Source organism: Lissotriton vulgaris, chromosome 5 (assembly GCF_964263255.1).
Source record: "Lissotriton vulgaris chromosome 5, aLisVul1.2, whole genome shotgun sequence".
Taxonomy (NCBI): domain Eukaryota; kingdom Metazoa; phylum Chordata; class Amphibia; order Caudata; family Salamandridae; genus Lissotriton; species Lissotriton vulgaris.
This window is the reverse complement of record NC_141693.1, coordinates 161458039-161530127: the sequence shown is the minus strand read 5'-3', so window position 1 is coordinate 161530127 and position 72089 is coordinate 161458039.

Below are 72089 nucleotides of genomic sequence, written 5' to 3'. Positions count from 1 at the left end.
GAGATCTATTTGTTTATCTAGTCACCAAATGTCTAACTCATACGTTGGACTGACTTCGTATATTTCTGTTTATGACATTATAAAGTTATCAGTTTAATTGCTTAATGCATAAAAAAGTATTGTAATGGGAAGTGTTTTATTAATGCAATTTATTGAGGTCTGATTTGGCCTCTAGAACAGCCAAAATGGGGAGTTTGGACAAAATATCATGGAAAAAATACTGTGTGGACAAAGTATTGTGTCAAGAATATTGAGGACAGGGCGTGGCTTGGCGCCCGGCGAGGACGGCAGCTCTGATGTGAGCGCTCCGGGTCGGCAGGGGACTTCGCTGCTTTCCCTCAACTCCCGGCGCCTGCAAACCTCATTTTCCCTAACCGGAATTCAGGGACAACATCGTGTTCCTAAATGAAGCAGCACCTGAGCGGCGGAATGCCCGTTTTCTTCAACTTTTTGGCAGCGCGACTCTCTGATCGGCGCGACCGCCATTTTGTTTCCTCACAGCGTACACTACGGAGCATCCGATCGCAGATCATGCTTGCCTACCACGAAGCTTCACTTTAATCCAACTGTTCCCGGTGAGCCACTACCTTCAGCTATGTAACACTGCTGCATGCATTTGAAGAACGCTGCTTTTCTGTGAGTTTTATTCGCGTTTTGAGACAGTATGATATCGGCGGCCATTTTGTGACACTGAGCTCTCCTCACACAACCTGCATTCCGCGTACCTTTCTTCACTCAAGAATTCCTAACCTTATTTTGGAATATTAACGGGCACGCACTGCTTATTATCAGACTTTCTTCATCCCTACAATAACTCTTTTTATGGAACGGAGGGCAATCACTCCCACTCCCAAGGCTTCGCGCCGTGTGTTCATCAAAAATTCGAAAGTCTTCTCTGCATTGGCGCACCTTGAGGCCTCCCAAGAGCTCGACACCCAGATGTCACAGTCAAGTACGGAACGGCCTGTTCAACCTCCAGGGAAATTGACCTCGAAACGCCTCAAAAAAGATCCTCCGTCACCGACTGGATCCTCCTCGGCTGTCTCCATGGAGTTATTACTGGAAGAGATTTGTGCCCTCAAGCCATTCATGGAAGAGACTAACTCTAAATTGCAGGTTCTCACTGACAATTGGTCTCAGATGGATGCCAGAGTAACCACTGTAGAGCAGTCTCTCACATCTCTTCAAGAATCATCTTCTAAAGTATCACATATGCAGTCTCAGATTTCGTCTCTCCAAAAACAAGTTGAAGAATTGGAAAACCGAAACAGGCGCAATAACCTTCGACTCTACGGCCTGGCGGAGAACTGTGAGGGGACCGACCCTATTGCCTTTTTCAAATCATTTCTACCCAAGCTTCTTCATCTGCCTGAAGGCACAACGCTTAACATCCAGCGTGCACACAGGCGAGGTCGCCTTCCCACTACTTCTTCCCCCTCTTCACGGCCAAGAGGTGTCATCATGTACTTCTTAGAATATACTGACCTACTCAAAGTTATATCAGCGGCCCGTGCCTCACCTCGTTTGCAATGGTCGGGCTCCAACCTCTTCTTTGCGCAGGATTACGCAAGAGCCACAGCCAGTCGCCGCAAGGCCTTTTTGGAAATGCGACCAGAACTTCGTGCCATTGGAGCCAGATACGGCCTTTTCCACCCATGCCTATTTAGAGTGACTTACAACAACAAGACAACGACTTACGAGGATCCTGTTCGTCTCCGGAGTTTTTTGAACGCAACTCAAGCTTCTGACATGGACTTTTCCAGCTCTCCGTCAGCTTTCCCGCCATGATTTCTGCGTGACGCAGCATTGAAGATTCAATTAATCTGCATGTTTATTTTGCATTGTTGACTGTATTACTGTTTGTTTATACCACGTTCTTCAGCGACCTCAGTTTTTATGTTCTCCCCCTCACTCTCCGTCATTTTTCTTGTACCCCTGTTGGTTGATTAAGCACTGCTCACTACTATTTTTCATACACCTTCTTATAATTTATTGTCGTTTTGTTCTCATCTTCTTTCATTCGTCTCACTCATTATTGTTTTTCCTCCCTTTTCCTTGCAGGTTTTACAATACGTATGGCGTCTTTCCCCCGACTTGTTGGTTCGTTTGCATTGGACGTTTGCTTCCTCTGCCTGGCGCTCCCCCCTCATCCATTCTCTCTCGTATCCTCCCCCTGGTGATCAACCCTCCCCATCTCTACCCTCCGTAAGTATGTTCTCCCTTTCCTCCCGATTGTTCGCTTTCCTTCTTGTATCTTTCTCACTTTTAAGTTCATCGATTTCCCTTGTTTCACAGGTGTCTTCCTCTCTTGTTTTTCGACTACTCTTCTACTACCGACTTCTTCTCATCATCCTTACTTTTTCTTGGACTACCTTCTCATATTTCTCATATCAATTGCTTCTATTTTTCTCTCCCTCAACCTACTTCCTCTTTCCTCATCCTCTTGCTCACTATTATACTGCACTACCTTTTATCAACTCTCTTATTTTCCTTGGTTTTTCTACCCCCCTGGGTCTCTTTCGCACTTCTTTTTTTTCCTCTGATTCTTTCCTCATTTCTGATATGGTATGTCTCTGAAAGTAATCACATGGAATGTTAAGGGCATCAACTCTCCCATCAAACGGCAAAGAATTTTATCTCACCTTTCACGTTTGAATGTGGACATTGCTTTTTTACAAGAAACCCATTTATCTGCTGAAGAATCTGTTAAATTGAAAAGAAGCTGGGTGGGTGATGTCTACTATTCTCCTGGGGATGGCAAACGTAATGGTGTGGCCATTTTATGTCATAAAGCTCTTTCTCATTCCCTGCTCGCTCAGGAATCGGATGCTGATGGCCGATGGACGTATGCTAAACTTTCTATCAAGAATGTTCCAATTTCTCTTCTAAATGTTTATGCCCCTACCACTGGTGATCCCACTTTTTGGCATTCATTCTCCCAGCACATTACCAGATTTATTGATGATAATTTCATACTGGCAGGTGATTGCAATCAGCCCCTAGACCCCTTTCTAGATAGAAACTCCAAGGCGCACTTCATCCCCAACAAATCTCATAAATCCTTCTTTCAAACTATTTCCCAACATAAACTCACTGACGCTTGGCGTCTCTGTAACCCAGAACTTCAGGAATTTACTTTTTATTCTCCATGCCATCATTCCCAATCCCGAATCGACTACATTTTTGTTACCCACAACATTATCCAAACCCTCACCCATGCAGAAATTGGTCCAATTTTAGTATCTGACCATGCCCCCACATTAGTTCAATTGGACATCTTACCCAAATCAGTAGGGCCTAAACGTTGGCGTTTCAACAACTCTCTCCTTCTAGACCCTAAATTTACTACCTCCTTCACTTCCTTCTCCCATGAATTTTTCTCCTTAAACGACAATTCCCCTGTTCCCAAGCACACCATCTGGGATGCCTTTAAAGCGGCGGCAAGAGATTTCATCATTGGCTTTGTTGCTAAAAAACGTAGAGCTGCTCGCGACTTCACTAAGGCTATCCTTTTGGATATTAAGAAATTGGAGCATTCTTATTTTACTTCCCGTTCACAGCAAACTCTAACCGCTCTGGTTAGTGCTAAAATGAAATTCAACAAAAAATCTACGGACGATGCATCCTTGTATTTATTAAAATCAAGTGCCAAGTTCTATGGGGGAAAAAATAAGGCTGGCAAGATCTTAGCTAATTATCTTAAGGTTAAACACAATAAATTAAACATTGAATCAATCTACGACACCAATTCGAATCTTAAACACACAGACGCAGACATCCTCACTGAATTCTCTACCTTTTACAAGACCCTATACTCTTCTGAAACTCAGCCTTCTTCTCATTCTCTAGACGCATTTTTCTCCACTATTCAAAAACCACCTCATTTTCCACTTGACCTTTCTCACTTAGAACTTGACATCTCTCAACAAGAACTACTCAAAGCACTTCAAACCCTCCAAAAAGATAAAGCTCCTGGGCCGGACGGCTTCACAGTAGAATTTTTTCTCCACTTTTCAAAGCTTCTTATCCCCAGACTCCATTCCCTTATTGGCACTTTCCTCTCCTTGGGTTCCTCCTCAGGCTCCTTTTCAGATGCTCATATTTGCCTCATACCCAAGGAGGGGAAGGATCCTCAACACTGCAAAAATTACAGGCCAATTTCTTTGGTCAATATTGACTATAAAATATTTGCAAAGTCTCTTGCGGCACGTCTCGATCTTCTTCTTCCAGATCTCTTGGGTGAGGAACAGTCGGGCTTTGTCAAAGGTCGCTTTATCACTGATAACACCAGACTCCTTTTCAACGTTCTCTCTAAATCTCGCCTTTTACCCCATCCCCTTGCGGCCATTGCCCTGGATGCTGAAAAGGCGTTTGATAGGGTCGAATGGGCCTATCTATTTCACACCCTCCGTTGGTTTGGTTTCGGTCCTGTTTTTATATCCTTAATTTCGCTACTTTATTCTAACCCACGTGCAGCGGTTTGTGCCAATGGTCAAATATCCTCTTTTTTTTACTTAAAAAGAGGTGTTCGCCAAGGCTGCCCCCTATCCCCCTTACTCTTTAATTTGGCCTTAGAACCCTTCCTCTCCAAGCTCCGTCAAAACCCCTCCATCCAAGGTTTCCAACTGTCAGATTCCCACATCAAAGTAGCAGCTTATGCGGATGACATTTTGCTATTCATTTCCAACCCCTCTGTTTCAATTCCCGCCTTTCTCACTGAAGTCCACGCATATTCCCAAATATCTGGCTATAAACTCAATAACGATAAATGTGAGATCCTCCCCTTAACTAAATTCACATTCAAACCCGATTTTGCCACCTCTAATTTCACGTGGAAACCCTCCAATATCAAGTACCTTGGAATGCACATTACCCCTACCATCCCATACACTGTTTCCTTGTGCATGTCCAAATGCATTCATAAATTAACGGATCTTACATGCAAGTGGCATCCTCTTTACCTATCCTGGTGGGGTTGCCTCGACACTATTAAAATGATGTTGTCCCCCATTGTCCGGAATATTGGAGAGGGTGTCTCCAATATTCCGGTCCCTGTCCCCTCCAAATTTTTCAAACGGATCAATTCTACTGTAACGTCCTTTCTTTGGCATAAAAAGAAACCACGAATGTCTCTAGCACGCTTGATTCGTCCTAAATCAGAAGGTGGGGCTGACTTTCCCGACTTCCCAGCGTACCATAAGGCGTTCCAATTGCGGCAAGCCTCTTTTTGGTTACAAGACCCTGATACCCCATGTCCTCTATGGGCTAAATTTGAACGCCTCCTTCTCTCCCCCTTCTCCTTTGCTGAATACCTTTCCTTCTCTCGCAAACCTGCCTCTATCTCTACTCCGATTCATAAGTTCACTACTAAATTACTCCTATCTTCCACTCACTCACCTCCCACAACCATTGCTGATTTCCTCTCCTCCCCCATATGGCATAACACTTCCTTACTCATCCGCAACAGACCCTTTTTTTGGAAATCTTGGCATACTCGAGGTCTGGAGTGGATTTCCCAACTCTTTTCTCACTCCTCTTTCTTATCTTTTGACATCCTTCGCTCCCTATATGACTTACCCACTTCCTTTGCACGCAAATATCAATTGCTCAAAATTACAGTCTTAACGAAATACAATGACCTTTCTCAGCCCTGCCCTCCTCCTGCTTCATCCACCCTCACTTCCTCCCTTCATTCCTTTTTACGCACTACACCAAAGGCTGCTGCTATTTACAAGTACCTCCACGCTGGTGAGACTCCAAGACCTAAATCTAAGGTGGAAGATTCCTGGGAGCATGATTTGTCTGTCTCCTGGTCAGTTTCCTTCTGGGACAAACTCTGGACCAAGCTTCGCAAATCTTCAAGAGCAGCAACCCTCACGCAGACTCTGTTTTTTATTTACAATAGACTCCTCTTCACACCCCTTGACCTTCACAAACGCTTTCCTAACACTCCCCACGCATGCTGGTCTTGTTCATCACCACAAGCTAATTTATTTCACATGTTATTTTTATGCACTCATGTTCGTAGTTTTTGGTTACAGGTTTGGGCTCAAATTAATTTAATTTTCCACACTTCTATCCCTTTTTCTCACACACATGTTTTCATGGGTAGCCTCTCCCCTTGCTGGGACAACGTTGATCTAAAACCTCACATCGTTGACCTATTACTTGCCGCTGCCTTTCAATAAATAACGGTCAACTGGAAAGACTTCTCCAAAATTTCTTTCAAGGCGTGGTGGTTTAATGTTTGCCACAACCATAGACTTGACACTGCTCATGTTTTTCCGGCATGCATGGCTACTAAACGCATGGACTTATGGACTCCCGTCACGCTTTACTTGGACTCATGTAGTAAACGCTTGTTTCACCCTCCGCCTCCACAACAGGAAGTTCCTAAACCTCCTTGACAGCTCGATACATTCCACTTATCCTCCATTGTACCACTTTTTTAATCCTTTCCAATGTTATCATGCTTCTCATATGTTATGCTTAACGTGTTTTCTCCTTTCCTTTTTTTTTATCTTGTACCCAGATTTCTTCTCTTCTTCTGCTTGCATTTGTATGATTATTTTATTCTGCTTAGAGTCTTTAAGTTGATATCCCATTGTACTTTGTTTTGACACCTGGTTCTTTCTTTTGTTACCACCAAATAAAATTTTCTTGAACTTAAAAAAAGAATATTGAGGACAAAAGCATTGTGAAAGTAAGTTTGCATGTATAAGCAAATGTTAACTATATTTATGTCCACATATATGCAACTTGACTGTATATATATCTTCAAGGCACATAGAGTTGGAGGTAAAAATAATAAATATATACTTACCTCATTGGACTTAACTTCTCAATATTTTAGTCCTCGAAAATGTTGACACAATATTATGGCCACACAATATTTGTTTCCTCGCTATTCTGTTAGACAACCCCAAAAGGACAACTTTGCAATAGCGCCGACCATGAGTTTTCTTAATGGAGAGCTCATGTCAATAGCATCTGAGGGGTTAAGTTACTAAATAAGATAATACCAATTTCAGTTATTTAAATGATGCACACATTATTCAATTCATATTAATTATATTGCATATAATTAAAAAAAACACCCACACAATCCACCAGAAAAATCACAGCCCAAAATATGGCATATGAAATATTAGGAAAAAAGTAACATATAAAAAGTCAATTTAAAACAGTATTAGCATAAATCAATGTAAATATTGTATAAAGATAATGGCCTAATTCATAACTTTAAACATACACTTTCATGTAAGTTTAGTTTTTTTTTTGGTACAAGTTAATAATAGTTTTATGACTGCAGCATTTACCGTTGTGAATCAGGCCTAAGTGTTTAATTAAACACAACCCACCCAATCTCCAAATAAACCTTAAATCCCCCCAAATGTTTTACAATAAAATATAAAAGCTAAATAATAATATACTGATATATACATTAGTGCATCAATTTTACAAATTATAACTGCATTTATAAAAACGAAAAATGATGATATATATATACAATGACATTTTATCAATCTATATTTTAAATAGTGATGTTATTTACAGCCTATGATTTACCATATACATTCTCCTGATATTGTGGCTCACAATATTCTGGCATTGATAATATTCTGACCGCGATATTATGGCCAAAGTATATTTTTGATTGAATATTCAGGTGCCATACTTAGCAACGGGGTTACTGACCTCTCAGTACAGTCTCTAGTGGTGACTGAGGTATGGTGATGTATCATCATAGTGTCAGGGGCACAGGTCATTTTTACACCTGAATGTCAGAGAAAGGGACCTTTGATCAATAATGAGGAATATGTATTCAGTTCCCAATAACAGGTCCTTATTTTCCCCATGCTATGTGTGTGGTTTTGTGAGTCGTATTTTACAATGGCACTCGGTGACTTGAACATCATACGTAGGGTCAATGGAAAGTTATGGAGGACACCAAAAGGACCTTCACCAAATGATGATCAGACTTCTGATTATCTTTATGATACTCTGGGGAAATGCCTTTCTGCATGCTTCTGTCCAGGTGGAACATCAGTAGAGATTTTGTTGATAAGCATTTGAAAGCACTGCTGCTCTCACATGGCTTAAAAAGAGCGTGCAGTGCCTGGTATAATGAGAGGAGCCACAGAGGAGAGATGTTGGCTTGGAAGTCCAGCTGTGCAGAACCAAATTCAGAAGCGGGAAACATCTATTACAATGCAGTCCTTACAATGCACTACCTTTACAACCCAGTTGTTACAACGCAACATCACATCACATTCCATTACAACGCAGCCATTACAACGCATGTCACTACAACGCATGCCATTACAGCACATTATAAGTTCATTAATGGGGATTTTTTAAGTTTTAGGGTGGGTATGGGTTCTGGGGTACATGGAAATAGTCATTTTTACCCCTACACAATCCAACACTTACCCTACTGTTGATCTCACTCGAGTGGGAATAGTATTTTTTACCCATACACTATCCAACACTTACCCTACTGTTGCCATAAAAGTAATATGAGTTGTAATGGTATGCATTGTAATGGAATGCGTTGTAAGTGTAGTTTCCAAAAATGCGTTGTGATGGCATGCATTGTAAAATCATGCGTTGTAATGGATGCTGCGATGTAAAAACCACGTCCCTTTTCATGTTGGGCTTGTGGTTTTCAGGCCACTACTGATAATAAGACATCTACAATCTCGGGAACAACTGATACATCTTTTTCTATTCCAACAACTAACTCTAATAATTCTTCAACCAACTCACAGCAGAGATGGCGAAGTTTATTTTATAACGTGAGATCCCTCCCTAAGTACTCCACCGAGGTTTGGGAACGCCTTTCTTCAGTTCAGCCTGACCTGGGGTTTTTAACCGAAAACTGGCTGAAGCCTCACTCGGTCCCATCAATTGCACTCGTTTTGCCAGAGGGATGTAAACTCACTCGCATGGATAGACAGAATAAAACAGGAGGGGGGTTGCTATTGTGCATAGGGATAGTATTAAGATCACTGTGTTGGAACAACTCAGTGACCCAATCATGGAAGCGCTGGTTTTCCGCATTGACCTACCGTCCCGTATAAGTTGGAAGGGGGCTCTGGTATAACGGTCGCCTGGCCCGTTAAATAGATTTCTCCTCCATCTCGTCAAATTAATTGCTCCACATGTAATCGCGTGTAGCAACTTTCTTTCGCTTGGCGACTTTAACATCCATAGTGAATGCAGTCTTAATTTGAACACAGGGGCACTAGTAGCAGAGCTTGGCACTATCGGGCTAACGAAGCTCACTGATGGCCCCACACACACAGCAGGGCGTATGCTAGACATTGTTTTCTCCAACTACCCTAATGTCTTTTGTAATTCTCCACAGTACCTACCTTGGTCTGACCATGCGATGATTGAATTTTGTATTCAGGCACCTAGGAAGAAAACTTCTGCTATTAATGGTACTAATGATCTTTTTAGACAATGGAAGAGAGTCACTTCAGAGGGATTTAAAACCATCTTTGAGGAGCCACGGATATCAGACCTAGACAACATTGAGGGGGCGCTGGCCAAATATAACTTGCCAGTTCTTAGCGCCGTGGACCAGTTAGCCCCCTTGCAATCCTTCCCTAGTACGCCCAAGCTTCCCTAGAACACCTGGTATTCTGTTTCACTCCGCATGCAGAAGCGTATCTGTAGTAAGCATGAAAAACGGTGGCGTCTAACTCATTAAGAGGCGGACAACATTTGATTTCAGGTGGCCCTGGCTGACTATCATGGGAAAATTAAGGCAGCACGTAAAGATCATATAGTCCTACAATTAGCGCAGGCTAATAACGACCCCAAGGTACTATACCGCATCTTGAAGTCTTTTTCTAATCCTAAGGCTTGTGAAAACCTGACGGCCCCAAAGCAAAAATTATGCGATGATATTAGCAAGTTTTTTGCACAAAAAATCGAGACAATTTATGACAAAATTGTTCAATCAGGGGAGCATCCTGACACCCTGACGATTCCCGTAAAAACCGGGCAAGTAGCTACTCATTTGTTGGTAAGCTTCCCCCCCAATGACATAAGCTGACACTGAGCTATTGATCCATTTGGGTAAATCTGGATCACCTCAGGATCATATGCCGGCAAAAATCACTTCTTCTCTTGCCAGCCACCTTTCCTCCTCCATTGCCCATCTCCTCAACCTTTCCCTGCGAGAAGGTGTGGTCCCTTTGGAATGGAAGGCAGCACAGGTTATGCCTATCCGTAAGAAAGCCAAGGCCCCACTGACTGAGTTTTCCAATCTCTGGCCTATCTCTCTCCTCCCTTTTCTGGGCAAGCTTTTGAAGAAGCATATAAACACTCATCTCTCCAACCATGTCGAACGGACGAGCAGCCTTGATTCACCGCAATCAGGCTTTCCCCCCAAACACAGCATGGAATCAGCCCTACTAGAGGTAACCGACAACATCAGGATGACCCTAGATAGAGGCCACTCTACGATTCTGGTGCTGTTGGACCTATCTGCCGCGTTCGACACGGTTTCGCATAGGATCATGCTGGGGAGATTGGAGGAGGTTGGACTTAGAGACTTGGCCCTCAAGTGGTTAATGAGTTTTCTTTCCTCTCGCCACCAGGAGGTTAACCTTGTCTCATATCGTTCAGCTACAACAGAATTGTCCAAGGGAGTCCCAGAGGGCTCTTGTTTGAGCCCGACTTTGTTTAATATCTATGTTGCTCCCTAGGCCAATCTGTTGAGGAGCAGTGGGTTTATCCCTGTTTCCTATTCGAACGATACCCTACTGCTCTTACCTTTCGTGAAGTTCACCTCTTCGGTGCAGGCCGCCTTCTCCCAGGGAATGAGAAATATCTCTCAGTGGATGAGAAGTAACTTTTTACAGTGCAATGTGGGGAAGACGGAAATAATGCTTTTCGGGGAAGCTCAATTACTGTGGTCCCCTAGGCTGGTTGCCTTCAGACCTAGGCACCCCTCCTGCCCCTAAAAACTGCGTGAAAACCTTAGGCGTGTGCATTGAACAGACCCTCACCATAAAAGAGCATGCTGCTCAGACAGCAGGCTCATGCTTCCATGTATTGGGTCTATTAGCCCGTATTCTTCCTTTGCTCCCTGACTCATTCAGGAAGACGCTAACCCAGGTGCTTGTGTTAAACCGCCTGGATTATTACAATAGTCTCCTGCTGTCAGCTAACGAGACCACCCTGGACCGTCTTCAGGTTGTTCAGAATACGGCAGCCCGTCTGATCTTGAATGCCCCACCCAGGACGGCCTCTCATCCACTGCTCTGTCAGCTCCACTGGCTTCCGATATGGAAACGTGTGCAGTTCAAGGTTTACTGCACCATCCACAAGGCCTTGTCCAACTCAGGCCCCAGCTATCTGGCAAATAAATGTATTCCTTATACTCCTTGATGGTCTTTACGATCAGAATCTAAACATTTTTACCTAGTGCCTAGAGTCAAACGAGCCAGGGAAGGTGGGAATGCCTTATCCAATCTGGGTCCCTGTTACTGGAATAAGCTCCCGGTACAGCTAAGACAATGTATGGATCATCTTCTTTTCAGAAAAAAGTTTAAGACCTTTCTGTTTACCTCTGCTCTCTCGCAACTAGGTTTCTCCTTCTGGCGTCCTGTCTAGAGTGCGGGGATACCCCTTCGGGGGTCGATTCTGGTGCTTTATAAATAAATAAATAAAAATTAAATTGTGTTTCTTGTCTCTGTAGGTCCTAGGTAACTGCCTAGCCCTTCACTCCCATTCTGGAACCATTGCAATTATCTCTAGTTTCCTTAGTTACAGAGAAAGCATCATTTTAACATCGATGTAGGCATTTGTAGTTATTTATAAAGATAAACCCTTGAATCTGAGAAAGACAGTGCTGTATATTGATATCGGGTTATTGCAAATGGTAGCAGAAGCAGTTCTATATTGTTTACATTTCTGGGGGTTGGGGGGCATTCCTAAATTGCCATTGTGGGGCACTCATACCAGCGCAGTTGACTAAATGCTTCTTGAAAAAATTGATGTTTTCAGATCTTATATGAACTTCCGCGCGAATAGCGGAAGCCTGTTGTATGGGGAATGTTGTCCCTTGTTCCCACAGTGTGGATGTAAAAGGGTTACTTTAGACTTTGATTTCTTGTTTGGCATTCCTTCATCTCTATTTTGATGTTGCTTCGATGTCTTGGGATACGCTGACCAGGGAAGGTGTTACAAATGGCTGCTGCAAAGCACAGTTCATTGCCCTTTTTGTGCATTGCAGCATTTCCTTAAGTTATGTATTAGAAACAAGTGGTAGCTAGTTGGATACTGTGCATTGAGTAAAATTGATTACTCTTATGAGGATGAAGTCTTACACACTGTTTCTGAAGTTAGCTTCATAATGGGACTGATGACTCTTTAAAAGCAATAATAAATCAGTGGTTGAAAGCCAGTAAAGATTCATTCACAGATTTGTATCATTTGATCATGATGAAGTACATCTTGAGCCACTGGCATCCAGAGTTACACCAGCACTGAGTTTCTCTTTATGCTAGGTAGGCTAAGCAGTGCTTCACATGAAATGGGTCTGGTGCCTCAGTGGAGTCGGGTCTGGTGCCTCAGGGGATCAATGCGTCCAGTGTAGGGGTCTGTGTTGGACCTCATAGTCACAGGTTTAAATTCTGACAGGTTCACTCAGCCTTTCATCCTTCTGAGGTCAATAATATGAGTATCATTGAGTTGGGTAACAATAAACATCTATTATTCAGCAGCAAGAAGCCTTCGAGTTAACGTGCGCTTTACAAATACACATTATGTTAACAGAATGAATGCTGGTGCCCAAGTTCTGCTCAGAAGCCCATGGCTGCTTCCTTTCTTTGTGGCGTCTTTCTTTGTTTTTCCACTTTGTGTGTTTTTTCCTCTCTTGTTTTCAGTAAATGTCTGATGTGGAAAAAGAAGTGCCCGTGGTCCCCACAGGCAACCACCAGCTCATATTAAGCAGTGAGGCTGGGTGAAGATCTGACAGATGGACTGGCACAAAGTTATCCAGAAATCTTCATGGGTGGGACCACAACTAGGGTGAATTAGACTTACATTTCAAAATCTAAAGTGGAGATGAGACTCCCACCATTTAAATAATGGAGGACAGCTCCATGCCACTTTAGGTAACAAGATGAGCGGATGCAGAGGGGAAGAACCCTTCAGTGGTCTCCTTGATGAAGGGGCTGTGATTTGACGTCCTTCAAATAGAATACAATAGAGGTATATGAACTACATGAGGAATTACTCACTAATGGGTTTGTCTCTGAGATAGCAAGTGTAGGACTAATGCCATGGGGAAGACTGACAGGAATATCACAACTTCTTTTTTCGTGGGGACATCACTCTGTGCACCTCTTCCTTGTGCTTTGTCTTACTTTTCATGTTCATGTCTATCTCACTGCTGGCTCCACCCCCTGTGGCTTGTCTGATGTCTCTGCCCTGCACTGTGAAAGGAGAGGAGGAATCATGTCAACAGAGTGCTCCAGAGCTGTATCCCCCACCCTGTGCTGGCTCCCCCTCCTGTGGGGAGGCTGATATCTCTGCCCTGCACAGTGAAAGTAAGAAGAGAGTCATGTAAACAAAGTGCTCAGGAACTGGTTTGGACTAGGCACAGGCCTCTCTGCCTTCAGAGAACAAAGGATTTTGGGGTATAAATATTGGGACCCTGATCCCAAGAAATTAGATCACTTCTGGAACAAGAAACGTTTCTGCCAAGAAGAAGAACCAAGGAAGCTGCAGGAGTTGTACTGCCCCTCTGCCAGTGTGCTGTTTGCTGGGTTGCAGTTTGCAGTGGTTGCCTCATTGCCAAGGGAAAGGAGAAGAAACTTTGTAAGGACTTTCCTCTACAGAATATTCTCCAAGGGCTTGAACTGTGCTTGCCTCCTGTTGAAGTCTCAGGGACAAAAGACTTCACCTCCAGCACCCTCCTGAATTTCCTTACTGGGAATTCTGACTCCAGTCAATTACGTGCCGCTAGGAGCTGAAAGCTCGACGCATCTAGAAGAAGTGTGTCGCCGCCGCAGCTGAAATCATCACAAAGCCGGAGAAGCGAGCCTTCGTCGCATCTCCCTTGAAGTGTGTGTTCATCAAAGCTGTCTGCTGTCGCATCACCTGAAAAGCGTGACGCCACCGAGAGAGTTGCCATTGCATCACCGGAGAAGCGTTTTGCAAGGCCTGTCACAGCTCCAAAATACAGAGTCTTCGCAAGGCTGCCAGGGCATCATCGCATCGCCATCGCATCAACGCATCAAGGGCACCATTTTCTTGCATCGCAACCGTATCATCGCATCAAGGCGCTATCTTGCGCACCGCAACGGGCCTGCAAGCCAAGAATCTACATATCACCTCCTCAGCTGTAAGACTCACAACGAGTCCCCTACTCTGCACAAGCATTGAGGAAGGACGCAACCGTTCCCCCAGGTCATGGAACTGACGCATCTCCCCTATTGCAAGCCTTTTTTTCACTTTGCGTTACGCATCCAGGTACTTTGTTGAGAACTTTGTCGCATTTACCAACAACTTGAATTAAGAGACTTTAATCATCTTTTAAGCAACCTTAAGTGTAGTATTGTGGATTTTTGTTGTTTGTGGTCTTGTGTTTAAGTCTATATAAATAATACTTATTTTTATAAAACCTGTGTTGTGTCCATATGTAGTGTTTTCACGGTTTTACTGTGTATACTCACAAATGCTTAACACACTGCCTCTGAGATAAGCCTGTCTGCTCCTGCCAAGCTACAAAGGGGGTGAGCAGGGGTTATTAAGGCGTGTAATCCCCTTATTCTGACTTAGAAGTAAGGGTCCCTATTTGGACAAAGGTGAATACCATTGCCAACTAGAGACCCCCAGATCTAACAATAATCTTTTGGTCATCTGTTTCTTCTAGTGCATCAATAAAATCATCAAATCTCTCTAGTCAAGCAATATTCAGCTTTTTGCTGGCATCGAAATGTGGGGTAGTTTCAGGAAAGCAGTGACATTGTAACTAATCCTGGGTGTAGTTCGCATAGTAGCGCTACATGAAGCTGTGCGAAGTGCACTTCGCAGTACGCAAGCTATGCGTAGCTATGCGAACTGCGTAATGCGGTTGGGAAAATGCTGTTCGCACTGATTGCACAGTGCCGGATGCTTGTCCGCACTGTGTAATCATTGCAAATGGCATCTTTCACAGTGCAAGTGGTTGTTTTCTGCCGCTCGAGTAGATTTGTACTCGAGCGGCAGCTTTCTCAACGCAGACTGGTAGTTTCTCATCGCGACCTGACCTTCCCGCGTTGAGAATCTCGCTGGGAGGTTTATTTTCCACGCTCGCGATCGGCAACTTGATGTTGTGTTGGTCTATGTGTCATCTTGGCCATTCTGTGAAATTGTGACCTCTCCCGTGGTCTCGATTGGAGTCCTTCACCTTTATGGAGAACTTTGGAGTTGTTCTAAGCTGCCACCCGCCAGGTTTGATGGTGTGCCACTTTGTGTATGGATGACTCCATAAGCACAACCCCAGGTACTTCCTCTGGGGTTACTCCACCCAATGCAGTCGTATGATGACTCTCATTACTCAGATCTGGTAAACAGGTGACTATTTCTTGTATTTGAATTAGTTTGCTTTTAGGCATCTCTATGGACTTTCTGACACCTGGTTGACCTCTCCCTCGCAGGTTCTGCTCACACCATTGCCTTACAATTTGCTGTCATTATTTGATGCTCTTTCAAAATCAGTTTTTATTTACCATTCATGTTTTCAACCTGTAGCTTTAGGTTGTATAGTAGTGCAGTACCTCCTATTACTGTCTCCCAAGCAGGTTCTTAGGCAATGATGTGTCAACTTCTCTGTGAACGTTTTGTTATCTTCAACTGGTTTACACAGGTTGGAGTTATGCTTTGACTCCACATATGGTGAACACCGATATGTACTGCAATGGAGTTGCATGTGGCATGCACAACCAATTTACTTGGCCATGATTAACTGTTGATCTTTGGGTTACTTATCCCCTATCTTCTCACAGTTGTAGCCTCCTCACCAGCCTTGGTACTTCCTAATGACTATGTCACACACAGAGCTTAGCATAACACGTCTTTATTCTTCTGTGTGTAACCGCAAACTCCATATTCTAAACCTACATTCACTTCACTACGCTCTTTCTTCCACAGGCAGCAGTGCAGCAGATTAGTCCTTTGTGCAGCAGGGCAGTAGAGCAGTCCTTTCTCTGAGTCTTCCACAGGTCCAGAAGTAATCTAATGAGTGATTCAAGAGGTCAACTATTTATCTGGTGCAAGCTTTTAAAATGGGCAGATCACATACATCATCTTCACATCTGGTTCTGGAAAAGTCCTCCCTTCCCATTCTGTTTCTTTCTTCTTTTCTGGAACTGGGGGCATCTGTTTTGACTTGTTTCCTCCATTGACAAATTTGGGGCCATCTCTTGAAAAAAACTTTCTGCATAAGAAAACTGTTCCAAGGTACACGTGAGCTAGGAAATAAGGGCATACTGCAAGTTGCTGCCCTGACTTGGAGAATATTATTCTTGGGAATCAGAGTGCCATGGAGTAATTGAAATGGTTGTGCATAGAGGAAGCAATTCAGAGAGAATGATTCATAGGGTCTGGGCTCTCTGAACTATCCTTGGAGATACCAACACCTGTACTAGGAATTTTAGTATATTTCTTCAATTTTTAAATCATGGAACCACCAAGGTTACTACCACCCATTGGCTCATCATTAAGTCTTTGCTGTAAAATGTATCTCCATCTGGTAGGAGAATCCATGAGTCACCAGACACGCCTTTTTTGTTCCTCAACCTGATTTCAACACCTGTTTTTTAGAGCCTCAGTAAATTCAAGGCAATCAAGTTAGGATCTTGATAACTGGGCTTTACCTTGATCTTCATGCATCCTCATAAACAGCTCAACACTTTTGAACCTTCCAATAAACTTCGTTGAGACAGAACTCCAGCGCACCATTCCACAGCTTGAAACATTTGAGCTAGTGAACTTCACAACACTTCAATGGGAGTGACAGTGGGAATTCTAACTCTAGATTATGTCTGATTTAGATCTTTTTATTCCTGAATTCTTTTTGATAATTGTATCAAATAATTTGAACATATATTTATGTTTTCCATGGTGTTTGATTTTACTTGAGTTATTATTTTCTTTTGTTCTTTTGTTCTTATTTGCTTTGGACCCTAAAGTTTTATACACAATAAAGGGCATATTTGCAAGCCCCTATCGTCACAACAACCACACTTTTAGTGACCTTGTGGTGGCAAAAGGGGTTTCAGATGTAAGCCACTTAACATGACGTAATGTTGCCTTGTCAATAAGGTACCCTTTCACTCTGTACTTAGTGTGAAAGGGAAGGGCAATGGGTGTTGGGCGTTCCACCTCAACACCCGTTGATTTTGATGCTGCCCCCTATTTACAAGTTTGGTGGAAATAGGAGGCAGTACCAAAATTATGACCAGGAAAACCTAGTCTTAAAACAGGCAAAACGAGGATAAATGCTCTATTTTTCCTCATTTTTAGAGCTCAACCTCTGCCAATGCGCAAGCATTGCAGATGTCGAGGCATATTGCAGCTTATCCAGAGCTTAACTAAACGGGCGATTTGATGCTGTGCCCATGATAAAGCGCGTGCACAGCATCAAAGCCACCAGCCTCCCTCCCACAAGCTTTCCCCAGCATGTGCTCTGGCATTTCTCCTTCCCTAAATATTCACTGCCCACGGCCGGCTGGCACATCAAAGGCTGCTCCCTGTGTGTCTCGCTTTTAGTGGTGTCATTGTCAGCTCTTTACATTAGATGCTATCATGGTACATGAGACCTTACTTTTCTTTTGTTTTTTCATGTACAGATCTTCTCGTATTATTCTGCCATTGTAGATTGCTTTTGAACTGTTGGACTATACTGGGAAGCTCCCTGCCGGTATTCTTCTTTAAAGAAATACTTTTAAAAAACACGGTGGTGGTCTTTATCCGACATCCGGGGTTTCTTTCTTATTGTTTTGAGACTTCGTACTGCATTCTGAATTAGAGAATGCTATGTTAATTTTACCCCTATTTGTAGTTTAGACTTGGTATTATTAACACATGTGCAATGTATGTCTATTGATTGGGGCGGTTCTGGCACCCAGCAGATGCTTTTCACAGGACTCGACCTTGCAGAGTAGATTGTTTTTCTTGCAACTTTGGGCTATTGTATTGGTAATACGGTTCATACCAACTTGCTTGTTTCGCTGCCGTTTTTAATTTTCACTTATTTCCTCTGTGGCCGCTACCGGTGATCACAATGCTTTGTAATCTTGGGGTTTTTTCCCTCTTAAACTTGTGCTTTATGGTGTGTCCGTTCACAATTGCGGTCCTTCTCCGTTTTTAAAATATTGAACTTGATGGTATCTTAAACTCCAGGGTTTGTGATTTAATTTTTTTTTAATGTGCAGCCACATTTTGCTAATGCAAGATTTCTTATGTAACAGAATCTGGTGCATTTACTCTTGTGACTGACCTTTCAAAATCTCAGTGGCCATCTTTTTTCCCCTTTTTAGGGCTCGACCTCTGTCAATGGGCCTGCCAACGCACCAAACAGCTTCACTGATGCACCCGCCACACAGCTCCACCGATGCACCCACCACACAGCTCCACCGATGCACCCACCACACAGCTCCGCCGAGGCACCCACCACACAGCTCCGCTGAGGCACCCACCACACAGCTCCACCAATGCACCCACCAGACAGCTCCACCGCTGCTCCAACTAAGCTCCACCAATGCACCCACCACACAGCTCCACTGATGCACCCACTAAGCTTCACCGATGCACCCACCACACAGCTTCACCGATGCACCCACCACAGAGCTCCACCGAGGCACCCACCACACAGCTCCACCGATGCACCCACCACACAGCTCCACCAATGCACCCACCACACAACTCCACGATGCATCCACCACACAGCTCCAGCTACACAGCTCCACCGATGCACCCACCGCACAGCTCCACCGATGCACTCACCACACAGCTCCACTGATGCACCCACCACCCAGCTCCACCGATGCACCCACCACCCAGCTCCACCTACACAGCTCCACTGATTCACCCACCACCCAGCTCCACCGATGCACCCACCACACAGCTCCACAGACACACCTCCACCGATGCACCCTCCACACAGCTCCACTGATGCACCCACCACACAGCTCCACCAATGCACCCACCACACAGCTCCACCAATGCGCCCACTAAAATCCACCGATGCACCCACCACACAGCTTCACCAATGCACCCACCACAGAGCTCCACCGAGGTACCCACCACACAGCTCCACCGATGCACCCACCACACAGCTCCACCAATGCACCCACCACACAGCTCCACCGATGCACCCACTACACAGCTCCACCTACACAGTTCCACCGATGCACCCAACACACAACTCCACCGATGCACCCCCCACACAGCTCCACCGAGGCATCCACCACACAGCTCCACTGATGCACCCACCACACAGCTCCACTAATGCACCCACCACACAGCTCCACCGATGCAGCCATCACACAGCTCCACCGACACAGCTCCACTGATGCACCCACCACCCAGCTCCACCGAAGCACCCACCACACAGCTCCACCGACACAGCTCCACCGATGCACCCACCACACAGCTCCACTGATGCACCCACCACAGAGCTCCACTGATGCACCCACCAGAGAGCTCCACCGATGCCCCCACCACAGAGCTCCACCTATGCCCCCAACACAGAGCTCCACCTATGCCCCCACCACAGAGCTCCACCGATGCACCCACCACAGAGCTCCAATGATGCCCCAACCACACAGCTCCACCGAGGCACCTACCTCACAGCTCCACCTATGCACCCACCACACAGCTCCACCGAGGCACCCATCACACAGCTCAACAGATGCACCCACTACACAGCTCCACAGAGGCACCCACCACACAGCTCCACAGATGCACCCACCACACAGCTCCACCGAAGCACCCACCACACAGCTCATCCGATGCACCCACCACGCAGCTTTACCGATGCACCCACCTCGCAGCTTTCCTGATGGACCCACCACACAGCTCCGCTGAGGCACCCACCACACAGCTCCGCCGAGTCACCCACCACACAGCTCTACTGATGCACCCACCACACAGCTCTACTGATGCACCCACCACACAGCTCCACTGATGCACCAACCACACAGCTCCACCGATGCACCCAACAACACAGCTTCACCCACACAGCTCCACCGATGCACCCACCACTCAGCTCTACCGATGCACCCACCACGCAGCTTTACCGATGCACCCACCACACAGCTCCGCCGAGGCACCCACCACACAGCTCTACCGATGCACCCACCACACAGCTGCACCAATGCACCCACCACACAGCTCCGCCGAGGCACCCACCACACAGCTCAACCAATGCACCCACCACACAGCTCTACCGATGCACCCACCACACAGCTCCACCGATGCACCAACTAAGCTCCACAGATGCACCCACCACACAGCTCCACCAATGCACCCACTAAGCTCCACCAATGCACCCACCCCACAGCTCCACAGATGTACCCACCACACAGCTCCACCGATGCACCCACCACACAGCTCTACCTACACAGCTCCACCGATGCACCCAGCTCCACCGATGCACCCACCACACAGCTCCAACGACACAGCTCCAACGATGCACCCACCACACAGCTCCACTGATGCACCCACCACACAGCTCCACCGATGCACCCACCACACAGCTCCACTGATGCTCCAACTAAGCTCCACCAATGCACCCACCACACAGCTCCACTAATGCACCCACTAAGCTCCACCGATGCACCCACCACACAGCTTCACCGATGCACCCACCACAGAGCTCCACCGAGGCACCCACCACACAGCTCCACCGATGCACCCACCACACAGCTCCACCAATGCACCCACCACACAGCTCCACAGATGCACCTACCACACAGCTCCACCTACACAGCTCCACCGATGCACCCACCACACAGCTCCACCGATGCACCCACCACACAGTTCCACCGAGGCACCCACCATACAGCTCCACCGAGGCACCCACCACACAGATCCACTAATGCACCCACCACACAGCTCCACTGATGCAGCCACCACACAGCTCCACCGACACATATCCACCGATGCACCCACCGCCCAGCTCCACCGATGCACCCACCACACAGCTCCACAGACACAGCTCCACTGATGCACCCACCACAGAGCTCCACCGATGCACCCACCAGAGAGCTCCACCGATGCACCCACCACAGAGCTCCACCGATGCACCCACCACAGAGCTCCACCTATGCCCCCACCACAGAGCTCCACCGATGCACCCACCACACAGCTCCACCGATGCACCCACTACCCAGCTCCACCAATGTACCCACCATACAGCTCCACTGATGCACCCACCACACAGCTCCACCAATGCACCCACCACACAGCTCCACTGATGCTCCAACTAAGCTCCACCAATGCACCCAGCACACAGCTCCACCAATGCACGCACTAAGCTCCACCGATGCACCCACCACACAGCTTCACCGAGGCACCACCACACAGCTCCACCGATGCACCCACCACAGAGCTCCACCAATGCACCCACCACACAGCTCCACCAATGCACCCACCACACAGCTCTACCTACACAGCTCCACCGATGCACCCACCACACAGCTCGACCGATCCACCCACCACACAGCTCCACCGAGGCACCCACCACACAGCTCCACCAATGCACCCACTACACAGCTCCACCGAGACACCCACCACACAGCTCCACCGAGGCACCCACCACACAGCTCCACCGATGCATGCACCACACGGCTCCACCAATGCACCCACCACACAGCCCCACGGATGCACCCACCACACAGCTCCACCTACACAGCTCCACCGATGCACCCACCACACAGCTCCACTGATGCAACCACCACACAGCTCCACCGAGGCACCCACCAAACAGCTCCACCGAGGCACCCACCACACAGCTCCAGAGATGCACCCATGACACAGCTCCACAGATGCACCCAACACACAGCTCCACAGATGCACCCACCACACAGCTCCACCAAAGCACCCACCACACAGCTCCACTGATGCACCCACCACACAGCTCCGCCGATGCACCCACCACACAGCTCCGCCGAGGCACCCACCACACAGCTCCATAGATGCTCCAACTAAGCTCCACCAATGCACCCACCACACAGCTCCACCAATGCACCCACTAAGCTCCACCGATGCACACACCAGTCAGCGTAACCACAGCATCACTCAGCGCAACCACAGCATCACTGGTTCAAATATGTTCTTTCAATGTTTCAAGCTGTTTTCAAGTTTTCACGCTTTATTACAAATCACAAAAAGATGTTAATATTTCACTTCTGTTCTTGGATTTTCGTCACATTAAAAAACACTGAACATAATCTTCACAAAGTTGTTTACAAAGCTATTGCCATTACAAATTAAATAAATTATTTAAGTATTAATTATTTTAAAAAATTAAAAGCCTTTGTTATTTGTAATATCAATACATCTAAGTCACGTAAATACAAAACATGTTGCAGTACAAATGCTATAGGTGTCACATTTGCGAAAGTTATAACTATTGGCATTGTAAATGACAAAGCTATTAATTTAGCTATTTTAAAAAATAACACATAAATAAAAAAAAATCATTTATAAGACCAATAGCTCAAACTTTCCTAATGCGAGCCCAATTGCATTTCCAATGCTTGTTGCTGTTTCCATGTGTGCTGCTTTGTGGGACACACATGGAAACAGCAAAAGAACAATGGTTGTTTATGTGCAGGAAGGTCTCCCTTCCTACTCATAAACAATCATTAAAAAAATTACATTTTGTAATGTCTATGTGTGCTGCATTAAGTAGCACACATAAAAGTTACAAAAAGTCATTGAAAGATTGTTTATGTGCAGAAAGCTTCCTGCACATAAACAATCTTCCCCTCAACGCAGAACGCCTTGCACTATGATGCAAGGGTGCCTGTGTTGGCTTTAGGCAGCTGAATTTAGGACCGCTGCAGGAAGAAACACAGGGCTGCACCATATTCTGGGGAATATGGTGCAGCTCTGCATTCCTAAGGTGACGGACGGAGCGTATCCTTAGTCTTCTTGGCTTAACCACATGCTTCTTCACTTTACCCACCAACTGAGGAAACTTCACCTGTTAAAAAGGTGGGATACTTTTCCTGACTTTTACACTGCTGAAGCTTAGCCTCAATTTGCCCTGATTAATTCCAATGATATTACTTGTCACGCCCAAGGTAGGTTGTACTTTAGGCTTCAGGAAATTGGCTGCTTAAAGGAAGGAGTTTGCCTCACTGCCAGTCAGGGCTAGCTTCAGCAGGAAAATAGAGCAATAGGTATTACTCAACAGGTGGACTCTGTCCATTCCCCACTGCGGACGTACCAACCCATGTGTTGAGCTTCTTGCTGCGGAAAATAGATGAACACTGTTGCCTAGTGTTGGCTGCGAGTTTGTGGTCCCAGCCAGCAGTATAAACATGTTCACATAATTTTCTTCGATTTTTGTCAGCAACACTTTAAGCTATGTGGACTAGTTTTCAGTGACACTGGACATGTCTTGTATAAATTTGAAAACGGTGCTCAGGAATAATGGCAGGCAAAATCTGTATGGCAGAAAGGCAGGTGTGAATTCCATTAACCTTCAGCGATCGACAGGATATATTGGGTAGAGTTTTGGAAGCAGGAGTATACAAGTTGACACCTCTGTAGGAAAAGACCCAAGATAATGTGAAGGGGTAGTATATTTCCCAGTCATACATCAGCCGAGGAACTCGATACACACAGAGGCTTATTTACAAGCCCATTGCACCGCCTGTGCATCACTTATTTTGATGCACCTGGGTCGCAGTGTGTCTGTCCATACTCACAAGGCCACATAAAGTCACCTTACATGGCTTGAAAATATGGACCCCTTTCACGCATTAGTTCCATTGGTGTTGCCAGTTGTGGCTGGCATGGCTTCAAGGTGGGGGGTGGGCGCAGGGAGAGAAGATCGCACAGGGAAGGGGATCACACGGGGAGGTGGGTCACGCGGGGTCACACAGTGGGTTTTGCCTCCGACAGGAAGCAGGCAGCCAGTCTCCCTCCCCTAAGCCAATCACAACACTGCATGCAGCGATGTGATTGGTCGGGACGGTCTCCAGCCATGGGCTTATGGGGTGGGCATGCTCTCAAGCCTGCATGGAGAAGGGCAAAGTGCACTTGACTGGTTTGGGTGGCCCCAGAGGGCCGACCAAACAGTCTTTGCTCACTCAGTATTGTACACACCACTCCTCCCTTGCCCTGCTCGGAGAGCTGAGCAGCCCCGCCCGCAATGCAAACATAAAATGGTAATAACTAAAAGTTATTACGATATTATGTTTCTTCTTCTTGCACTGCGAGAAAGCAGTGGGGAGCCTCTCATCCGGAATAGCAGAGGAGCCGCCCTTCGTCCTTGCTGTTGGTGTTTCCACACACCATCCATGGAACCAGAAAACATTCCCAGATTTACATGGCTTTGTAAACCTGTGAATGCATCCGATTCCTGTGCCTCCCAGGGAAAGCGTAAGGAAGGCACATTCTGCAGCACACATAGAAAGAGGAAAACACCTCTTAAGATTGTTTTTGTGCAGAAATGTGTCCATTCCTGCACAAAAACAAACACCCCTGCAACGCAAACATCCTTGCACCATGGAGCAAGGGTGCCTACGTTGGCACATGACATGTGCATCTGCGCAAAGGGAAAGGACAGGAATGTGCTGTATCTTGTAGATAAGATGCATTCCTGCCCTTTTCTTTTGATGCATGACAGCACAGCAGGCAGGCTTCATTCATCGGACACTGTATGGGTTTTAAATGAGTCTATCATCAGACGGCCTCCCTTCAAGCTAATAGTTATAGGTAAAAAGTCCTGCATGTATTAATTATGATCAAATGTCATCAGTTGACATTCTTTTCAACCAAGTACGAGGAGATTGTAGCTACCCTAGCCTGTGGGTGGGAGTACACTTTGGGTGGACAACTCTGACAGCAAACTGATTCTGCTGTCAGTGTCAACAAAAGCAAATGTGATCTCCAATTGAAACACATAGGATCAAATTAATTAAGAAGTCATGCAACATACTCAGCTGCCAAAGGTACTTTGCTGTATTGCTTGAAAAGAGAGAGCAGGAGTCAGGACAGCACCATATCTGCTACAATACGGCATTGTTGCTCTCTCTCCTAATGCTGCACACTTTACCCTGCCTTGTGCCACACACAGATATACAGATACACCCTTTGCACTATAGAGTAAGGTTATCTGCATGATGACTAGCATAGGTTTTGGACTGGAATTGTATCCTCCCACCACAAACAATAATAAGACACACTTTACAACATTTACCGCTAAGTATGTGTGTTGTACAATGCAGCACTTGTAAAAGGTTTGAAATGTTTGGAAAAATGTAAAACAGTGATTCAGCTTTATGCCTGCCTCAAGCAGACACACTTATTTGTGCAAATCCCGGTCTAACAATGCTAGTGTGTAGGGATTTGTGTAAAAATCCATCAGTGGCTGCATGGGAATGCCATGTGACACCGATAGCACCCCCTTCTCAAATTGGTGCAAAGCAGCACAAAGCAATGTTAAACTATTTGAGGGCTACTTTCCAGTTTTGCACTGGAATGGAAATCTCAAAAACACTCTGTGCCTGTGTGCATCACTTTGAGTGACACTGAACTGGTGCAAAGTGAAGTAAATCTGCGACATAATGTTGACTTGATTTATGCAAATAGCGCAGGGCAGAAAACGCCGAATAGGGACAGCGTAACATATCTTCCTCAGACATACAAGGACTTTTGTCTCTACGGCAAAAAGGGAGATTGAAAGACTCAAGCCCTAAGGAGACTCCCACCATATGGATTTGAAAAGTTAGTTTACAAAACTCCCTACAAATCAGCCTAAGAAGACTGTGTACATGGAAGATGTTGTGCTTTAAAGAGCATTCCTTCGCATAGCCTACCGCCACATTCGAGGCAGAGTTTGCCAGCTCCAAGCCTCAGCGCCCGAATCGGAATTTATCGATTGTGCCCCCTGCGTTGAATCTCAATTTCCGCAGAGGCGCGAGTTGCCTAGTGCTTCTAAATGCCAAATCCTCCCAGGAGCACTCAGGGGGTCGGGACTCGGACCTCTAAATTCCCAGAATAGCTGCCAGGCGGTTGTCTTCTGCCTCCCAGATATTACATGTGACTGGATCGCAGTTGGCACCGCGGGCGCGCCACGAGCAGCATCAAACATGGCGCTAAAAATAAATGTAGTCTCTGGGCTAATTTCTCCCGGTGCCCAGCGGGGCCTGTCGCAGCTTCCCTCTAAGTGACAGCCCCCAATAATTCCACTGCGCAATTAGGAAGTCGCGCTGGCCGTTTCTCGCGGGGCCCCGTGGGTTGCTGGTGTCGCTAATTCCACAAGGGGGGAGGCTGCGCTGCAGAATGAGGAACAGATGGCTGCAGTCACTGGTTGTTTATTTCCATAATTAGCAGCAAGCTGTGATCTCGGGTCTTAAGGAAATTGTCAGTTTGCAGGATTTGTGCTGGGCCGGTCTGAGGAAGAGGGGCACAGGAAAGAAAGAGCAAGCCACGAGGCAGCGTGCCACCGACATCTGCCCAGAGCACCACTGTGCACTTGTCCACCCGATGCATACTGATCTCTGGTGTGTACTGTATTGTCAGGCATCTCTAAGGTGTGCACATCACTCCAGGGGCCATATTTACTGTTATATCATGCAGCACGGCAAGTCTTCTTGCTGTGCTACGCGATAGGGAAAGGACAGGAAAGTGATATTAATCAATCAGCAGCTTATAAAGCGCGCTACTCACCCGTGAGGGTCTCAAGGCGCTATACTTAATATTGTAGCGCATTTTTTACTTTTTCTAGAGCTGGCGGACAATATGCCCTCTACTGCCAATGCAGACACCATTGCACCATGAATTGTTAGCAGGATTGATTTTGTGCAGGAAGGCACACCTTCTTGCACAAAAACGATACCCTGAGTCATTTTCCTCGTTCTCTTTGTGCTGTAGAGTGCAGTACACAGAGAAAGAGGAAAAAACAAGGAGAAATAAACATATTTCTCCTCAATAGTTGTGCCTCAAGTTGGGCAGAGTAGCAGTTTTGGTGCATTCCCAGTTCTACCTCTAATAGTAAATCAGTGAATGCATCAAAATCCATGAGTTTTGTGTGCGAATACTCACGCACCACCCATGGAATGCCTACTTGGGGCAGAGTAACACAACACTGTGATTTGCACTGCATTGCATTACTATAGATTTATCTAGCCACTCAGAGCCAAGCAAGGTGGCCTTGTGTTGCTTGATAAATTGCATCTCTAGGGTTGCGTCGATTTTGCACTCTGCTTAGTGGTGCAAAAGCGACACAGCCTTTGATAAATATGGTCCCTTGTCTCTAGCACACTACATGCCTCATTCTTGAAGATGCCTGAGTGTGCCAGTGAGATTTAAACTGGGAAGTAGCTGCTTTTAAGAGTGTAAGAGATCATTCTCCATGACAGACACTAAAGACGTGTTCCTGGGTGACCTCAATATCCACTGGAATGAACCAGAAGACTCCACTGTCCAGAACCTATACAACCTACTTGAAATATATAACATCAAACAACTCTGCAATAAACCAACTCACATCAAAGGTGCAACACTGAATGCGATCATTAGCAACAATGAACTGGTCTCTCTGAGAGCGATTTCTCCCATTGATTGGTCCGACCACCTCATTCTGTCCTAATTGATGCACTTGTCAGCCACCAACCTATTCGTGATGACAAACCTGAACACTGGACCAGAAACATCAAAGAAGTCCCTTTATCCAAACTTGAATCCAGGATTTATGCCCATCTTGAACTCCAACCCTCATCATGGACGGCTGATCACCTCACTACACACTTTAACTCAAAAATGACAGAGGTTTTAGACCAAGTAGCTCCACTTAAACTCAAACAATTGAGGCGAACCAAATCAAAACCCTGGTTTAATGTGGATCTGAATGAGGAAAGGCGTCATTCAGACAAATCGAAAGGTCTTGGAGACTAAACCCCTCAACCTTACACCTAGCACAACTTAGATCTGCTAGGCTGGCTTACAAAAAACAAATTTTCAGTGAAAAGGCGTCTTTCTTCCGCAGCCAACTAGATCTGGCGGAAAACAGACCGAGAGAAAGCTTCAACATTGTCAAAAGCCAAACAAACTGCACTCCCGCTCAAAAAATCAAAGCCACCACTGAGCGATGTGAAGAAATTGGCACCTTCTTCACTAATGAAGTTTAAAAAATTGATCACTCCTTCATCCATACCGCTAACCCTCTTTCCCTCTTAACCTGCCCCCCTTTAACCACCCTTGACAATTCAGAAAGAGTTCTTATCAGGGACAATCAGGCATGCCTCCAGCTAAAAAACAATGCGCATTGGTCCGACGTTGAGCCAATGTCGGAAAATGAGGTCTTCAGTATAATTTCCAACCTAAAACATTCCTCCCACACTATGGACCCCATCCCATCCACAATTATAAAATAACTCAACGACACCATTTCCCCTTTCTGGACAAAAATCATCAACGCCTCTCTCACCTCAGGCTGTGTCCCAGACTCCCTTCAACTTGGACAAATCACACCCAATCTCAAGAAACCAGGGGCAGATCCTAATGATCTCAACAACCTCAGGCCTATCTCCACCAACTCAACAAACACATTGATGAGTTCAACCTCCTCAAACACCTTCAATCAGGATTCAGGAAAGGCTTTAGCACAGAAACAGCTATGCTTAACGTCTCTGACGATATTCACAAGGCTTTAGATGAAGGTGATGCCTGCCTACTCATCCTTATTGCTCAACACAACATCCCCGGACATCGCCTTCCTGACAGAGACCTGGTTTAACGACTCTTCTGCACCCAACATAACAATAGCCATCCCAGACGGCTACAAGATCACCCGCAGAGACCGCACCAACGGAGCCGGAGGAGGAATCGCCATTGTCCACAAGAGCAGCATCAGGGTCTCGACTAGCACCGACGACGCTCTCGGCACCGCCGAACACATGTATTTCCAGATCCACACAGACCCTAACTCCACCCTCAGAGGCACCCTCGTCTACCGACCCCCGGACCCCGCCCCCAGTTCAGAGACTCCATCGCCGACTTGATCAGCACGCACGCCCTGACCACCACAGACTATATCCTCCTCGGAGACCTGAACTTTCACCTTGAGAACAACGACAACAACTCCACAACCCTGATCGATAACCTCGCCAACCTCAGACTGAAGCAACTCGTCACACCGCCCACCCACTCTACCGGCCACATGCTTGACCCCGTCTTCTCCTCAAGCCTGCAAGTCTCCATCAGCTACACCACCGAACTTCTCTGGACCGACCACCACTGCATCCACTTCGCCTTCAAGAAACCCACCACACACCACTGCACCGAACAGATTCCCCGCCACTGCTGGAGCAAAATCAACGAAGACCAACTACACGTAAACCTCGCTCTCAGCCAACCCAGAGTGTCCGCCTCCCCCCATTCTGTTTCAAAGCCTCCGAGATCATCTGCAGCGTACCCCAGGGATCCTCCCTCAGCCCTACGCTGATCAACATTTACATGGCCCGCTCGCACACGTAGCCCAACAGCACAACCTCAACATAATCTACTACACCAATGATGCTGCTCACAACCTCATACACTGGATTGAGGACTGTGCCAACTTCCTCGCCCCGCTGAAGAAACCCCACCACAGAGACACCAGCAAGAGGGCCAGCTGGTTTACCCCAGAACTCCTAGCCTCTAAGCAAGCCTGCCGGATACTAGAGAAGAAATGGCACAGTGAACAAACTCCGGACAGCCGTGCAGCACACAAGGACGCCATCCGCAACCACCACCACCTCAGCAGGGCGGCCAAGAGGACCTCCTTCCAAGACCACCTCAACAACAATGCACAAAATAGCAAGGAGCTCTTCAACATTGTGAAGAAACTCTCCAACCCCAGCTCCAACACCAACGACATCCCGACGTCGCAAACCCTGTGCAACTCCCTCGCCACCTTTTCCCACCGCAAGATAGCAGACATCCACGACAGCTTCAATACCCAGACTGCCCCAACAGACAGCAACACAACAGACCCTCCGCACACCATCGACTACGACCCCTCCTGCTAGCATGGGCCAGCGTGAGCATCGATGACACCATCAACACCATGCAACAATCCACTCCGGCTCTCCGTCAGACCCATTCCTGCACCAAGTCTTCAACAGAGCAAGGAGCTCCATCATACCCCACCTGTGCAAAGTCATCAATCTCTCCCTCAAGAATGTGACCTTCCCAGAGATCTGGAAACATGCCAAGATCAACGCCCTACTCCAAAAAACTAAGGCAGACTGAAGAGATCTCAAGAACTTCTGACCCATCTCTCTGCTCCCCTTCCAAGGTCATCGAGAAAACCGTCAACAGACAGCTAACCCGATACCTCGAAGAAAACAGAATTCTGGACCCTTCTCAGTCAGGGTTCCGCAGGAACCACAGCACAGAGACTGCCCTCATTTCCACCATTGACGACATCAGGACCCTGCTTGACAACGGTGAGACCGCAGCACTCATCCTCCTAGACCTCTCTGCAGTCTTTGACACTCTCTGCCACCGCACACTACGCGCACGCCTCCACGCCACAGGGATCCAAGACAAGGCTCTGGATTGGACTACCTCCTTCCTCTCCGGCAGAACCCAGAGTGTCCGCCTCCCCCCATTCTGTTTCAAAGCCTCCGAGATCATCTGCAGCGTACCCCAGGGATCCTCCCTCAGCCCTACGCTGTTCAACATTTACATGGCCCGCTCGCACACGTAGCCCGACAGCAGGACCTCAACATAATCTACTACACCGACGATGCTCAGCTGATCCTCTCCCTCACCAAGGACCCCATCACTGCCAAAGCCAACCTCCACAAAGGAATGAAGGCCATCGCCGACTGGATGAAGACCAGCCATCTGAAGCTGAACTCGGACAAGACGGAGTTCCTCATTCTCGGCTCCAACCCTTCAGCCTGGGACGACTCCTGGTGGCTGACGGCACTGGGGGCAGCCCCGACACCCACCGACCACGCACGCAACCTGGGAATCATCCTCGACTCAATGCTCTCAATAACCAAGCAAGACAATGCCGTCTCCTCCTCCTGCTTCAACACCCTCCGCATGCTCCACAAGATCTACTGTTAGATCCCAACAGATAAAAGAAAGACAGTCACCCAGGCCCTCTTCAGCATCAGACTCGACTCTGGAAACACACTCTACGCGGGAGCCTCAACCAAGCTCATCAAATGACTGCAACGCATCCAAAACGCCTCAGCACGACTGATCCTCGACATACCACGCCACGGCCACATCACCCCCTACCTGAGAAACCTGCACTGGCTCCCCGTCAACAAGAGGATATCCTTGAAGCTCCTCACCCATGCACACAAGGCACTCCACAAGACCGGCCCAGCCTACCTCAACAGACGGCTCTCCTTCTACATCTCCAACCACCAGCTACGCTCCGCCGACCTCTCATTTACCACCGTCCCGCACATCTGAAGAACAAACACCGGTGGGAGATCCTTCTCCCACCTCACCGCCAAGACATGGAACTCCCTCCCAATGAGTCTACGACAGACCCAAGACCTGCTGACCTTCAGGAGGATACTCAAGTCCTGACTGTTCGATAAGAAGCACCCCCAGCACCTTGGGACCCTCGCGGGTATGTAGTGCGCTTTACAAATGACTGATTGATTGATTGATTAATTGATTCACCGCCTTCCTTCAACACCTTTCGCAACAAATTAAAATCAACTCCTGTCTCTCGAAGCCAACAAAAGTCACACTTGGAGTCCCGCAAAGCTCGATCCTCTCCCCGTCCCTCTGCAATCTCTTCATGGAGTCCCTCACAATCATCTTGAAAAAATCTGGAGTGAATTTTTACGCTGATGACACCCAAATCTATTTCAAAATCAAGTATCCCAACAACATCCAACACCTCAATGTACACACTAACCGAGATCCAAACTTGGTTCAACGCTAATCACTTAAAGCTCAATCCAGATAAAACTGAACTAATCCTAGTCTTTCCAAAAAGCAACCATCATCCAATCCAAGAGTGGCTCAAGAATCTGGTCGCCCTAAACTGCCCCATCGTCCTATCCGACTCAGTTAAGTCTCTAGGCATCACCCTTGACAAGAACATATCTATGGAGGTCCACATCAAAAACCATGCAAAAAGTGCTCTTTTCTCTCTACAACACCTCAAGAAATTGAAACCTTTTCTTCCCCATGATGACCTTAAGACAGTAGTCCAATCCCTAGCTCTCTCTAAAATTGACTACAGTAACGCCTTCCTAACAGGGACACCAAAAGCTCACAAGCCCCTCTAAAGGCAGTGTTGAACTCGTATCTGGAGTAAAAAGATTTGAACACATCACTCCAGCTCTCAATTCCCTCAAATGGCTTCCCATGGAAGGGAGGTGTATTTACAAGCTGGCCTGTATCACACACAAAACCCTTCACTCTCCGGCCCCTAACTACCTGAACTACAAACTGGTAAGTGCAGGTCAATCCAGAACTCTGAGAAGCTCCAACTCACTCCTTCTTATTCCTCCGAAACTGAAAAAGAAAACCACACAATACCAATTATTTTCTGGCAACGATCCCCGGATGTGGAACGCTCTCACTAGAGTCCTCAGATGCAACCCCTCCTTCTCCTGTTTCAAAAGGGACCTCAAACTCCATCTCCTTAACAAATACTTTCCTGACCAACGTCAACTAACCTAGTGTTCAATATCTGAGTTTACTCCTCTCTCTTGACATTCAAGGATAGTTGGTGACTGGACTGTGTTAACCACGTTATTTTTCATGCTGTATTTTTTTCATCCCTGGATTGCTTCCTTACTGCCTGCCTACTATGTATTGCAATTTCCGTCTGTATTTTTACAGGGTGTATGTAAAGCGCTCCGATACCTATGGGTCAAGCTAGCGCTATATAAAACTTTAAAAAAAATAATAATAAATAAATTCACCATGTCTGTCAGTAATTAAATGAACGGGCTGCAGTTAAATGAACAAAAAAAAAATATATATATATATATATATATATATGTATATATATATATACACACACACACACACACACATATAAACAATATATACTTATAAATGCATAAATATGTCTATCTATATCTGTAGCTTTATATATATAACCTTTTTAAAATGGTTGAGTAAGAGTTAGTAAGAGTCCCTTGAACCATTCAATACTCTTCAACAAACTTATTTTTTTTACATTCACATTGGGACCCCTCTCTATAACGAATGCAGTAACACCACCTTTGAAGTGCTGGTAAAGTTTCAATGCTTTACAACCAGATTTTGGTCAGAAAATATTGAAACATAAAATAATGATTCAGTATTTGGAATAGATGCCTCTGACTTACTAATTCAGATACCGCATTGCTATACATTCGGAATCCCACTTTAAGAGCTTGAAACCTCTTCCAACTCCTAAAATGGGATTAGTACATGGGAAAAAGCATTTTAATGGTTGAAAACACCATATTGAAGCATTTACTAGCCTTAAAAAGATTAGTACATCTAGTCCCCGGTCAGATCCAATCTACAAGCCCTGGAGCTGCCAATTGACTTCAATGTCATCAAGCTCATCTTCAGCTAGCCTTAGCTTTGCTACCAGCAGGAATTTGTATTTTATGTGCCAGCCTGCAAGTAAAATAAACAGTGCAGACTGTAATTACATTTAACCCCTTGCGTGCTTCGGACGGCCACCGGCCGTCTGACATCACGGTGAGCGTGTGCTGACGACAGCCGGTGGGCGTTGGAATACAGCCCACTATATAAAAACCCGCACAGCGTGAAAATTTGTGCCGCGCAGAAGGCGTTAATGACATAGAACCACCTACAGCGTAACAAGTCTGCTAAGAGCCAGTGCTTAATTTGAGCCAGTGGTTGATGGTGAGACCACTGGCATTTATTTTTGCGGATGAACACTTATTTTAACACATTAGACATTTACTGACAGCATGATAGGAAAAAAACACACAAAACGGAGAGACACAACATCATAGATGGAAAAACTGACAGAGGGAAGGGGCTTAGAATGGAGTGGCATAAAGTGGAGTAGTCTAGGGTTGGATAGCATAGAATGGAGTGGCATTAAGGGCAGCGGCATAAGAGGAATGGCATATAGTGGAGTGGCATAGAGTGGAATAGCGTTGAGTGGAGTGGCATAGACTTGAATTGCATAGATGGAGTAGAGAAGAGTAGAGTACAGAGGAGTGGCATTGAGTGGAGTGGCATACAGTGGCGTTGTGAAGAGATGAATAGCAAAGAGTGGAGTGGTGTAGACTAGAGTGGGGTAAAGTTGAATGGTGTGGTGTAGAATGGAACAGATAAGAGTGGAGTGGCGTAGAGTGAAGTGACATAGAGTGGCGTGGAATAATGTGGAGTTATGAACAGTGGAGTGGCGTAGGATGAAGTGGTGTAGAGTGGAATAGCATAGAATGGAGTGGCATAGAGGGGAGGGGCATACATTTGAATAGTGTAGAGTGGAGTGGCATCAATTGGAACAGAGTAGAGTGGAGTGGCATACAGTTGAGTGGCATAGAGTGTGGTGGCATAGGTTGGAGGAATATGGAGTGGAATAGTGTACAGTGGACTGTCATAGACTGGTGTGATGTAGAGTGGAATAGCATAAATTGGAGTGGCATAGATTGGTGTTGAGTCAAGTGACATTCAGTGGAGTGGTGTAGGGTGGCCCATAGTGGAGTGGCATAAAGTTGAGTGGCGTACAGTGGAATAGAGTAAAGTGGATATAGTGGAGTGGCATTCAATGTCATGGCGTAAAGTGCAGTGGCATAGAGTGTTGTGCCATTAAGGGGCTGATTCAGATTCGGTAAAATCCCATCCGAATCGATGTACGGAAACTTTTTCCTGTACGAATCATACGGAGAGCCATACCCGTATGTACAATGTAGTACGATGTGTACCCAATGAAGTTCTCCTTACGATTCGTACCAAAGACCGTAGCTCTCAATGATCCGTACGAATCGTATTCAGAACACGCAGTACGCGACGTCTGTACGGTTCAAAGCAGCACTCGTACAACGCTTTTGCTACAGGAGTTTAAATCGTCCGGAAAAACAGATTTTGGCTCAAAATGCGTCCGGAACGGACCCCCCGTGTACGGTGCATACACCCCATCATTGCAGGGATACGGTGCATCGGGGTATGGTGCGTACACCCCTGGATTACAGGGATACGGTGCGTATGTCCCAGTGAGTACCCCCCATGAATGTAGGTGTACAGTGTGTAGGGGTACGGTCCGTACCCCCCAAGGTCGTACGTGTACGGTGCATACACCCCCTGCGTACTCCAATTGAATTTAGGGGTACGGTGCATATGCGATAGTGTAGATCTCCGTCGATTTACTCATACCCGATGTATTCGTACAAATCTCATCCCCATTTTCCGGTCCGGATTGTACTTGGCGGGTCATACAGCATGTTTACGATTCATACGGTTTACTGTGGGGGTCTACGTCGTACGGACTCACCCTTGACTTTCGTATGGTTCACGACAATTCGTATGTATTTTGAGCCAACGGATCGTACTACGCGATTCGGACTCATTTCTAGGAATCATCCGGAAACGGCTACGAATACGAATCGTGGTATGGATTTGTTTCCCTATTCGAAATCGACCGCTTAGTATAGCGGCGTAGAGTGGAGTGGCTTAGTGTGCAGTGACGTGGAGTGGAGTGTCGTTGAGTGGAGTGGGATAGAGTTGAATAGCCTAGAGTGGAGTGGTATAGACTGGAGTGGAGTAGAGTGGTGAAGCATTTACTGGAGTGTAGTCAAGTGGAGTGGTGTGGTGTGGAATAGTGTATAGCTAGTGGTTTTGAGTGAAGTGACGTAGAGTGGAGCGGCGTGTAGCACAGTACAGTGGAGTGGCATGTCATACAAGGGCGTGAGGTACAGTGTCTTAGAGTGAAGTGGTGTGGAGTGTTATAGAGTGGAGTGTACTATTGTGGAGTGGACTGATGTGTCATAGAGTGGAGTGACGTGTTATAGCATGGAGTTGTGTGTCTTTCAGTGGATAGAGTGGCATGTTGTGTTGCAAAGTATAGTTTAAACAGATGTTGCGAGAAAATGTCTGAACACATGTAGCTGAAATTCTGCAGGAATACAGATTATATTGTGAAAAGGTTCCTTTTTTGTGGTAGTTCTAAATTGGTTCAATAGTTTTAAAGTTATAGTTTTAGGGCCTAATTCACAAAGATAAACTTACTATTTTGTGCAAGTTTACAATTTTTTGCTATTCACAAATGTAAATATAGTGTACTACTGTTTTAAAAGTGGAGAGGAAAGGAGTCAGTTCATATGTGTGAAAAGTAGGTAAAAGTAGTTTTTTTAGATAGATAGATATTTGTATATTTAGGCATATTTATATAGTGCACACATTACCAAAAGGTGCTGGAGAGCTTTACAGTAGAAATATTTAGTTACATGAAAATTGCAAATGGTTTAAAATGACCAAATACTACCATATTAGTCGATAATTACAAAATGGTAGAACATCACAGAAAAACAAAACGTTGAAGAGGTATACGCAGCAGTAAAACATATGTAATCACTTTGATGAGATCAAGGTAGTGCTGATCCCTCTGACAAGATTAATTGCAATGGCCTAACTAAAATAACGTAGAAGGGCTTTCAGGTCCCAAGTAATAAATGCTTCAGTACACTCCCCAAATTCCCACACCTGCTCCCAAATGATTTCTTCTTAATTTGACAATTGGTATTAATTCTATATTCTATCTGCCACATCTTAATCGTTTCTCAAGACATTTTTAGAAAATAGTAAATTTTAAAATTGAGAAGTAACCAGGATAAATTTACATATTCTTTAGAGTTTACCATCAAAGTTATACTACTGGCAGTCACCAGTAGGTAGTTAAATATGTCCCCAGTTTTCAAAGGAAAAGTATTTTTTGTTTGCCAATAACTTTGGCGCTGCTTGACAAATCTTCACAAGAATTTCAAAACTAATATGACGCTCACTTCAGCTGCTATCTTGAAAACTTCGGGGTGATCCATAGAGTGGGGGCATGAACCAGGAAAAGACGGTTTCCCCAAGTTAGGACTTTAGACATGGCTACAGCCCAAACTCCTGAAAGGAATTACACCACATTTGGCCAGAAGGTAGATGTTCAGGGATGTGCCTTTATGTGATTTGGTATAAATATGTTCAGTAATTGCTGAGAAATTTAAAGAAATTTCCAATTGTATCTATATGGATGCAGTGGATCCATGACCCCTCCAACTCTTGTGCTGAGATCTGATTGGCTGCCAACACTTCAAACCAGGAAGCATTGGCAGCTACCTTGTGACTCGGTTGAACTAAGTCACAAAAAAAAACGTTTTAAAAAAAGATAGAAAATCAGGGTAGAAACACCCTGAACCCCTAAGCCTCTTGGGAGGCCCACATGGACCTTCAGGGCAAAAAAGTATTGTAAGAATAATTTCCAGTGGGTGTCACGTTGAATCTGTGACTCCCACAGATTTTTTTTTTTTAAACGAAGTGTGGGCTTTTGAGCTTCTTTTAACATAGGCCCCGGGAAGACCAGGTCTCAGGGGCATGTGTAAAAAAGTAGGATGCCTAGAATGCCTAACCCCCAGGGACCACCATCTCCCCATGGCTTCTTTCTTTATTTATGTGGGGGTTGCCCCCTCATGGGCCTTCAGGGCCAGCTCCAGCAATGTACCGGGACAGAGGCTCTCACTTGCTGAAAGCAGAGCATGTCTGTTTCCCTCCCCGCCGTCAAGCGAGCAGGGAAACAAACATTGCTTTGAGACCTAAATGTCTCTGTCAGCTGTACCTCCGTCTTTGCAGGGTTGACATTTAGACAGTTTACATCCATGCACCCTTGCATGGCAGAAATAGAAGAGATCATGTGGTTTCTATGATTTCCTAGTTATATGGAGGGATGTAATTGAGTCATACTAAAGCACCAGCTGAGTGTCATCTGCATTTATGAAGCTTTTAACTCCCAATGAATGTGAAATGTCAGCAATGGTTGTCAGTAGTCAGGTTTGGGTGTTTGAAATTCTTACATCAGTGGATAGTGTTCAAGATAAGAACTTGCACCTACCCACCACCTCCTCAGAACATGCCTGGAAAATATCATGAAGAGAAAAGACTCTGCACAACTTCTGGAAGACAAGGACTCAAAGATTCTGTGACAAACCTGTATTGCTTATTTCATTGTATTAAAATATATTTTATTGGACACAATCTTAGAGGAGGGCAGGAGAACGCTTTCTTGCACAAACTATTTATAAAGAATGGATCATAGTAGCATGCAAATATCTCTTCAATTCATATTCAGAAACACATTTCCTGACTATAAGCAGTAAACACTCAGGGGCAGATTTATGTCGGACTTGCGCCGCCGTTGTGTCACGCAACGGCGGCGTAAACGTGGCGCATCCCTGCGACCCATTTACAACGTAACGCATCTAGGCAGATGCGTCACGTTGTAAAGCCCTTCGCCACATGTGGGCGTTCCGGCGCAGGGTGGGCGTTCCGGGGCAGGTGGGCCTCGCAAAAGTGGCTGAGTCAAATCTACAAGATTTCACTCAGTCACTTTTAGGCCAATGCTGCGTCAAAACCCTGCGCCTGCTTGAAACAGGCGTAAGGCTTGACGCAGCATTGGACAGATAGGGCACCCCCGAGCCTTGCTGGAGCTGCGTCACGCTTGCGACGCAACTCCAGCAATGAGCCAACTTTACGACACAGATGCGTCACGCATCTGTGCCGTTTTTGCCCCATGGTGCGCCGCATTGTAAAATGCGGCGCACCATGGGTGGCGGAGCTGTGGCGCACAATAACTGGCACATCCCTGGGGATGCGCCAATTATTGTAAATCTGCCCCTCACATTTTAAGTACAAAAAAGCTGAAGCAAATGTGCTGAGTGTACTGCTCTGATTACAAAATTGCACCATGAGAGAGGGGGTCAGGCTTAGAGGTGTAGCTTTCTGTGGCCATGAAAGAACTATCAGTGCTACTAACTTTCTCGCGGTAACTTAGGTCCCCTATAATATACAACTTGTTAACTAAGCTCTCCATTTTTTCCACACAAACTGCTTTGTTCGTGGTACACTCTCGCTGAACAGAATGCCAATGTGGGCGGATTTACCATAGTGCCATAGTGTTTTAAGATGTTCTGGACCACTTTGCTTTTACATCAGTGCCTACAAACATTTGTGGGGTTCTACTCTATAAATACCATTGCAAATGAGAATATGTAGTGCCTGTGCAATGCTAAATGTGCGTTGGTGTCCTTCCAGGCACATGACGGAATTCCTAGGCCTTCGTATTCAAAGCAAAACTTGGCAACACCTACGAGAGTTATATACAGATAGAAATATAGGAAAACACAATTTCCAATTAAGTTGCATTGGCCCACAGAAGCTTTTTAGAGGAACAACGCTAAAAGAGGCCTTTCCGAAACAAGAAGGTAATTGTTCAAGTCCTGGTAACCGCGCAGTAAAAAAAACAGCACATGTTCATGTCAAACAGGTCAAGGGGAACATGTTATCAGTAGTTCAAGAGCAGACAAGGTCACCAGCCTCACAATGTAACAATGAGAGTCTTTTACTGCTGATAGCTCAGCACTATGCCTTACCTTTCAATCCAAAATTGAGCACTTGACCCACAGGGTAGCAACGTTCAGCAGAATTGTAGTCTATAATATCGAATCAGAAATATTGAGTGGCCAAAATATCGAGAAAAAAATATATATATATTGTCAATGTACATATATATGGAGACAGGTATAGAAAATCTATACATACTTATTTGTTGCTATTTGAGGTTTTAGTATTCTGGTCACAATATTGTAAGCACTTGAAAGTCCAGCTTTGATAGTTAGAACCAACAACATCGACCAGTGCAAGGATGGCCAGGGCGATGGTGTAGGGTGGAAATTCAGAGCCTATTGACATATCCAATATCAGTCAATAAATCAACGTTGGGAAAATACTTGTAGACCTAAAGCAAATTTACTTTACTTCTAACAGACAACACAATACCACATAAACAGCAGAGAACAATAGTATAATACAGGTATCAATGCGATAACCACTGTGAGCAGCAAAACTAATGCAGGCTGCTCCACTGAAGAAATGATTGCATTGTTATTCATTGTAAGCTAGGACATTGGCTCTGATGGAGTAACTGGTGGGTAGTGATGTAATTTGTCTCCTTCTAGGGTCATCTAACTCTCTTTTATTGATTGCTGTGAGGTAGAGCATGGATAACCCAAAGGGACAGGTCTCCTTGGGAGTCTCGCCCGGGTACAGCATATTTATGTCTTGTTCCTCAGGCAGGATGAATCTGAGAATGCCAACAGTAGGTGAGGTCAAGCTGTTCCTGGTGGTGTGACCTCATGGTCCATACAGTAACTCTGCTATGGTTCAGTAGATGGGCAAGAATTACAGGTTTGTCCTGCATGAAGGTTTTTGCTGCATTGAAAGAAACTTTTGATATCATTTTGAATACAGGAAGCTTTTGATATCCTGATATCACTTAAAACCACACAACAGAACAAAGGAAAACAAGCACATTAGAGAAATACAGAGATAAAAGACATAAATCTACAAATTAGAAAACTGCAACATATCAGGCTCAAAACAAAAAACAAACAAGACAAACTTCACCTACAGAATTCACAGATTCCATAAATCAGCTATCATAGAAGCAAAGATAAGGTACTATTCAGACAGAATTCAAAATGCTAAATGTGCAAATAGAGAACTCTATAAAATACTAATTGAATTTCATAAACCAAATTGCTTAGATTAACTCATCTCATTACTCAAGATTTCTCAGGCAAATTGTCAAATCATTACTCAGACAGCAGACACGTGGACTCATACTTAAACAGAGACAAAATACCAAAACAAACCCTTCTACAAAACAACAATCCAAGAATGCTCTAACTCTCCATTCCTTCCAACACATTTCACACCATTAATTTATGGACCAGGTCAAAGTAAGCAGGCCTGCGACAGCCCTTCTGACCTGTGTCAACCACAAACTTTCAAGTCAATTCTTCTAACAACCTCTGCTGCCACTCTAGTAAGAAGAATCATAAACGATTGCTCAACTACCGGAATATTTCCAGAAGAACTAGAAAAGTCATATACACGCCCTTTACTGAAAAAAACAAACTTGGACCCGCTGAACCCTGGCACCACAGACCCATTACAAATGGACCTTTCCTAGGAAAACTGAAAGAGCAGCATTCGCCCTGATGTCACAATTCATTGAAGCAATGCCATACTTTCAGACTTCCAAACAGCATTCCGTCCGGGAAGAGGCACAGAATCTAACCCTCCTTGCAATCTGGGAGGAGCTTAAGAACACAGTTGACCACAACAGGTTTGCTGCGCTACTCCTCTTGGACCCTTTGGCTGCCTTCGACATGGGTGACCATGACACTATGATACAAAGACTCTATGAAGCCAGCATAGAGGGGACTGCTTTAGACCGGATCTCGTCCTACCTTCGAAACAGCACTAATATCATCCATACCCACCTTTCTCGTCCAAACCATACTCCACAAAAGCTGGGGTCCCTCAAGGCTCTATCATCTCGCCCATGCTTTTCCAAATGTAAATGAAGTCATTACCGATACTGATCAATCAATGTCACCTCACGTGCTATAGCTATGCAGATGACACACAAATACTTCTTCAACTGGAATGCCCCAAAGCCATTGGAAACGCACCAACTTTCAGTTATGTCAGAGCCGTGGATCAATGGATGACTTTGAGCCATATCAAATGTAATGCTTCCAAAATGGAAATACTTATGTGTGGTGATTGGAAACATTATGACCCGCTTGCTGCCTTGCCTGATGAACCGGGATCACCGCCTAAATTATTGAAGGAATTAAGAAACCGCAGAATGACCATGGGCTCCAAGCTATTGATGAATGCCTAAGTGGACAAACTAGCATGATTTAGCTTTGTTACAATAAAAACTCTGTGACAAATCTTCCTCCATTTGGGATTTTCACACCTTTAACCACTATAAAAAGACAACAACGGATTCAGAATTCGGCTGCCAGACTACTCTTACATATCAAACCACAAGCCCACATCTATCCTGCCTTGAAAGCCCTGCATTTGTTACAGGTTGCCAGAAAATCCATGTTCAAGCTGCTTTGTATAACTCATAAAGCTATACATGGAATGGGACCACTCTTCATCAGGAATAAATCACCAAAAACATTCAACATAGGAACCTCCGCTCTAGAGTGGCACCTCGCCTCAAAATCCCACAATACAAGAAAAAAAACATGGGTGCCATTCATATATATATTGTCAATTTACATATATATGGAGACAGGTATAGAAAATCTATACATACTTATTTGTTGCTATTTGAGGTTTTAGTATTCTGGTCACAATATTGTAACCACTTGAAAGTCCAGCTTCGATAGTTAGAGCCAACAACATCGACCAGTGCAAGGATGGCCAGGGCGGTGGTGTAGGGTAAAAATTCAGATCCTATTGAGATATCCAATATCAGTCAATAAATCAAAGTTGGGAAAATACTTGTAGACCTAAAGCAAATTTACTTTACTTCTAACAGACAACACAATACCACATAAACAGAAGAGAACAATAGTATAATACAGGTATCAATGTGATAACCACTGTGAGCAGAGAGACCAGCAAAACTAATGCAGGTTGCTCCACTGAAGAAATGATTGCATTATTATTCATTGTATGCTAGTGAGGAAATATAAATTTTTGGTCATGTTATGTTCCCTAGCGCGTACCCCACCGACTCCATGTACCAGCTTAAAGTGCATGTAACTTCCCTCCTGTGTCAGTTATGAAGACGCAAATACATTTGCGTCCAACGTTAACTAGTCCTCTTTCAGATCCACCCTGAATGGATTATATAGTCCGTTCCTAAGTATGCCATGCCAATGTCTTTTTGTGGTGTACTTCTCCGTTTTTCGGCTCTGGCAAAGTAGGCCCTGAATTTCTGCCATCGAGCCTCTTTTCTGGCTTTTGACTCTGACAGCCTCTGCCCAGGCTGCCTCTGTACCCGTGAACTCTGACTTACTTCCAGCGCGGCCCCTCGCGCTCAGCTCAGCCTGCTTTCTGCCAAGACTGACTATAACCTTCGAGTTATCTGTTCCGCTCCTCGAAAATACATTCCTGCCTACTAGCTTCAGTAAACATCCTCCCCAGCTGCAGAGCCAAAGGGCCGACCCGTCTCAGTGCAAGTAATTCATAGCTTCTGTTACCATGCTTCCATGGAAGGCCCCGTGCCCCCTACGCTTCTCATGCAGACACTTAGGCGCTTATACACGCATCCACAGCTAGCATAGAATAGCTTCTGCCCTAGAGACCTTTCCGCCCAGATAATATGGTTCCTAAACATCAGATATCAGATATGATAGAAGTACAAGTTGATCTGACATGCCAGACTTCTGTCTCTTTCCGTCAGTGTAAATGTCAAGTCCCCTGCACCCCTCCAATCACACGTCATGCAGCTGCGCGCGCATTCAAGCTTCCGATTTCTGCTGACGTTGCCACATTTCTGCTTAGTGCCACCCACTTGTGACACCTATCAGTGACGTTTCTAGCACACACCTCCAGTTCACGCCTCTTGATTACGTACTAGCACCACGTGTATACTGTTATCTTGTCTTCTCCCAACTGTTACGCCTCCTGCACTGTTGCTTATGATGTGAATTAAGTATATAAGCTATGTATTGTCAATAAAATGTAGCGCTCTATCCCTTCTGACACCCCTGTGGTGGTCAGAATCCGATATCCTGGTCATGACCATTCCTTTTTGAGGAATAAAACCCTTAGAAACTCTAACACCACGGACTCTGGTTTTTTCTTTCCGATCTGAGTTATTATTGATTAAGTACTTACCTGCATAGAAATTAAGAGAGTAAATTAATTATTTACGTCATTAGGACTTTGGCTCTGATGGAGTAACTGGTGGGTAGTGATGTAATGTGTCTCCTTCTAGGGTCATCTAACTCTCTTTTATTGATTGCTGTGAGGTAGATCATGGATAACCCAAAGGGACAGGTCTCCTTGGGAGTCTTGTCCGGGTACAGTATATTTATGTCTTGTTCCTCAGGCAGGATGAATCTGAGAATGCCAACAGTAGGTGAGGTCAAGCTGTTCCTGGTGGTGTGGCCTCATGGTCCATCCAGTAACTCTGCTATGGTTCAGTAGATGGGCAAGAATTACAGGTTTGTCCTGCATGAAGGTTTTTGCTGCATTGAAAGAAACTTTTGATATCCTTTTGAATACAGGAAGCTTTTGCTATCCTGATATCACTCAAAACCACACAACAGAACAAAGGAAAACAAGCACATTAGAGAAATACAGAGATAAAAGACATAAATCTACAAATTAGAAAACTGCAACATATCAGGCTCAAAACAAAAAACAAACAAGACAAACGTCAGCTACCGAAAATTAACAGATTTCATAAATCAGCTATCAAAGAAGCAAAGATAAGGTACTATTTAGACAGAATTCAAAATGCTAAATGTGCAAATAGAGAACTCTATAAAATACTAATTGAATTTCATAAACCAAATTGCTTAGATTAACTCATCTCATTACTCAAGATTTCTCAGACAAATTGTCAAATCATTACTCGGACAGAAGACACGTTGTACTCATACTTAGACAGAGACAACATACCAAAACAAACCCTTCTACAAAACAACAATCCAAGAATGCTCTAACTCTCTGTTCCTTCCAACACATTTCAAACAATTAATTTATGGACCAGGTCAAAGTAAGCAGGCCTGCGACAGCCCTTCTGACCTGTGTCAACCACAAACTTTCAAGACAATTCTTTTAACAACCTCTGCTGCCACTCTAGTAAGAAGAATCATCAACGATTGCTCAACTACCGGAATATTTCCAACAGAACTAGAAAAGGTATATATAGGCCCTTTACTGAAAAAAACAAATTTGGACCCGCTGAACCCTGACACCACGGACCCATTACAAATGGACCTTTCCTAGGCAAACTAAAAGAGAAGCATTCGCCCTGATGTCACAATTCATTAAAGCAATGCCATACTTTCAGACTTCCAAACAACATTCTGTCCGATAAGAGGCACAGAATCTGCCCTCCTTGCCATCTGGGAGGAGCTTAAGAACACAGTTGACCACAACAGGGTTGCTGCGCTACTCCTCTTGGACCCTTTGGCTGCCTTCGACATGGGTGACCATGACACTATGATACAAAGACTCTATGAAGCCAGCATAGAGGGGACTGCTTTAGACCGGATCTCGTCCTACCTTCGAAACAGCACTAATATCATCCATACCCACCTTTCTCGTCCAAACCATACTCCACAAAAGCTGGGGTCCCTCAAGGCTCTATCATCTTGCCCATGCTTTTCCAAATGTAAATGAAGTCATTACCGATACTGATCAATCAATGTCACCTCACGTGCTATAACTATGCAGATGACACACAAATACTTCTTCAACTGGAATGCCCCAAAGCCATTGGAAACGCACCAACTTTCAGTTATGTCAGAGCCGTGGATCAATGGATGACTTTGAGCCATGTCAAATGTAATGCTTCCAAAATGGAAATACTTATGTGTGGTGATTGGAAACATTATGACCCGCTTGCTGCCTTGCCTGATGAACCGGGATCACCGCCTAAATTATTGAAGGAATTAAGAAACCGCAGAATGACCATGGACTCCAAGCTATTGATGAATGCCTAAGTGGACAAACTAGCATGATTTAGCTTTGTTACAATAAAAACTCTGTGACAAATCTTCCTCCATTTGGGATTTTCACACCTTTAACCACTATAAAAAGACAACAACGGATTCAGAATTCGGCTGCCAGACTACTCTTACATATAAAACCACAAGCCCACATCTATCCTGCCTTGAAAGCCCTGCATTTGTTACAGGTTGCCAGAAAATCCATGTTCAAGCTGCTTTGTATAACTCATAAAGCTATACATGGAATGGGACCACTCTTCATCAGGAATAAATCACCAAAAACGTTCAACATAGGAACCTCCGCTCTAGAGTGGCACCTCGCCTCAAAATCCCACAATACAAGAAAAAAAACATGGGTGCCATTCTTTTCTGTTCAAGCAGCCAAAATATGGAACTCTTTTCCCCCAACATAAGATCCACTAACAACCAACTTATCTTCAGAAAATGACTCAAGAATTGGCTCTTCCCCACATAAGCAACATACACAAACAGAAATATACAGCATATCCCTCTGTATATAAACATTAATTTGTACTATAGATATGTACCTGTATATGTGTATTGCTTTGTATAAACATGTAGAATATTTTTTTAATTTTAAAGTACAACACTTGAAAGTCAGAGTTTATCCAATGCTTCTTTAATCTACTCATACTTACTTCCTTTATGCATCTATATACCTTCCATGTACTTGGATCTATGTATTTAGGTCTCGGCTAGCCGCGCGGAAGCGCGTCTCCGCCGAGATCTTTTGTCAGCGAGTGTGCTTCCCAGGAGACACTCCTGGCACGCGCAGGCGAATCTAAACTGGCACGCGCATTAGTACGAGCGCTGCGCGAGGCTCCCACACAACACACGCATGCGCATACATAGAAACAGAAGCGCTCACGCACGCACATACATACAGAAACCCCCCCACTCATACACACACACACACACACACACGCGCGCACACACACACACACACACACACACACACGCGCGCGCACCGGCCCCCCCCTCTACCCTTTAACTTACTGTGGCAATCTGGGGGACTCCGCTCTCCGCACCGGCAGGGAGAGTTGACGCTGCGGCTCCTTTCCCGGGACTCCCTCTTGGTCAAGGGAGCCCCGCAACACGTGTGCAACGTCCTGTTGTCGGCCCGGGGCTCTCCACGCTCGCAGGAGCCCCGGGCCGCTCCACGCATTTCCTCCGCCTGCCTCCTCTTCCGGTCCGGACGCGGCTCCGCCCCCGTCACAGGCGACCTTGCCTGACTTCCGGTGCGGCCGCGGCGGAATTCAGGGGGCAGTAAGAGTTATTGTATATTTGGCTGCTAAATGAAAGCGTGTCCATCTTATCTGCATGAAGACGAGACTCACAACGCCACTCTAACAACGACACTGGCTTTTGTTCTGTTTGCCTGTTGAGTTCTAGTTGCTAGTGCAATATGTAAAGATGGGATAAGCCATTCTGTCTTATTTCCGTGCTGTGTTGGATTAATTAGATATCTCTTTCTCAAGTGTTCTCAGTGTTGAGCTGGTGGAGAGATTTAGCGTGTTGCTTGGTGTCTCTTTGTAGCATGTTTGCTTTGAAAGGTCACGTGTGCTTTAAACTCCTGGTTTGCTGTATCCATTTGGCCATGTATTTATGTGAGGGAAGGTCGTGTTTGCTATGACTACAGTACTTGGTTAGGTAATGCTCTGTCTTTATAATCTTACTTCTATGTATAAATACTGTCATACGCTTGTTTTGACTGTGAGGAATTTGTGCTTTTCTTTATTTGTCTGTATCTATTCCTCTTTGGCTACAATGGGGCAGTGTTGACATGGTCCTGCCACCCTTTGTAGCTGCAGTGTATGGCTTTGCACTACATTAGTCTTCTTTGCTCCTGCGACAGCCTTTAGCATTGAGTTGGTGCAGTTGCTGTAGAGTTGCAGCCACAGTCCTGCAGTGAATCACTGTGACATCCTGTGAGCTCTTTTGTAGTGAGACACACCTTTGTGTTTGCTTGTGACTGCAGGACTGTGGGATAGAGTTGCCATCGTATTCTGTTTTCCACTCCACAGTGCTGTGTCCTTCCCGCTCACTGCACATCTCGGATTGCACATTGCACGTCATATTAATAGATAGTGGAGCAGCTGCCTGAAGTAAGATTGAGCTGAAAAATCAATACCAGTAATTGGCCCTAGACAAAGCGCTTCATTCATCCTATGATGCCAAGGGGTGGCTCTCTACAGAGACAGGGTGAACGGGACAAGAACAGAGTAGAATACATGTAACGGGCCTTGCATCTTCAAGGCATGCTGGGAACAGGTGCAGAGTAGTGAGTGCATTTATTGGTAATAACAGTTTTCAGTTTCTATCTCATATTCCGAGTAGTGAGTGCAGAGTAGTGAGTGCAGAGTGCAGAGTAGTGAGTGCAGAGTGGTGAGTGCAGAGTGGTGAGTGCAGAGTAGTGAGTGCAGAGTAGTGAGTGCAGAGTAGTGAGTGCAGAGTAGTGAGTGCAGAGTAGTGAGTAGTGAGTGCAGAGTAGTGAGTAGTGAGTGCAGAGTAGTGAGTGCAGAGTAGTGAGTATTGAGTGCAGAGTAGTGAGTGCAGAGTAGTGAGTGCAGACTGCAGAGTAGTGAGTGCAGAGTGCAGAGTAGTGAGTAGTGAGTGCAGAGTAGTGAGTAGTGAGTGCAGAGTAGTGAGTAGTGAGTGCAGAGTAGTGAGTGCAGAGTAGTGAGTGCAGAGTGCAGAGTAGTGAGTGCAGAGTAGTGAGTGTGAGTAGTGAGTGCAGAGTAGTGAGTGCAGAGTAGTGAGTACAGGGTAGTGAGTGCAGAGTGCAGAGTAGTGAGTGCAGAGTGCAGAGTAGTGAGTGCAGAGTAGTGAGTGCAGAGTAGTGAGTGCAAAGTAGTGAGTAGTGAGTGCAGAGAAGTGAGTAGTGAGTGCAGAGTAGTGAGTGCAGAGTAGTGAGTGCAGAGTGCAGAGTAGTGAGTAGTGAGTGCTGAGTAGTGAGTGCAGAGTAGTGAGTGCAGAGTAGTGAGTGCAGAGTATAGAGTGCAGAGTGCAGAGTAGTGAGTAGTGAGTGCAGAGTAGTGAGTAGTGAGTGCAGAGTAGTAAGTGCAGAGTAGTGAGTGCAGAGTGCAGAGTAGTGAGTGCAGAGTAGTGAGTGCAGAGTAGTGAGTGTGAGTAGTGAGTGCAGAGTAGTGAGTGCAGAGAAGTGATTGCAGAGTAGTGAGTGCAGAGTAGTGAGTGCAGAGTAGTGAGTGCAGAGTATTGAGTGCAGAGTGTGCAAAGTGCAGAATAGTGAGTGCAGAGTGCAGAGTAGTGAGTGCAGAGTGCAGAGTAGTGAGTGCAGAGTGCAGAGTAGTGAGTGCAGAGTGAGTGTGCAGAATGCAGAATAGTGAGTGCAGAGTAGTGAGTGCAGAGTAGTGAGTGCAGAGTGAGTGTGCAGAATGCAGAGTAGTGAGTGCAGAGTAGTGAGTGCAGAGTAGTGAGTGCAGAGTAGTGAGTGCAGAGTAGTGAGTGCAGAGTAGTGAGTAGTGAGTGCAGAGTAGTGAGTGCAGAGTAGTGAGTGCAGAGTAGTGAGTGCAGAGTAGTGAGTAGTGAGTGCAGAGTAGTGAGTAGTGAGTGCAGAGTAGTGAGTGCAGAGTAGTGAGTGCAGAGTAGTGAGTGCGAGTAGTGAATGTGAGTAGTGAGTGCAGAGTAGTGAGTGCAGAGTAGTGAGTGCAGAGTGCAGAGTAGTGAGTGCAGAGTGCAGCGTAGTGAGTGCAGAGTAGTGAGTGCAGAGTAGTGAGTAGTGAGTGCAGAGTAGTGAGTGCAGAGTGCAGAGCAGTGAGTGCAGAGTGCAGAGTAGTGAGTAGTGAGTGCTGAGTAGTGAGTGCAGAGTAGTGAGTAGTGAGTGCAGAGTAGTGAGTGCAGAGTAGTGAGTGCAGAGTAGTGAGTAGTGAGTGCAGAGTAGTGAGTGCAGAGTAGTGAGTGCAGAGTAGTGAGTGCAGAGTAGTGAGTGCAGAGTGCAGAGTAGTGAGTGCAGAGTGCAGAGTAGTGAGTAGTGAGTGCAGAGTAGTGAGTGCAGAGTAGTGAGTGCAGAGTAGTGAGTGCAGAGTAGTGAGTGCAGAGTAGTGAGTGTGAGTAGTGAGTGCAGAGTGGTGAGTGCAGAGTAGTGAGTGCAGAGTAGTGAGTGCAGAGTAGTGAGTGCAGAGTATTGAGTGCAGAGTGTGCAAAGTGCAGAATAGTGAGTGCAGAGTGCAGAGTAGTGAGTGCAGAGTGCAGAGTAGTGAGTGCAGAGTGCAGAGTAGTGAGTGCAGAGTGAGTGTGCAGAATGCAGAATAGTGAGTGCAGAGTAGTGAGTGCAGAGTAGTGAGTGCAGAGTGAGTGTGCAGAATGCAGAGTAGTGAGTGCAGAGTAGTGAGTGCAGAGTAGTGAGTGCAGAGTAGTGAGTGCAGAGTAGTGAGTGCAGAGTAGTGAGTAGTGAGTGCTGAGTAGTGAGTGCAGAGTAGTGAGTAGTGAGTGCAGAGTAGTGAGTGCAGAGTAGTGAGTGCAGAGTAGTGAGTGCAGAGTAGTGAGTGCAGAGTGCAGAGTAGTGAGTAGTGAGTGCAGAGTAGTGAGTAGTGAGTGCAGAGTAGTGAGTGCAGAGTAGTGAGTGCAAAGTAGTGAGTGCAGAGTAGTGAGTGCAGAGTAGTGAGTGCGAGTAGTGAGTGTGAGTAGTGAGTGCAGAGTAGTGAGTGCAGAGTAGTGAGTGCAGAGTAGTGAGTGCAGAGTGCAGAGCAGTGAGTGCAGAGTGCAGAGTAGTGAGTGCAGAGTAATGAGTGCAGAGTAGTGAGTGCAGAGTAGTGAGTGCAGAGTGCAGAGTAGTGAGTGCAGAGTGCAGAGTAGTGAGTAGTGAGTGCTGAGCCGTGAGTGCAGAGTATTGAGTAGTGAGTGCAGAGTAGTGAGTGCAGAGTAGTGAGTGCAGAGTAGTGAGTGCAGAGTAGTGAGTAGTGAGTGCAGAGTAGTGAGTAGTGAGTGCAGAGTAGTGAGTAGTGCGTGCAGAGTAATGAGTAGTGAGTGCAGAGTAGTGAGTGCAGAGTAGTGAGTGCAGAGTGCAGAGTAGTGAGTGCAGAGTAGTGAGTGCAGAGTAGTGAGTGCAGAGTAGTGAGTGTGAGTAGTGAGTGCAGAGTAGTGAGTGCAGAGTAGTGAGTGCAGAGAGCAGAGTGGTGAGTGCAGAGTGCAGAGTAGTGAGTGCAGAGTAGTGAGTGCAGAGTAGTGAGTGCAGAGTAGTAAGTGCAGAGTATTGAGTGCAGAGTGTGCAAAGTGCAGAATAGTGAGTGCAGAGTGCAGAGTAGTGAGTGCAGAGTGCAGAGTAGTGAGTGCAGAGTGCAGAGTAGTGAGTGCAGAGTGAGTGTGCAGAATGCAGAATAGTGAGTGCAAAGTAGTGAGTGCAGAGTAGTGAGTGCAGAGTGAGTGTGCAGAATGCAGAGTAGTGAGTGCAGAGTAGTGAGTGCAGAGTAGTGAGTGTGAGTAGTGAGTGCAGAGTAGTGAGTGCAGAGTAGTGATTGCAGAGTAGTGAGTGCAGAGTAGTGAGTGCAGAGTAGTGAGTGCAGAGTATTGAGTGCAGAGTGTGCAAAGTGCAGAATAGTGAGTGCAGAGTGCAGAGTAGTGAGTGCAGAGTGCAGAGTAGTGAGTGCAGAGTGCAGAGTAGTGAGTGCAGAGTGAGTGTGCAGAATGCAGAATAGTGAGTGCAGAGTAGTGAGTGCAGAGTAGTGAGTGCAGAGTGAGTGTGCAGAATGCAGAGTAGTGAGTGCAGAGTAGTGAGTGCAGAGTAGTGAGTGCAGAGTAGTGAGTGCAGAGTAGTGAGTGCAGAGTAGTGAGTAGTGAGTGCAGAGTAGTGAGTGCAGAGTAGTGAGTGCAGAGTAGTGAGTGCAGAGTAGTGAGTAGTGAGTGCAGAGTAGTGAGTAGTGAGTGCAGAGTAGTGAGTGCAGAGTAGTGAGTGCAGAGTAGTGAGTGCGAGTAGTGAATGTGAGTAGTGAGTGCAGAGTAGTGAGTGCAGAGTAGTGAGTGCAGAGTGCAGAGTAGTGAGTGCAGAGTGCAGAGTAGTGAGTGCAGAGTAGTGAGTGCAGAGTAGTGAGTGCAGAGTAGTGAGTAGTGAGTGCAGAGTAGTGAGTGCAGAGTGCAGAGCAGTGAGTGCAGAGTGCAGAGTAGTGAGTAGTGAGTGCTGAGTAGTGAGTGCAGAGTAGTGAGTAGTGAGTGCAGAGTAGTGAGTGCAGAGTAGTGAGTGCAGAGTAGTGAGTGCAGAGTAGTGAGTGCAGAGTAGTGAGTGCAGAGTAGTGAGTGCAGAGTGCAGAGTAGTGAGTGCAGAGTGCAGAGTAGTGAGTAGTGAGTGCAGAGTAGTGAGTGCAGAGTAGTGAGTGCAGAGTAGTGAGTGCAGAGTAGTGAGTGTGAGTAGTGAGTGCAGAGTAGTGAGTGCAGAGTAGTGAGTGCAGAGTAGTGAGTGCAGAGTAGTGAGTGCAGAGTAGTGAGTGCAGAGTAGTGAGTGCAGAGTAGTGAGTAGTGAGTGCTGAGTAGTGAGTGCAGAGTAGTGAGTAGTGAGTGCAGAGTAGTGAGTGCAGAGTAGTGAGTGCAGAGTAGTGAGTGCAGAGTATTGAGTAGTGAGTGCAGAGTAGTGAGTAGTGAGTGCAGAGTAGTGAGTGCAGAGTAGTGAGTGCAGAGTAGTGAGTGCAGAGTAGTGAGTAGTGAGTGCAGAGTAGTGAGTAGTGAGTGCAGAGTAGTGAGTAGTGCGTGCAGAGTAATGAGTAGTGAGTGCAGAGTAGTGAGTGCAGAGTGAGTGTGCAGAATGCAGAGTAGTGAGTGCAGAGTAGTGAGTGCAGAGTAGTGAGTGCAGAGTAGTGAGTGCAGAGTAGTGAGTAGTGAGTGCAGAGTAGTGAGTGCAGAGTAGTGAGTGCAGAGTAGTGAGTAGTGAGTGCAGAGTAGTGAGTAGTGAGTGCAGAGTAGTGAGTGCAGAGTAGTGAGTGCAGAGTAGTGAGTGCGAGTAGTGAATGTGAGTCGTGAGTGCAGAGTAGTGAGTGCAGAGTAGTGAGTGCAGAGTGCAGAGTAGTGAGTGCAGAGTGCAGAGTAGTGAGTGCAGAGTAGTGAGTGCAGAGTAGTGAGTGCAGAGTAGTGAGTAGTGAGTGCAGAGTAGTGAGTGCAGAGTGCAGAGCAGTGAGTGCAGAGTGCAGAGTAGTGAGTAGTGAGTGCTGAGTAGTGAGTGCAGAGTAGTGAGTAGTGAGTGCAGAGTAGTGAGTGCAGAGTAGTGAGTGCAGAGTAGTGAGTAGTGAGTGCAGAGTAGTGAGTGCAGTGTAGTGAGTGCAGAGTAGTGAGTGCAGAGTAGTGAGTGCAGAGTGCAGAGTAGTGAGTGCAGAGTGCAGAGTAGAGAGTAGTGAGTGCAGAGTAGTGAGTGCAGAGTAGTGAGTGCAGAGTAGTGAGTGCAGAGTAGTGAGTGCAGAGTAGTGAGTGTGAGTAGTGAGTGCAGAGTAGTGAGTGCAGAGTAGTGAGTGCAGAGTAGTGAGTGCAGAGTATTGAGTGCAGAGTGTGCAAAGTGCAGAATAGTGAGTGCAGAGTGCAGAGTAGTGAGTGCAGAGTGCAGAGTAGTGAGTGCAGAGTGCAGAGTAGTGAGTGCAGAGTGAGTGTGCAGAATGCAGAATAGTGAGTGCAGAGTAGTGAGTGCAGAGTAGTGAGTGCAGAGTGAGTGTGCAGAATGCAGAGTAGTGAGTGCAGAGTAGTGAGTGCAGAGTAGTGAGTGCAGAGTAGTGAGTGCAGAGTAGTGAGTAGTGAGTGCTGAGTAGTGAGTGCAGAGTAGTGAGTAGTGAGTGCAGAGTAGTGAGTGCAGAGTAGTGAGTGCAGAGTAGTGAGTGCAGAGTAGTGAGTGCAGAGTGCAGAGTAGTGAGTAGTGAGTGCAGAGTAGTGAGTAGTGAGTGCAGAGTAGTGAGTGCAGAGTAGTGAGTGCAAAGTAGTGAGTGCAGAGTAGTGAGTGCAGAGTAGTGAGTGCGAGTAGTGAGTGTGAGTAGTGAGTGCAGAGTAGTGAGTGCAGAGTAGTGAGTGCAGAGTAGTGAGTGCAGAGTGCAGAGTAGTGAGTGCAGAGTGCAGAGCAGTGAGTGCAGAGTGCAGAGTAGTGAGTAGTGAGTGCTGAGTAGTGAGTGCAGAGTAGTGAGTAGTGAGTGCAGAGTAGTGAGTGCAGAGTAGTGAGTGCAGAGTAGTGAGTGCAGAGTAGTGAGTGCAGAGTAGTGAGTGCAGAGTAGTGAGTGCAGAGTGCAGAGTAGTGAGTGCAGAGTGCAGAGTAGTGAGTAGTGAGTGCAGAGTAGTGAGTGCAGAGTAGTGAGTGCAGAGTAGTGAGTGCAGAGTAGTGAGTGTGAGTAGTGAGTGCAGAGTAGTGAGTGCAGAGTAGTGAGTGCAGAGTAGTGAGTGCAGAGTAGTGAGTGCAGAGTAGTGAGTGCAGAGTAGTGAGTAGTGAGTGCTGAGTAGTGAGTGCAGAGTAGTGAGTAGTGAGTGCAGAGTAGTGAGTGCAGAGTAGTGAGTGCAGAGTAGTGAGTGCAGAGTAGTGAGTGCAGAGTATTGAGTAGTGAGTGCAGAGTAGTGAGTAGTGAGTGCAGAGTAGTGAGTGCAGAGTAGTGAGTAGTGAGTGCAGAGTAGTGAGTAGTGAGTGCAGAGTAGTGAGTAGTGCGTGCAGAGTAATGAGTAGTGAGTGCAGAGTAGTGAGTGCAGAGTGAGTGTGCAGAATGCAGAGTAGTGAGTGCAGAGTAGTGAGTGCAGAGTAGTGAGTGCAGAGTAGTGAGTGCAGAGTAGTGAGTAGTGAGTGCAGAGTAGTGAGTGCAGAGTAGTGAGTGCAGAGTAGTGAGTAGTGAGTGCAGAGTAGTGAGTAGTGAGTGCAGAGTAGTGAGTGCAGAGTAGTGAGTGCAGAGTAGTGAGTGCGAGTAGTGAATGTGAGTCGTGAGTGCAGAGTAGTGAGTGCAGAGTAGTGAGTGCAGAGTGCAGAGTAGTGAGTGCAGAGTGCAGAGTAGTGAGTGCAGAGTAGTGAGTGCAGAGTAGTGAGTGCAGAGTAGTGAGTAGTGAGTGCAGAGTAGTGAGTGCAGAGTGCAGAGCAGTGAGTGCAGAGTGCAGAGTAGTGAGTAGTGAGTGCTGAGTAGTGAGTGCAGAGTAGTGAGTAGTGAGTGCAGAGTAGTGAGTGCAGAGTAGTGAGTGCAGAGTAGTGAGTAGTGAGTGCAGAGTAGTGAGTGCAGTGTAGTGAGTGCAGAGTAGTGAGTGCAGAGTAGTGAGTGCAGAGTGCAGAGTAGTGAGTGCAGAGTGCAGAGTAGTGAGTAGTGAGTGCAGAGTAGTGAGTGCAGAGTAGTGAGTGCAGAGTAGTGAGTGCAGAGTAGTGAGTGCAGAGTAGTGAGTGTGAGTAGTGAGTGCAGAGTAGTGAGTGCAGAGTAGTGAGTGCAGAGTAGTGAGTGCAGAGTATTGAGTGCAGAGTGTGCAAAGTGCAGAATAGTGAGTGCAGAGTGCAGAGTAGTGAGTGCAGAGTGCAGAGTAGTGAGTGCAGAGTGCAGAGTAGTGAGTGCAGAGTGAGTGTGCAGAATGCAGAATAGTGAGTGCAGAGTAGTGAGTGCAGAGTAGTGAGTGTGCAGAATGCAGAGTAGTGAGTGCAGAGTAGTGAGTGCAGAGTAGTGAGTGCAGAGTAGTGAGTGCAGAGTAGTGAGTGCAGAGTAGTGAGTAGTGAGTACTGAGTAGTGAGTGCAGAGTAGTGAGTAGTGAGTGCAGAGTAGTGAGTGCAGAGTAGTGAGTGCAGAGTAGTGAGTGCAGAGTAGTGAGTGCAGAGTGCAGAGTAGTGAGTAGTGAGTGCAGAGTAGTGAGTAGTGAGTGCAGAGTAGTGAGTGCAGAGTAGTGAGTGCAAAGTAGTGAGTGCAGAGTAGTGAGTGCAGAGTAGTGAGTGCGAGTAGTGAGTGTGAGTAGTGAGTGCAGAGTAGTGAGTGCAGAGTAGTGAGTGCAGAGTAGTGAGTGCAGAGTGCAGAGTAGTGAGTGCAGAGTGCAGAGTAGTGAGTGCAGAGTAATGAGTGCAGAGTAGTGAGTGCAGAGTAGTGAGTGCAGAGTGCAGAGTAGTGAGTGCAGAGGGCAGAGTAGTGAGTAGTGAGTGCTGAGTAGTGAGTGCAGAGTATTGAGTAGTGAGTGCAGAGTAGTGAGTGCAGAGTAGTGAGTGCAGAGTAGTGAGTGCAGAGTAGTGAGTAGTGAGTGCAGAGTAGTGAGTAGTGAGTGCAGAGTAGTGAGTAGTGCGTGCAGAGTAGTGAGTAGTGAGTGCAGAGTAGTGAGTGCAGAGTAGTGAGTGCAGAGTGCAGAGTAGTGAGTGCAGAGTAGTGAGTGCAGAGTAGTGAGTGCAGAGTAGTGAGTGTGAGTAGTGAGTGCAGAGTAGTGAGTGCAGAGTAGTGAGTGCAGAGAGCAGAGTAGTGAGTGCAGAGTGCAGAGTAGTGAGTGCAGAGTAGTTAGTGCAGAGTAGTGAGTGCAGAGTAGTAAGTGCAGAGTATTGAGTGCAGAGTGTGCAAAGTGCAGAATAGTGAGTTCAGAGTGCAGAGTAGTGAGTGCAGAGTGCAGAGTAGTGAGTGCAGAGTGCAGAGTAGTGAGTGCAGAGTGAGTGTGCAGAATGCAGAATAGTGAGTGCAAAGTAGTGAGTGCAGAGTAGTGAGTGCAGAGTGAGTGTGCAGAATGCAGAGTAGTGAGTGCAGAGTAGTGAGTGCAGAGTAGTGAGTGCAGAGTAGTGAGTGCAGAGTGAGTGTGCAGAGCAGTGAGTGCAGGTGCAGAGTGGTGTGTGCTGTTGAGTGCAGAGTGCTGTGTTTTGGCAATGTAAATGACAATGCCATTTATTTATGATTTAAAGAAAAAAAAAGAAATGTCATGAGCAATGCCAATTGCTCTACCTTTAATGATGCCGAGACCATTGCATTGCAAATGCTTGTTATTACTTTCCTGCCCCCCCAAAAAACATATTTAATGCACTACCCTATTTCTCACACTATACCCCTATCAATATCTTTAATCTACATATACTTATTTCCTATTGCTATGACCTCCAAAAAAAGGTCTGTGGGCCATATTATCAAGAAAGGGCGATACATTATCGCCACTTTTATCGGCAGGAAACTGTCGCTAAAGCGGCGATAATGGGCTTGAGAATATGCCCTTGTGAATTCCCATACGAGCCCAGGTTCTGGTGTTAACCTGGGCTTCTATGGGAATTCAAAAGGGCATATTATCAAACCCATTATCGCCGCTTTAGCGGCAGTTTCTTGCCGATAAAATCAGCGATGATGTATTGCCATTTCTTGATAATATGGCCCTAAATCCTTCACTCTTCTATCCCTCCATTATCCTTTTCAATTAAAATACCAGACTAACATGTCCACTTCTTGAAATGTATATTTCACTATACTAATTCACCACTGATCCTTTATGGGTTCTAGGGTAGCATGCTCCTCTCCGAAAAAAGCGTTTCAACACCTTATTAGGGGTAGCAAGCACTACATAAATGCAAACTTCTGACCCTCTTCTATTACTCTGCTTCCCTTCTCTAACCAAATAACTGACTAACATATCCACCACTCAAATTACTTTCATATTTGACTATACTAATTCAACACTAATACTTTAATGGGCTCCGGAGGACTGTGCTACTCGTCAAAAAGGGATTCAACACCACATTGGAGGTAACAAGCGCTATATAAATGCCAACCTTTTTCCCTCTTTTATCCCTCTGCTATCCTTCTCGATCCAAATAAGTGATCAATATCCACTACTCAAAGTACTTTCATTTTTCACTATACTAATTCACCAGTAATCCCCATGGGTACCGGAGTAGTATGCTATTCAACAAGAAAGTACTTCAACACCCCATTAGAGGTAAAAATTGCTATATAAATGCAAACCGTTCTTTCCCACTTCCAGTGGCGTAACAAAACTTGAGGGGGCCCCCCTGCAAACTATATGGAGGGGGCCCCCCTCCCATCCTCCGTGCCAGTCTAGAGCTCTCAGGCCAGCAACCCGCCATACTGTAGGGGATGCGGGGCTATTGTTACGCCACTGTCACCAATCCAGCCGTTATAAGTAACACTGGATGGTGGAGTTAAAGGTTGGGCTTAGTCTGCCAGCAGGCTATCATAGGTGGTGGTCCATTCATTACAGGGTCCCTGCCATCAGTACGCCAGAGAAGTTTGCCCAATTTTAGGTGGATTTCCTGATGCAGACTCCTGTCATGATATACAACGTCGGGCCCACTCATCGTTCAGTTTTGACAAAAGTGCATCCACTGCTCCTTCTCGTTTCCGTTTTAAAACATTAGACAAAGCGACAATGCAGTATTTCAAAAGCAGATGTAACTACAAAGAGCAAAATTTGATAATACATTTTTATTAGTAGACAATAGCAATCTTAAGAGGCATTGCATAGCTTCATACACACTTTGACCCAAATTCCATCACAGTCTCTCTCTCTCTCTCTCTCTCTCTCTCTCTCTCTCTCTCTGTCAGTCAGTCTAGCTCTCTCTCTGTCAGTCAGTCAGTCAGTCTATCTCTCTCTGTCATTCAGTCTCTCTTAGTCAGTCAGTCTCTCTCTCTCTGTCAGTCTCTCTATCCGTCTATCTTTCTGTCAGTCAGTCAGTCTCTCTCTGTCAGTCTCTCTCTGTTTTTTAGTCTCTCTCTCTCTCTCTCTCTCTCTCTCTCTCGGTCAGTCAGTGTCTCTCTGTCAGTCTCTGTCTTTCTGTCAGTCAGTCTCTCCCTTTCTGTCAGTCAGTCTCTCAGACAGTTTCTCTCTGCCTGTTAGACGGGACCTGGAGGGTCGGCCGAGGACAAGGGGAGAGGTCTCCGGGGAGAGCCGTCTCCAGCGATCGTACAGACAAGTAACTTCCCCCCCACAGAATAGGCACCACACAAGGATAAGATTTAACGTTCTTTATAAGCAATCTTGAAGTACTGTAGAATGGTACAAGGAGGTCTGGACTCAGGGGTCCCCTCAATTCTAGTCTCTTGGATGGGAAAGGGGTAGCGGGACAGTCTTATTACCAATCTGGTAGTTACGATGAGATGATGGGTAGCTCACAATCCTCGAGCTCGGCGTTCTTGAAGGACGGGTCGCGGCAGCGCCAGCAAATCCCGGAGTGGTCGAAGGTGGCAACGGTCCGCGGCAGCGCCAGCAGGTCCCGACGAAGATGGTAGTTACAACGGGTCGCGGCAGCGCCAGCAGGTCCCAACGAAGATGGTGGTTACAACGGGTCGCGGCAGCGCCAGCAGGTCCCAACGAAGATGGTAGGTTGCAGAGGGCCGCGGCAGCGCCAGCGGCAGGACGATAGTTCACAAGGCAGGGCTGCGGCAGCGCCAGCAGTCCGTCAAGGATGAGTTCTTCTCGGTGTCTCTCGACTCCAGGATACAACTGCCTTCCTGCTCTGGAGCTGCCCCAGTTATAGGTCTGGCGGCCTTTGATGTCCGGACCCTCGCACTTGGAGGTCGGGAGGTCCGGGATGAGGGAGTCCAGACACCTGGCAGGGGGGTGGAGCCAGCGCCCGGGGAGGCTGGGGGCGATCGGCACCTGGCGGGGGAGAGCCATCGACACTTCTTCCTCCCATTGACCTGCCAAGTGGGCCGTTCACCTCCTGGGTGGATGGTGGTGCCGGGATGTCGGGGCCTGGCCAGGCCCAGGGTTGGGGTCGAGCTGAGGCCACGCGGCCTCTTGGTGCAGTGTCCAAGATGGCGGCCGGACTGGGCAATGGTGCTGACGGTGGCCCGGGCCCGTGATACAGAGATGTCCGGGAGTAGGAGTCCCGTAGGGGACGAAGTGTGGGTTGCTTCGGTGGGTAGCACCTGGAGAGCTGACGTCCCGGCTCTGTCATGCGGGGAGGGAGCGAGCCCGTCATGTGGCCTGTCCAACACTGCCAGTCTCTCTCAGTCAGTCAGTCTCTCTCTCTCAGTCAGCCAGTCTCTCTCTCGCAGTCTGTCTCTCTCTCTCTCTCTGTCAGTCAGTCTCCCTTTCTCTGTCAGTTAGTCTTCCTCTCTCTGTCAGTCTCTCTCTCAGTCAGTAAGTCTCTCTCTGTCAGTCCCTCTCGCTGGTAGTCTCTCTCTCAGTCTCTCAGTCTCTCTCTCTCTGTTAGTCTCTCTCCCAGTCAGTCTCTCTCCCTGTCAGTCCCTCTCTCTGTCAGTCTCTCTCTCTCAGTTTCTCTCTCTCAGTCTCTCTCTCTGTCAGTCTTCCAGACAATCTCTCTCTCTCTAGCTCTCTCTCTCCTCTGTCAGTCTCTCTTAGTCAGTCATTCTCTCTCTCTCACAGTCAACCAGTCTCTCTCAGTGAGTCTCTCTATCAGTTAGTCAGTGACTCTCTCTGTCAGTCAGTCTCTCTCTATCAGTCTCTCTCTCTCTCAGTCAGTCTCTCTCTCTCTGTCGGTCAGTCTCTCTCTCTCTCTCTGGCGGTCATTCTCTCTTTCTCTGTCAGTCTCCCAGTCTCTCTGTCAGTCAGTCTCCTCTCAGTCAATCTCTCTCTCTCTGTCAGTCTCTCTCTCTCTGTCAGTCTCTCTCTCTGTCAGCCAGTCTCTCAGTCTCTCTCTCTCCTAGTCTGTCTCTCTCTGTCAGTCAGTCTTTCTCAGTCAGTCTCTCTCTTTCTCTCAGTCAGACTCTCTCTCTCTCAGTCAGTCTGTCGGTCAATCTCTCTTTCTCTGTCAGTCTCCCAATTTCTCTGTCAGTCAGTCTCTCTCTCTCTCTCTCTCTCTCTCTCTCTCTCTCTGTCAGTCAGTCTCTGCCAGTCAGCCAGGCTCTCTCAGTCAGTCAGTCTCTCTCTCTCCCTCGCTCTCTCTGTCAGTCTCTCTTTATCAGTCTCTCAGTCAGTCTCTCTCAGTCAGTCTCTCTCAAAATCAGTCTCTTTATCTCAGTCAGTCAGCCTCTGCCTCTCTCTGTCAGCCTCTCTCTCGCTCAGTCAGTCAGTCTCTCCATCTCAGTCAGTATCTCTCTACCTCAGTCAGTCAGTCTCTGTCAGTAAGTCAGTCTCTCTCTCTCTCTGTCAGCCAGTCTCTCTCTCTCTCTCTCTCTCTCTCTGTCAGTCTATCAGTCAGTCAGTCTCTCAGTCAGTCAGTATTGAGTCAGTCAGTCAGTCTCTCTACTCTCTCTCCACTCTCTCTCTTCCCACTCTCTCTCCACCCTCTCTCTCCACTCTCTATATCTCTCCACTGTCTCTATCTCCACTCCCTCTCCACTCTCTCTCCACTGTCTCTCTCTCTTTTCAATCTCTCCCCAACCTCTCCACTCTCTCTCCACTGTCTCTCCCTCTTTCTACTCTCTCTTCAACCTCTCCACTCTCTCTCTCCATTCTCTCTCTCCACTCTCTCTCTCTCTCCACTCTCTCTCTCTCCACTCTCTCTCCACTCTCTCGCTCTCCACTCTCTCGCTCTTCACTCTCTCTTTCCAATCTCTCTACTGTCTCCCTCCATTCTCTCTCTCCACTCTCTCTCCATTCTCTCTCACCACTCTCTCTCCACTCTCTCTCTCTCTCCTCTCTCTCTCCACTTTCTCTCTCCACTTTCTTTCTCCACTGTCACTCTCTACACTCTCTCTCTCCACTCTCTCTCTCCACTCTATCGCCATTCTCTCTGTCTCCACTCTCTCTCCCTCTACTCTCTCTCTCCAATCTCTCCACTCTCTCCCTCCACTCTCTCTCCAGTCTCTCTCTCCACTCTGTCTCCACTCTCTCACCACTCTCTGTCTCCACTCTCTCTCTCCACTCTCTCTCCACTCTCTCCCCACTCTCTCGCTCTCCACTCTCTGTCTCCACTCTCTGTCTCCACTCTCTCGCTCTCCACTCTCTCGCTCTCCACTCTCTCGCTCTCCACTCTCTCGCTCTCCACTCTCTCCCCACTCTCTCTCCACTCTCTCTCTCCACTATCTCTCTCCAATCTCTCTCTCTCCACTCTCTCTCTCTCCACTCTCGCTTTCTCCACTCTCGCTCTCTCCACTCTCGCTCTCCACTCTCTCACCACTCTCTCTCTCCGCTCTCTCTCTCCACTCACTCTCTCTCTCCACTCACTCTCTCTCTCCAATCTCTCTACTCTTTTCCCTTTCTCTCTCTCCACCCTCTCTCTCCCTCCACTTTCTCTCCACTCTCTGTCTCCACTCTGCTCCACTCTCTCTCCACTCTCTCTCCACTCTCTCTTTCCACTTTCTCTCTCCACTCACTCTCTCTCTCTCTCCAATCTCACCACTCTTCCCACTCTCTCTCTCTCCACTCTCTCTCTCCACTCTCTCCAATTTCTTCACTTTCTCCACTCTCTCTTTCCACTCTCTGACCACTCTCTGTCTCCCCTCTCTCTCTCTTTCCATTCACTTTCTCCACTCTCTCTCTCCAAGCTGTCCACTCTCTCTCTCTCCACTGTCTGTTGGGACAGCAAACAAGGTGTATTGTTCTACAGTGGTACATTACTTTTTATAAGTCCAAATAAGACGATCAAGACCCAAGACGTCTTCAACAAATATAGTGATTTTTGCCATAAGACTCACTGAACCCTCTTTGCAGCGCAGCACCCTTTCCTTGTTATCGGTCCTTGTTGAGAGTTACTTGTAACAACAAATATGTAAGAAGGTGGGAACAAGCGCCAGACCCCGAGCATCCAGAACAGTCAGCCACCTTCACACTATAATGTCCCCGCCTCTCATCTGCAACCAGAGCAACACAAACACAACTTGGCACCCTGAGCTCAATTACTAAACACGCCTGACTGAGGGCAGACACAAAGTAGTGTGCCTTCTAACAATTGTGCTCTTACCTGAGGGCGCCATGTTGCTGCCTCGTCCCTTCTCCCTTCTCACATGAGCATTGCCCTGGAGAAGGCTGTCTCTGCCCCTACCCCCCCCCCTCGCCCCCACCCCCATCCTCTTTCCAGCTCATGGCTCTGACTCTGACTGAAGAGGAACAATGTAAGTTGAAACATTGTTTCTCTTCAGTCCTGGGTCAGAGGGAGGGGCTCAGAGCAGGCTGCAGACAGCCTGCACCTGCTTCAGAGCCTCTCACATATATGATCTCCACCGAGGATCTGAGGGGCCCCCTTCACCTACTCAAGGCTGAGGGGCCCCCTTCACCTACTCAGGGCTGAGAGGCCCCCACACTGCGGGGGCTGCGGGGGTATTTGTTACGCCCCTGCCCACGTCTATCCCTCCCCTATCCTTCTCAATCCAAATAACTGACTAATATCCACCAATCAAATTACTTTCATATTTCACTATACATATTCAACACTAATCCTTTATGGGTTCCGGAGTTGCATGCTACTCGCCGAGGAAAGCGATTTGACGCCTCGTCAGGGGTAGTAAGCGCTATTTAAATCCAATAACAATACAATGCAATTCCAATTGCAGGCTTCAGCAGAGCCTAGTGGAAGAAACAGTGGGCCTTGTTGAGCCTTACTCCGCCCACAACTTCCAAACTTGCCCACTGAGGGAATTTAACCACTTCGCTGCGGCGGACATTCCACCGCGGTGCGGAAAAAAAGAAGCATGCACAGTTTGGGCGGCCGTCCTTTGCCCACACCCACTGTGACGTCCGACGCATTGAAAAGGTTAAGAAACTAAATAATGGCTCAGTCTGAAAATAAATTAATACCATATGCCAGGGTGAGATAGCAAATCTACAGCAGCCGATTAATGGCCTAACTGAATTTGAAGGCCAGTCGTCAGTTTTAGCTTCTTGCCTTGCCTAGCTGGAAGATGTGTCTCTCCAGAAAATAAGCTTAGTCTGAAAGTAAAAAGTTTACCAGTGCAATCTGCTTGGCCTATCTAGTCCCCTGCTGCATTTCTGTCTTCCTAGAAACTGCATTTGTGTCCTGGTCAACTGCAAACTGTAACTTGTGATTGGCGCTATATGTTTTCTTGGCTCTTTTTGCCTACAAAACTTTAAAAATGTATATCTGCTCTTCCTCTTACACCAGTTTAACCCCTTGTATGCTGATGACGAACCCCAGCCGTCATGCACTACGGTGCTCGTGTGCTGATGACGGCTGGGGTTCGTCATGGCCCGCCCCTGTTCTTTTGTTTACCGCACAGCGGCGGAAACGGGCCAGCAGCGAAGGGGTTAATCATTTTGGTGTAATTTTGTTCGTTTAACTTTTTTTAAAATTAGTTTGGGAAGTTTGTTGTGTTTTTGACTTAAATATTTTTTGTTATTGCTTGCAAATAACAAATTTTTTCCTGAGTACCTGTCTGCTGCTTGTGCCATAGCTAACAGGGATAGTAGAGATTCTCTATTGTATAATGTGACCTAACCAGAGGATATTAGTTAAGTTTACAGGGTTCCTCTTACACCTTAATAATGATGGAGCAAGGTTGCGTAGTTAAAGCGACTTGCTCATAATCAACCCTCTCTAATAAATTGTAATATACTAATCAACATATTTGTCTTATTAATATTGCATTACACGACATCTAAGTGAAGCTTGCATATGTGCTTTTACTAACGATAATCCGCTTACACTAAAATGGCCTCTGCGATGCAGGATTTCTCACTGCGCATGCGTCTGTCACACTCAAGTGACATGACGTACTTTCTGCTTTGGAGGGAATCTTTTGCTTCTGTGCACTAGAACTAAGATGGCTGCTCTATGTTCTCACATGCGAGAAGCCTGCATCGCTGCTTTTGCAAAGCTGTTCGTACTGCCTAACCTCTAATGCAATAGTTAAAATAAAGTAATGGGAATAGAGTAGAGATATGTGGTATACAGTGTATTAATTTATTCTTTGTTCTAAAATTGTTTATCTTCTAATTTTTACATGTAATCTTCTTTGGGCCTGATGAAACCCCACCTTACCCATTTTGAACATGCACACAAAATTCCACCAGCACCAGAGTGGTTGGCATTGAACTGCAGCCAACTTCCAGCTTGCAAGAAGATGATCCTGGGAGTGTGAACTCTCGACCCCAGGAGAAGGAACTGGACTGTATAATACTGAACACTATTGTCTCAAATTTGATTCATTCACTGCCGGGTGGAATAAAAGTGCATGGGAAAATAAATTGATGGGCGGGAACGTTAATATTAATATTCATCCTCAAAGTTTCATTTTGGTATGGTATGATGACCGCTCCTCATCCTTTTGTCCAATCAAAATTGGGAATCCTTACACTAGCAACATTGGGGGTGGTACACTGACCTGGAAAATAGTATAACTAGTGTAGACTTAGTTAGTTAATTTGTCCGACTTGTCCGAATAGCTGACCTGTTACTGACCCAACGCACTCAATAAGTGATCGAGAGCAGAGGTGCAGGCGGAGCACTCTGTCAGAATATTCGATAACCCTATCGGGGTTCGGGACTAAGGGTGCTGGTGGAGCACTCTGTCGGAGAATTCGATAACCCAATCGGGGTTATGGCTGTTAGCTGCAGAGAGGGTTGTAGCACTGGTGAAGCAACTTTAACTGTGGGTGCCGGTCTTAGCCTGTGATGGTCCTGTCCTGATCCAAATCTGGTTGCACCTGTCCTGATTTCTGGTCGGCACCTGTTATCTCGCTTGCATTTGCTCTTTCGCGGCTCTATCCTTTAGCTGACCTGTGGCCAGGGTTAGCTCTTCATTCCATCCTAGGTAAGTATAAGTAAATGTGGGTACGTCATTGTATTGTTTCCTTCTCTCTTCCCACCCTAATGTCAAATGCGTAAAGACTGCCTTATAAAATCTCTGCATATTTTCATTCTAATCGTAATTTTTCTAACTGAACATTTTCTACTGTTCAATGCTTGGAATATGACATTTTAAAGAATTTTAGATAAAGAGTTTAAACCTTTTCCAGAGTTTGTGGTTATTACATGACTGCAAATGTTATTATTTCTACCTATTATGCTAACACCTTGATCCCTTAGCACTTTAGGTACCGATGACGAGGATTGGTAAGTCAATGGTATAGGTCTTAAATAAAATTTACAAATCACTGATTAGAGTAAGTGCACAGGCTACCTGATTAAAACTCACGTATAAGTTGTGTTGTTTTATGGGCCCAGGTGAGTATGGAAAAACCGAGTCGGTGACTTCCGCGCTCTATCAATAATACACTTTCTGACACAAGTGTAAAGGTTAGATGTGAGTGCAACGTTGGCTCAGTGCATTGGGAGGAGAGATGTTGATGTCTTCTAGTGGTGTTGGTGTTCAGAACCAGCAGGCCTGGATATGAATCATGGGAGTCCCCGCTTAATCAAATTTGGGTTCCTGAGCAAATCAGATAATCACCCTGTGCCACGTTTTTCCAATGTGCCAAACACTGGGACATCCAAAAATAAATTAATTTGTCGATTTCTGCTATGCAATAACATGTTTATTCCTTGGCATGTGGATTGGTTTTGAATTGTTGCTTTCATCTTGGGGTTGTCAGAACATATTTGTAAATGACAGTTCAAGGCCCTGTGTAGAGCATCCTGGATGACGTGAGATCTAGTCTGGCGTCGATTGGTCTGACGCCTTCAGAGGACAGGCTGGATATGCATTGCAATGGTGGTTGTACTTTTGTACAGGAGTCACACTCTGGTCTGACTGCTGGGCATAGTGTTGCATAGTATTGCACAATGTTGCATAGTATTGCACAGTGTTGCATAGTAAGGCATAAAGGTGTGTGGACTGGTTTGGTAAGACTGACCCTGGGTTCTTGAATTTAAAAACTATAGGGAAATTTAGCCACAATACGTTTTGGTTTACACAGTACTTACATTGTAGATAATCAAATTGATATTTAACGTGCTGATCGGGTGGTTTTAGATCAAGGTGGGTATGATTTCGCCTGGCTGAGCTTGTACTCGGTGTGAAGCAGTTCTGCGGTTTGCTGCGCACAGGCAGTGATTAGTCAATGTCTGCGCTGCAAAGTCCCAGACTGCGGCAGAATACACACTATGGAGCAGGCTCGAACAGCTGTGGTGCTCCAAGTGTAAACAAGGACAGCTGCAATCATCACTGGAGCAGGGTCCTCAGCACAGGAGTGTGCCCAGGCATTGATTTGGTCCTCAGATTTGGCCTGGCACTGCCTGCAACCATTTCCCGTAGTGGAAGTAGTGGGTGAAGTTGTTTCATAGTGGCTACGGATTCATCTGATAGCCTCACTCAGGTCACTGGGATAGGTGTTCGAGGAAGAGAAGAGTATCGCAAAACAGAACATATGCAAACTCTATCCCCCTATTCTTTAAAATGCTTCAGTGTGTATTTTCTTTCTACTACACTATTCGAAGTTTTGCATTCCTTTTCATTATTTCCCAGAACAGGACACACACCCTGTCAGGGCAGTGCAGCAGCCCTGTGTGTGCCTTCCATTGAAAGGGTCATCCATGCAAGTCTGACCCTTACAGGCAGGACTGATGACCTGCTCCCACAATGTCATTTCAAAGATTACTACTTTAAAACGTCATAATCTCTGAAAGCATCAAGAGCATGTTTTTTGCCAAGACATAGGCCCCCATGTACTTTAAAGTTATTACCTCACCAGTGATCACCTTTGTTGCACTCTGTGCCCAAAGCAAGTTCTGGCATCAAACTTTGATGACATTAAGAGAGTGTATATATTACCACTAGAACTCTGACCCAGTCTGTACTTTGCCATTGTTAGAAATTGGGTCTCTAGTTGACAGTGGATCGCACCCTGTCCAAGTAGGGACCCACACTCTGGGCAGGGTAAGGAAGTCACATTACTAAGATAACCCCTGCTCACCTCCTTAGTAGCTTGACAAGCAGTCAGGCTTATCTCAGAGGAAATGTGTAAGGTATTTGAACACAGACACAATTTTATAAACAACTTTATCAAAAGATGTGTTTTTTTAATTTGTGAGTTCAGAGACCCCAAACTCCATATCTCTGTCCGCTCCCAATGGGAAATTACACTTAGGAGATATTTTAAGGCAATCCCTATGTCACTCTATCGGAGAGATAGGCTTTGCAATACTGAAATATAAATTTAGCAGTATTTCACTATTAGAACAGTAAAACACACTGGTACACGTCTTAGCTTTTAAAAACACTGAACCCTACCCATGAGGCTGCCTTAGGCCTACCTTATGGGTGACTTATATGTAGTAAAAGGGAAGGTTTAGGACTGACAAGTAGGTGTACTTGCCAGGTCGAAATTACAGTTTAAAACTGCACCAACAGACATTGCAGTGGCAGGCCGGAGACATGTTTGCAGGGGTACTGTTGTGGGTGGCACAATCATTGCTACAGGCCCACTAGTGGCATTTATTTTACAGGCCCTTGGCACACCTGATGCACTTTACTTGGAACTTGCGGGTGTATCAAATATTCCAATCATGGATAAACAAATCACCAATACAATTTAGAAAGATAGCATATGCACTTTAGCAATGGTTAGCAGTATTAAAGTGCAGAAAGTCCGAAAACAAACAAAACTAGGTCAGAGAAAATAGGAGGAAGATGGCAAAAGGTTTGGAGATAACCCTTCAAAAAGGCCAGGTCGAACAGCCATCAAAAGGGATCCTTAGTTCAAACCTTGTCAAACCTTGTCATTAAAAGTGGCAATAAGTCAATACTCTGTCCCAACAAATGTGCGAACGTCAGTACTCTGCTATCAAAAGTCCCACACAGCCTTACACTGCCAACCGAGGAAGCAAGAACTAATTTGCTTCCCAGTCCATACCATACCATCACCTGAAGCACTACCCCTAGGGAAGTGTCTCCTTGCTTACATCCTGCGGTCAGTAGAATTGGTGGGTGCATACTCTGCCATCCTCTGGTGTGCACAGTACATATTCTACCAAGACAAATGCCACTATGTCCATACTCAACCAGTTCAGCAGCTGCCTACTGTGCCATCATCTGGTACACCTATCATATGCTCTGCAAAGAGAAGTGTGATTATTTCATACTCTGCCATCACAAAGCACACCTTGTACATGCTCTACATGGATAATAGTCCTCCATGTGCACACTTCATCACCAAAGAGAGATGTGGTCTAAACTCTGGAGTTAAAAGAGGAGTTTGTATATTCCCATTCCAAGTATCGTTAAATGGGGCTCATAGTACCTGTTCTTTCACCTTCCCACGGAGCCTCTGCCCGGACAACAGGTTCATTGTGGGCCCAGCGACATCGTGCAAGTGCATATGGTCCTGGCCCCCGGCTGAGCTCCATGCTGAGTTGTTCGCTAAAATCAGGTGTACAACTCGAGAGGAAACACCTCTTGCACATATAAGCACCGTAGCGTGTGCTTTACACACTGGGCACTGACAAACTCATACTAACCCCTGTAACATCCTGCACATATAAGGTCCTGATGAAAGCCAGTAGAAGAAAAGGCCTGGCTGAAACTATTTTTAACAAATGACGGAAGGCACACTCATTAGAATATCTCAGAGACGATGCTTTAAGTCCAAATAGTTATCTTCTTTATTGTGGTAATTATACCAGATAGATAGATAATTGTGGTAATTATACGAGATTGATAGATAATTATTCCCAATATGACGTCTTTCCCTGTTAGCATGCCGGGACTCTGTGCTTTGTTGACTGAGCCCATACCGCCACTTCAGAGGTGAACTAAGCGTCCTCTGGGCCCCTTCGTATCGCTGAAGACCGACTAGGTTGTAAGACCTCAAGACCGTGCAGAAGCCGAACTTTTTGAATCTTATCTCTTCAGCATATTGGGAATAATTATCTATCAAGGGGCAAGAAGAAAATACACATCTTCTCTCAATTTATTTACTCCTCACTTAATTGAATTGAATCTGGGGCAAGTATATTTGCATGGCCCATACTTGATGATGCTCCCCCGCGTTTTTTGATACACCTACCATTTCTCTGATTGAACTCATACAGCTAAGTTCACACCCTGACGAAGTTCCGCCATAGGAACGAAACGCGTTGGCTGTTTGTTTTATCTGGTATAATTACCACAATAAAGAAGATAACTATTTGGACTTAAAGCATTGTCTCTGAGATATTCTAATGAGTGCGCCTTCCGTCATTTGTTAAAAGTATTTTTGATCTGGAATTGTGCCTTGGGACGACAGGCACTGGAAGTGTGCAGCACCGCAATAATATTTGTTACACTACTGTCTTGGTTGTGCTTAACCTTGGTCAGATTGTCCTGTTCGTTTTTTCTTAACCTGGCTGAAACTAGTTGACCGCACAGGACGTCGGAGGCCATAAGCCTACCGTGCACATCCGATAGCCTTTCTTTTTATTGACTGCCTGGGGCCCACCATTAAAACAGTCTTTGGGACACCCAGGACAGTATTTTAAACCTCACTCAGAGCACACTCACAGCACCCTCACGAACCAAAAAAAACCCGCTCCGCAGTAATCTGGCGTCGAAGCACACCTGAGGTACACTCGGTACCTCGGGTGGGGCACGATGATGAAGCATGCCACCAACTAGGTTGGTGGGTGAAGGCCTTCATAAAACCTAATGTTTTTCCTCCACCCGCAGACATACAAACAATTTAAACTAGAGCTAGTTCTCATTGATAACTAACATATAACCTGGGGAAACAGACTAGCCTCTCTAGTTCTCCACTCTCTCTTTTTGATTACAACACTTTAACCAAATGAGTCAGATAGTTTTACATGATGAGAATCAAACAGGGTCAGTTACAAAACAGGAACGCAAGATAAAAAGGTGACCTGCTCAAGCATAAGCACTCATCTTACGCAAACTCAAGTTAAGCATACAAAAATGAGAATGAACCAAAACATAATTCCTGATTGATTTAAGAATAGTACCAGGATCACAATGAAGGAAACAATGAAATTGATCATAACCAATGAATGTACTGGTATCCGTTTCAACAAGTATTCAAAACCTTAGCCTACTGTTTAAAAAAGTGACAAGATTATCTTTTTTGAACAATGTGAATTTCCACCTTCTATTTCAGGAATTCCAGGTGGAAATGAAATTTAAAGGGCATCAATTTTTTTGCATTTTTTGTTAGGATTTTAAAAATGAAGATTTTAAAGGAGTCTGTTTGATTCAGGAGGAATCAAGTGTTTCCATTAAGCCTGGGCGGTGTACTCTACTCCGAGTTTTTCGCACTCTGCGCTCTTGAGAGCTCGGGAAGTTCCAAAAAACTCAGCTCCGCATAGTGGAGCAGATTCTTTTCCTCGTTTGCACTTGCCAACGGTAAGTTGGTGAGCAAAGAAAATCCAACACTAGACCACTTCCCTACAAGATATCGCAATGCGGGCAGTCGCGGATGGTCGCGACTGCTCGCGTTGAGAAACCTTCCGTTCGTACCGAGGAGCTGCTGCTCGAGCAGAACTTCTACTCAAATGGCAGAAAGAAGTAGTGCCCTCTTGCACTGTGCGAGATACCATTTGTGCTGATTTTACAGCGCAGGTGTTGGAAATGGCCCTTTTTGCAGGCTTATCCCTAAACTTTTTGCTTCTTCCTCTTATTTTTTTTCCTTACCTGTGTTTTTTGGCTATAGGACTCTGGGCAGGATGTATGTCGTTACAACGCATACTTTTACAACGCAATCCTTTACAACACATTTTTTACACCGTAACATCCATTACAACGCATACCATTACAACGAATTCTTTGAAACGACCTTTACAATGCATTCCACTACAGCGCATACTACATTTACAACGCATACCATTACAAAGTATACAATTACATTGCATGTATTGTAAGTATTGGATAGTGTAGGGGTAAAAATTACTATTCTAACTCCAGGAGGGTGCAACAGTAGGGTAAGTGTTGGATAGTGTAGGGGTAAAAATTACTATTCTAACTCCAGGGGGTGCAACAGTAGGGTAAGTATTGGAAGGTGTAGGGGTAAAAATTACTATTCTAACTCCAGGGGGTGCAACAGTAGGGTAAGTGTTGGATAGTGTTGGTATGCGTTGTAATGGTATGCGTTGTAATGACTGCGTTGTAATGACATGCATTGTAGTGGTATGCATTGTAGTGACATGCTTTGTAATGGTTGCGTTGTAATGGCATACGTTGTAATGGATGTTGCATTGTAAAAGTTTCGTTGTAAAGGTAGTGCATTGTAAAAGTTGCGTTTTAAGTGTTGTTTCCCATCTGGGCACTTTACCACTGCCGATCAATGCTAAAGTGCATATGCTCTCTGTGTGAATTGTTATTTTGATTGACAATCCATGATTGGCGTATTTGCTTTACCAGTAGGTCAAAAGCAAAGTGCACTGAGTGTGCCAGGGCTGGTAAATCAAATGCTACTAGTGGGCCTGCTGCACTG